General features: G+C 41.5%; 3 protein-coding genes across 5 annotated transcripts; 2 read left to right on the forward strand and 1 right to left on the reverse strand.

Moving 5' to 3' along the window:
- The first annotated feature begins 19,498 nt into the window (after positions 1 to 19,498).
- On the forward strand, positions 19,499 to 50,546 carry top3b (DNA topoisomerase III beta). 3 transcript variants are annotated; one of them, XM_006797581.3, is made up of 18 exons: positions 19,499 to 19,700; positions 28,908 to 29,039; positions 29,401 to 29,507; positions 30,263 to 30,337; positions 30,586 to 30,776; positions 31,224 to 31,380; positions 31,467 to 31,580; positions 31,805 to 31,895; positions 33,076 to 33,230; positions 33,429 to 33,534; positions 37,654 to 37,800; positions 40,613 to 40,786; positions 41,167 to 41,295; positions 41,528 to 41,677; positions 42,090 to 42,190; positions 43,242 to 43,443; positions 45,885 to 46,072; positions 46,493 to 50,546. In XM_006797581.3, exons 1-18 carry the CDS (start codon positions 19,631 to 19,633, stop codon positions 46,772 to 46,774), a joined length of 2,571 nt encoding a protein of 856 aa, XP_006797644.1. In that variant the 5' UTR covers positions 19,499 to 19,630; the 3' UTR covers positions 46,775 to 50,546. The 3 variants fall into 3 exon arrangements, with proteins under 3 accessions (XP_006797644.1, XP_035766537.1, XP_087705118.1); XM_035910644.2 differs by lacking the exon at positions 19,499 to 19,700 and adding an exon at positions 20,142 to 20,568; XM_087848992.1 differs by lacking the exon at positions 19,499 to 19,700 and adding an exon at positions 27,111 to 27,558.
- On the reverse strand, positions 49,926 to 53,688 carry paxx (PAXX non-homologous end joining factor). Its single transcript, XM_035910653.2, has 7 exons — positions 53,511 to 53,688; positions 52,029 to 52,089; positions 51,909 to 51,958; positions 51,628 to 51,806; positions 51,471 to 51,533; positions 50,261 to 50,354; positions 49,926 to 50,175 (listed from the first exon to the last, which is right to left on the reverse strand). The coding sequence occupies exons 1-7, from the start codon at positions 53,609 to 53,611 to the stop codon at positions 50,127 to 50,129; spliced, it is 597 nt and encodes a 198-aa protein (XP_035766546.2). The 5' UTR covers positions 53,612 to 53,688; the 3' UTR covers positions 49,926 to 50,126.
- A 12,118-nt stretch (positions 53,689 to 65,806) lies between these two features.
- LOC102790394 (C-X-C motif chemokine 10) lies at positions 65,807 to 66,448 on the forward strand. The gene is given in 5 exon segments (XM_087848814.1): positions 65,807 to 65,858; positions 65,977 to 66,066; positions 66,069 to 66,102; positions 66,187 to 66,264; positions 66,385 to 66,448. Coding segments are annotated over 5 exon segments (318 nt in total).
- The last annotated feature ends 5,641 nt before the right edge of the window (positions 66,449 to 72,089 follow it).

A 72,089-nucleotide genomic window follows, 5' to 3' on the forward strand; every position in this document is an offset into this window, starting at 1 on the left:
CCTCGACTTGGGGCAGGACCTCATCCCCGACCCGGAGTGGGCACTCCACCCTTTTCCGGCTGAGAACCATGGCCTCAGATTTGGAGGTGCTGATCCTCATTCCCGCTGCGTCACACTCGGCTGCGAACCGCTCCAGTGCGAGCTGGAGGCCCTCACCCGATGAAGCCAACAGAACCACATCATCCGCAAAGATCAGAGATGAGATCCTGAGGCCACCAAAGCGAAAGCCCTCCGCCACTTGGCTGCGCCTAGAAATCCTGTCCATAAAAATTATGAACAGAACCTTACATCCTAAGGTTTTAAAAACTGAGCTTAAATAAATGATTAGCGGTAATAGAAGCCGAGGGAGGTCAACAGTGATCACTGACTGTTTTAGGAGCTTTTTGAGATTAAATAGAAGAAAATAAAAAACATTAAACATGTTAACAACACAAAAGCCATATTAAACGCAGACTACTTTAGGCCCGGAAGTAGGATTCGTCACGTCATCACTTAACAACCGGATTGGAGGTGACAGTGTCCGTAAACTCATCCAAGCTTGTAACAGTCACAATGGTGTGGTGTCTCTTTAAGACAATCCGTCGAGGGTTAATGTTGTCATCCGTATGTGCCACTGACTCTCTCTGTGATTGTGTGGACATGTGCTTGCACGCTAGTGCATGAGGAGGGACGGATTTTATGTTTTACCTCTTCAGACACCTTTGTTTGCAACGTTATGGGTTGTACGAACACGCTGCGCTATGTTTGTTAAGCTGCAGCCGTTCAGCCGGGCTTATATGGTTGATGAAGAGAAGGTATACTAAAGAACACGCTGTGGAATTCCCAATGCCAGTGAGGGTGTGTATTCTTTTGGCTACCCTGCTAAGTGTTTTGCCGCCTCCTCTCAACCACTAAACGCAACCCGACGTTACAAGCTGTTAGAAGCATCCCTCATTGTGTCCCAGTCTGTAGATTCCAAACATGTGCAAAGCTATTCCACAGCCTCGTTGCTCACCAGTTTTTTAGTCCTCACGACAGGTCTGGAGATCTTCAGCCTCTGTCTGTACGTGGGGATCAGGTGGATCATGATGTGGTCAGAAAGTCAGAGTGCAGCGTGGGGAACACGCTTTGCATTGTGCCATCACGCACCAGGGTGAGTTATATATATATGAATAAATAAAACACCCAGCACGCCCCTGCGGGTGGTTTATCCTTCAAGCTCGGGTCCTCTACCAGAGGCCTGGGAGCTTGAGGGTCTGGCGCAGTACCAAGGTTATTATCGTTAACGAAAACTAACGAAATAACGAAAACTAGAAGTGAAAAAACATTTTTGTTAACGGAAATAAAAATAAAAACAAAAAAAGGAAAACTAACTAAAACTGAAATGAGTGTTCACAAAACTAACTAAAATTAACTGAATTTATAGCAAAAATGTGTTTAGTTTTCATTGATGTGTGCGTGTCATACAATAGTCAAGGGTGAAAATGAAGTTTAGTTTCCATATTTTTTTCTTGCTGTGTCTCATTATGCCAGCAGGTGGCAAGTACGTTAGTCGAGTCGTCTGTATTGCTGCTCCGTCCACGCGCAGAATCATGTCAGAAAAAGTCGGAAGAAAGCGCCAGAGTCCAATTTGGGATTACTTTGAATATGACTGTGTTTTGGATAAAGCAAGTGTCTTGTAGTGGAAACAGACAAATTATGAGGGACATTTCGAAAGGGAAAAAAATCCCACAAACCTTAAAGTGCACTTGAAAAGCTCACACAAGAAGGCTAACCTAGCTTACCTTGAGAAGGTAAGGGAGCACACTCAACCCTCATCCCCAGAAAACAGAAGCTAACCCCAGGCAAGGCAGCGTGATGCATCCCGAGACAACAGGACTGGGATATCTACACAACTCTGTAAGTCAACTGCCTTCAAAAAGTTTATCAATTCACTTGAACCAAAATTACGAACACCCGGTGCTGCAAGAGTTAATAGTCTCATTGGGGCCAAGATATACATTTTATAGTTACCTGGTATCAATGGTTGTTCATCTGCCTTTATTTATTTATTTAAAGAACCCATAGGTGGGAATGTGAGTTGTCTGTCTCTGCATGTTAGCCCTGCGACAGACAGGCGACCTGTGCAGGGTATGGTAGCTGGAATAGCAACATACCCAAGGATAAGCAGAAGAGAATGACTGATATGATGAAAATGGGATTTTGTTGCACTTAATTATTGCAAACACAACTAAAACTATAACTGAAACTAATCAAAACTAAACTGAAACTAAGGATTTTCAAAAAAATAAAAACTAAACTAAACTAGCAAACAATTGGTAAAAACTAATTAAAACTGATATAAAATTGAAAATCTGAAGTCAAAACGAAATAAAAATGAAAACTAATGAAAATTGCAAAACTATTAAAGCCCTGCGCAGTATCTTAGCTGTTCCCAGGACTGCGCTCTTCTGGACAGAGATCTCCGATGTTGTTCCCGGGATCTGCTGGAGCCACTCGCCTAGCTTGGGAGTCACCGCACCTAGTGCTCCGATTACCACGGGGACCACCGTTACCTTCACCCTCCACATCCTCTCGAGCTCTTCTCTGAGCCCTTGGTATTTCTCCAGCTTCTCGTGTTCCTTCTTCCTGATATTGCTGTCATTCGGAACCGCTATATCGATCACTACGGCCGTCTTCTTCTGTTTGTCTACCACCACTATGTCTGGTTGGTTAGCCACCACCATTTTGTCCGTCTGTATCTGGAAGTCCCACAGGATCTTAGCTCTGTCATTCTCCACCACCCTTGGGGGCGTCTCCCATTTTGACCTCGGGACTTCCAGGTTATACTTGGTACAGATGTTCCTGTACACTATGCCGGCCACTTGGTTATGGCGTTCCATGTATGCCTTGCCTGCTAGCATCTTGCACCCTGCTGTTATGTGCTGGATTGTCTCTGGGGCATCTTTACACAGCCTGCACCTGGGGTCTTGCCTGGTGTGAAAGACCCCAGCCTCTATGGATCTTGTACTCAGAGCTTGTTCTTGTGCTGCCATGATTAGTGCCTCTGTGCTATCTTTCAGTCCAGCTTTGTCCAGCCACTGGTAGGATTTCTGGATATCAGCCACCTCCTCTATCTGCCGGTGGTACATACCGTGCAGGGGCCTGTCCTTCCATGATGGTTCCTCGTCTCCCTCCTCTTTCTTGGGTTTCTGCTGCCTGAGGTATTCACTGAGCACGCTCTCAGTTGGGGCCATCTTCCCAATGTATTCTTGGATGTTCGTTGTCTCATCCTGGACTGTGGTGCTGACACTCACCAGTCCCCGGCCCCCTTCCTTCCGCTTAGCGTACAGCCTCAGGGTGCTGGACTTGGGGTGAAACCCTCCATACATGGTAAGGAGCTTTCTTGTCTTTATGTCAGTGGCTTTTATCTCCTCCTTTGGCCAGGCTATTACCCCAGCAGGGTACCTGATCACGGGCAGGGCGTACGTGTTGATGGCCCGGATCTTGTTCTTACCGTTCAACTGACTCCTCAGGACTTGCCTGACCCTCTGCAGGTACTACAGCCACCCTCAGGTGGCAGAGCAGGTCAGCCACTAATCAGAAGGTCGGTGGTTCGATCCCAGGCTGCCTCCTAGCTGCATGCCAAATATCCTTGGGCAAGATACTAACCCCATGTTTGCCTACTGGTGGTGGTCAGAGGGCCCGGTGGCGCCTGTGTCCGGCAGCCTCGCCTCTGTCAGTGCGCCCCAGGGCAGCTGTGGCTACAATGTAGCCTGCCATTGCCAGTGTGTGAATGTGTGTGTGAATGGGTGAATGACTGAATGTAGTGTAAAGCGCTTTGGGGTCCTTAACGACTAGAAAAGCGCTATACAAATGCAGGCCAAATGCAGGCCATTTACTTGGTGGTTGCAGCTTTTCTAGCGGCCTCTTCATGGTTCCCGTTTGCCTGCGGGATCCCCAGGTACTTGTAACTGTCCTCTATGTCTGCAATGTTGCCTTCTGGTAGTTCAATCCCATCAGTTCTGACTACCTTCCCTCTCTTTGTTACCATCCGACTACACTTCTCCAGTCCGAACGACATTCCAATGTCATTGCTGTATAGCCTGCTAGTGTGGATCAGTGAATCGATGTCTCGTTCACTCTTGGCATACAGCTTGATGTCATCCATGTACAGGAGGTGGCTGACAACTGCTCCGTTCTGTAGTCGGTATCCGTAGCCAGTCTTGTTAATGATCTCACTGAGGGGGTTCAGGCCTATGCAGAACAGCAGTGGGGACAGAGCATCTCCTTGGTAGATCCCGCACTTGATGGTGACTTGTGCTATGGGCTTGGAGTTGGCCTCTAGTGTTGTGCGCCACATCCCCATTGAGTTCCTGATGAAGGCTCTTAGGGTCCCATTGATCTTGTACAATTCCAGGCATTCCAGTATCCAGCTGTGGGGCATTGGGTCATAGGCCTTCTTGTAATCAATCCAGGCAGTGCACAGGTTGGTCAGTCTGGTCTTGCAGTCTCAGCTGACTGTTCTGTCTACCAGTAGCTGGTGTTTTGCGCCTCTGGTATTCTTGCCAATTCCTTTCTGTGTCCCGCTCATGTATTGACCCATGTGCCTGTTCATCTTAGTAGTACTGAGGCAGGTTATTGGTTGGTAGTTGGAGGGGACCGGTCCCTTCTTGGGGTCCTTGGGGATCAGGACCGTCCGACCTTCGGTTAGCCATTCCGGGTGTCCCTCGTTAACTAGCAGCTGGTTCATTTGTGCTGCCAGACGCTTGTGGAGTGCAGTCAGCTTCTTTAGCCAGTAGGCGTGAACCATATCGGGCCCTGGTGCTGTCCAACTCTTCATACTGGAGACCCTTTCTTGGATATCTGCCACTGTGATGGTTACTGGACCCTGTTCAGGGAGGTCACTATGGTCTGCCCTCAGATCCACTAGCCACTGAGCATTGCCGTTATGGGTTGCGTCCTTCTCCCATATGCTCTTCCAGTATTGGTCCGTCTCCAGCCTTGGTGGTGCTGTTCTCTTATTATTGTTCCCTTGCCACCAGAGATGGGCAGTAACGCGTAACGCGTTACTGTAATCTGATTACTTTTTTCAAGTAACGAGTAAAGTAAGTGATTACTATTGCAAAAACAGCAATTAGATTACCCTTACTTTCCTGTAGGAACACTGCGTTACTGCGTTACTAAAACCGTGATCTTTTTTGCAAGAATGTCTCATGACAGTGACATAAACAAGTGCGACGTTTGTGAAAACAGCTGTGTGCAGAGCAACAATGGATAACATATCGAGTGTGGGAGAGAGTATGAGCATGCAGCGTTTAAAGCGTGGAAGTATTGACCTTATTTTGAGTTTGATTCCATAAAAAGTGACAAAAACATTAGCATCCGTTGTGGTGGGAAGAAAACCTCTTTTTACAGCGAAAAAACCCCTAAACTTCCAAGCAAGCACCGAGTGCGCTATGACGTAATGGGAAATTCACAGAGAAACTGGCAGATTCTTCCACTGACCGCTGCGGCACACCTGCACCAGGGTAAACCTCCGCCTACCCTACTCCTGCTTTACAGGTGAAAATAGAGCAAAAGGACCGCTAGTCTTTGACTTTATTTATTTTCTGCTGTGTTTTACTTGCATCTATTTGAAAGAGTGAGTGTAAACACACATAAAAAAAAAAAAAATTATGTGCTGGAATGTGCAGAAAATAGGTTTAAATATTAAACAAATTTCCTCCAGTCAGAGAATGTTGCATATAATTAAATTTTTGCTTGCTGCATAAAGTTAAAAGATTAAAACTAATAAAACAAGTTTTAAAAAGGGACTTTTCCATTTGATTACATTTTGTATGATGGATTGTAGAAAAGGTAGAATTGGGCTGAAAGATCTATCGCTTTATCACCTATTCAGGTTGTAAATCATGTTTTTAAAAAGTAACTAAGTAACTAAGTAATTAATTACTTTTGAAAATAAGTAATAAGTAAAGTAACGGGATTACTTTTTTGGGGAAGTAATCAGTAATTAGTTACTGATTACTTTTTTCAAGTAACTTGACCAACACTGCTTGCCACTGAGAGTACACCTTTGCTGGTTCTGTGGAGAACAGCTGGTTTATTCTCCTGCCTTCTATCTCTCTGGTGTACCTCCTCAAGCGGCTGGCCAAGACTGTGAGTCTTTGCTTGGCAGTTTCCAAGGCCTCAGGTATGGACAGCTTGCTGTATTTCTTATGCACCTTCTTTGTCGCACCTTTCTGCAATGCAGCACTACGGACAATACCTACAACCACGATTACCGACACTAACAAGCTGATCTACAATACGGCAGCAGTGATCAGTGAGATGCTTGGCTACAAGTTGAACAGCCACAAGGGGCAGTACCCTCCATTCAATTCAATTCAATTCAATTTTATTTATATAGCGCCAAATCACAACAAATGTCGCCTCAAGGCGCTTCATAGATACAGAGAAAAACCCAACAATCATATGACCCCCTATGAGCAGCACTTTGGCGACAGTGGGAAGGAAAAACTCCCTTTTAACAGGAAGAAACCTCCGGCAGAACCAGGCTCAGGGAGGGGCGGCCATCTGCTGTGACCGGTTGGGGTGAGAGAAGGAAGACAGGATAAAAGACATGCTGTGAAAGAGAGACAGAGATTAATAACAGATATGATTCAATACAGAGAGGTCTATTAACACATAGTGAGTGAGAAAGGTGACTGGAAAGGAAAAACTCAATGCATCATGGGAATCCCCCGGCAGCCTACATCTATTGCAGCATAACTAAGGGAGGATTCAGGGTCACCTGGTCCAGCCCTAACTATATGCTTTAGCAAAAAGGAAAGTTTTAAGCCTAATCTTAAAAGTAGAGATAGTGTCTGTCTCCCGAATCCAAACTGGAAGCTGGTTCCACAGAAGAGGGGCCTGAAAACTGAAGGCTCTCCCTCCCCTTCTACTTTTAAATACTCTGGGAACAACAAGTAGGCCTGCAGAGTGGGAGCGAAGTGCTCTAATAGGGTAATATGGTACTACAAGGTCATTAAGATAAGATGGGGCCTGATTATTTAAGACCTTGTATGTGAGGAGCAGGATTTTGAATTCAATTCTGGATTTAACAGGAAGCCAATGAAGGGAAGCCAAAACAGGAGAAATATGCTCTCTCTTTCTAGTCCCTGTCAGTACTCTTGCTGCAGCATTTTGGATTAACTGAAGGTTTTTCAGTGAGTTTTTTGGACATCCTGATAATAATGAATTGCAGTAGTCCAGCCTGGAAGTAATAAATGCATGAACTAGTTTTTCAGCGTCACTCTGAGACAGGATATTTCTAATTTTAGAGATGTTGCGCAAATGGAAGAACGCAGTCTTACATATTTGTTTAATATGTGCGTTGAAGGACATATCCTGGTCAAAAATGACTCCAAGGTTCCTCACAGTGTTACTGGAGGCCAAGGTAATGCCATCCAGAGTAAGAATCTGGTTAGATACCATATTTCTAAGCTTTTCAGCGCCGAGTACAATGACCTCAGTTTTATCTGAGTTAAGAAGCAGAAAGTTAGTGGCCATCCAAGTCTTTATGTCTTTAAGACATTCCTGCAGTTTAACTAATTGGTGTGTGTTATCTGGCTTCATGGACAGATAGAGCTGGGTGTCATCTGCATAGCAGTGAAAATGTATGCTATGTCTTCTAATGATGCTGCCTAGGGGAAGCATGTATAATGTAAACAGAATTGGTCCTAGCACTGAACCCTGTGGAACTCCATAATTAACCTCAGTGTGTGAAGAGGACTCTCCATTTACATGCACAAATTGGAGTCTATTAGATAGATATGATACAAACCACTGCAGTGCAATACCTGTAATACCTACAGCATGTTCTAATCGCTCTAATAGGATATTATGGTCAACAGTATCGAATGCTGCACTAAGGTCAAGAAGGACAAGCACAGAGATGAGTCCACTGTCAGAGGCCATAAGAAGATCATTTGTAACCTTCACTAAAGCTGTTTCTGTGCTGTGATGAACTCTGAAACCTGACTGAAACTCTTCAAATAAACCATTCCTCTGCAGATGATCTGTTAGCTGTTTGACAACTACTCTTTCAAGGATTTTTGATATGAAAGGAAGGTTGGAGATTGGCCTATAATTAGCTAAGACTGCTGGGTCTAGAGATGGCTTTTTGAGTAAAGGTTTAACTGCAGCCACCTTGAAGGCCTGTGGTACATAGCCGATTATTAGAGATAGGTTGATCATATATAAGATCGAAGAATTAATCAATGGCAGGACTTCTTTGAGCAGTTTTGTAGGAATGGGGTCTAAAAGACACGTTGATGGTTTGGAGGAAGTAATTATTGAAGTTAATTCAGAAAGATCGATTGGAGAAAAAGAATCTAACTTAACATCAATGGTACTAAGAGTAGCTGTAGATAATATTACATCTGTGGGATGATTATTGGTAATTTTTTCTCTAATGATAAAAATTTTATTTGTGAAGAAGTTCATGAAGTCATCACTAGTTAACGTTAAAGGGATGGTTGGCTCAAAAGAGCTCTGACTTTTTGTCAGCCTGGCTACAGTGCTGAAGAGAAACCTGGGGTTGTTCTTATTTTCTTCAATCAGTGACGAATAGTAAGATGTTCTGGCTTTGCGGAGGGCTTTCTTATAAAGCAACAAACTATTTCTCCAGGCTAAATGATGATCCTCTAAATTTGTGACACGCCATTTCCTCTCCAGATTACGAGTCACCTGCTTTAGGGTACGTGTTTGAGAATTATACCACGGGGTCAGGTACTTCTGATTAGAGACCTTAGTTTTCACTGGAGCTACAGTATCCAGAGTCGTACGTAGTGAGGAGGTGAAATTATTAACAAGATAATCGACCTCTGTTGGGGTAGCGTTCAGATAGCTGCTCTGCTCTGTGTTGGTACAGGGCATTGACGATGATAACAGTGGCTGGATTATATTCTTAAACTTAGTTACAGCGCTTTCAGAAAGACATCTACTTTGATAAAGTCCACTCTCCACTGCTGCATAATCAATTATTGTAAATGTAAATGTTATCAAGAAATGATCAGACAGGAGAGGGTTTTCAGGAAACACTGTTAAATGTTCAGTTTCTATGCCATATGTTAAAACAAGATCTAGAGTGTGATTAAAGTGGTGGGTGGGTTCTTTTACATTTTGAGAGAAACCAATTGAGTCTAACAACAGATTAAATGCCATGTTGAGGCTGTCATTTTTAGCATCAACATGGATGTTAAAATCACCCACAATAATTATTTTATCTGAGCTCAGAACTAAATTAGATATAAAGTCTGAGAAATCAGACAGAAACTCTGTGTAAGGCCCAGGTGGACGATAGATGATAACAAGTAAGACTGGTTTCTGAGTTTCACAGCTGGGGTGGACAATGTTAAGCATCAGGCTTTCAAATGAATTAAAAGTCTGTCTTGGTCTTTCATTAATTAATAGACTGGTGTGAAAAATTGCTGCGACACCGCCCCCTCGACCTGTGCTTCGAGATTTCTGGTAGTTAGAATGACTCGGGGGTGTTGATTCATTTAAACTAACATAATCATCCTGCTGCAACCAGGTTTCTGTAAGGCAGAGTAAATCAATTTGTTGATCAATTATTAAGTCATGTACTAACAGAGACTTGGAGGAGAGAGACCTAATATTTAATAATCCACATTTCACTGTTTTACTCTTTGGTTCAGATGTGGATACTGTATTGTTCTTTCTTTGTAAATGTTTAAGTTGTTTGTTGCTGGTTTTTAGTTTGTTTTTTGTCTTTCTGGAAGCAGACACAGTCTCTATGGAGATGGGTTTTTGGGGGGGTAGCAGGAGGAGAGAAGCTGCAGAGAGGCGTGTAAGACTGCAACTCTGCTTCCTGGTCCCAACTCTGGATAGTCATGTTTTGAGGGGTTTAATAAATTCTCCATGGAGAAGGAGGCTAGAGGGCAAGATGAAAGTAGCACGGAGGGAGGTTAGCCAACTAACGGAGTTGCAGAAAGGTGCGACAAAGAAGGTGCATAAGAAATACAGCAAGCTGTCCATACCTGAGGCCTTGGAAACTGCCAAGCAAAGACTCACAGCCTTGGCCAGCCGCTTGAGGAGGTACACCAGAGAGATAGAAGGCAAGAGAATAAACCAGCTGTTCTCCACGGAACCAGCCAAGGTGTACTCTCAGTGGCAGGGGAACAATAATAAGAGAACAGCACCACCAAGGCTGGAGGCAGAACAATACTGGAAGAGCATATGGGAGAAGGACGCAACCCATAACGGCAATGCTCAGTGGTTAGTGGATCTGAGGGCAGACCACAGCGACCTCCCCGAACAGGGTCCAGTAACCATCACAGTGGCAGATATCCAAGAAAGGGTCTCCAGTATGAAGAGTTGGACAGCACCAGGCCCCGACATGGTTCACGCCGACATGGTTACTGGCTAAAGAAGCTGACTGCACTCCACGAGCGTCTGGCAGCACAAATGAACCAGCTGCTAGTTAACGAGGGACATCCGGAATGGCTAACCGAAGGTCGGACAGTCCTGATCCCCAAGGACCCCAAGAAGGGACCAGTCCCCTCCAACTACCGACCAATAACCTGCCTCAGTACTACATGGAAGCTCCTGTCAGGCATCATATCGGCTAAGATAAACAGGCACATGGGTCAATACATGAGCGGGACGCAGAAAGGAATTGGCAAGAATACCAGAGGCGCAAAACACCAGCTACTGGTAGACAGAACAGTCAGCCGAGACTGCAAGACCAGACTGACCAACCTGTGCACTGCCTGGATTGATTACAAGAAGGCCTATGACCCAATGCCCCACAGCTGGATACTGGAATGCCTAGAATTGTACAAGATGGTAAATGGTAAATGGTAAATGGACTGATTCTTATATAGCGCTTTTCTACTCTCCCGGAGTACTCAAAGCGCTCTATACAACATGCCTCATTCACCCAATCACACCCATTCTCACAAGCACTTTATCTATACTTAGTGCTGTCTAATGACATTCATACACATTCATACTCCGATGGATGCATCGGAGAGCAAGTTGGGGTTAGTATCTTGCCCAAGGATACTTGACATGCAGACTGGAGGAGCCAGGAATCGAACCACCGACCTTCCGATCAGTAGGTGACCTGCTCTACCTCCTGAGCTACAGCCACCCAAGATCAAGATCAATGGGACCCTAAGAGCCTTCATCAGGAACTCAATGGGGATGTGGCGTACAACACTAGAGGCCAACTCCAAGCCCATAGCACAAGTCACCATCAAGTGCGGGATCTACCAAGGAGATGCTCTGTCCCCACTGCTGTTCTGCATAGGCCTGAACCCCCTCAGTGAGATCATTAACAAGACTGGCTACGGATACCGACTACAGAACGGAGCAGTTGTCAGCCACCTCCTGTACATGGATGACATCAAGCTGTATGCCAAGAGTGAACGAGACATCGATTCACTGATCCACACTATACAGCAATGACATTGGAATGTCGTTCGGGCTGGAGAAGTGTAGTCAGATGGTAACAAAGAGAGGGAAGGTAGTCAGAACTGAGGGGATTGAACTACCAGAATGCAACATTGCAGACATAGAGGAGGGTTACAAGTACCTGGGGATCCCGCAGGCGAATGGGAACCATGAAGAGGCCACTAGAAAAGCTGCAACCACCAAGTACCTGCAGAGGGTCAGGCAAGTCCTGAGGAGTCAGCTGAACGGTAAGAACAAGATCCGGGCCATCAACACGTACGCCCTGCCCGTGATCAGGTACCCTGCTGGGGTAATAGGCTGGCCAAAGGAGGAGATAGAAGCCACTGACATAAAGACAAGAAAGCTCCTTACCATGCATGGAGGGTTTCACCCCAAGTCCAGCACCCTGAGGCTGTACGCTAAGCGGAAGGAAGGGGGCCGGGGACTGGTGAGTGTCAGCACCACAGTCCAGGATGAGACAACGAACATCCAAGAATACATCACGAAGATGGCCCCAACTGACAGCGTGCTCAGTGAATACCTCAGGCAGCAGAAACCCAAGAAAGAGGAGGGAGACGAGGAACCATCATGGAAGGACAGGCCCCTGCACGGTATGTACCACCGGCAGATAGAGGAGGTGGCTGATATCCAGAAATCCTACCAGTGGCTGGACAAAGCTGGACTGAAAGATAGCACAGAGGCACTAATCATGGCAGCACAAGAACAAGCTCTGAGTACAAGATCCATAGAGGCTGGGGTCTATCACACCAGGCAAGACCCCAGGTGCAGGCTGTGTAAAGATGCCCCAGAGACAATCCAGCACATAACAGCAGGGTGCAAGATGCTAGCAGGCAAGGCATACATGGAACGCCATAACCAAGTGGCCGGCATAGTGTACAGGAACATCTGTGCCGAGTATAACCTGGAAGACCCGAGGTCAAAATGGGAAATGCCCCCAAGGGTGGTGGAGAATGACCGAGCTAAGATCCTGTGGGACTTCCAGATACAGACTGACAAAATAGTGGTGGCTAACCAACCGGACATAGTGGTGGTAGACAAACAGAAGAAGACGGCCGTAGTGATCGATGTAGCGGTTCCGAATGACAGCAATATCAGGAAGAAGGAACACGAGAAGCTGGAGAAATACCAAGGGCTCAGAGAAGAGCTCGAGAGGATGTGGAGGGTGAAGGTAACGGTGGTCCCCGTGGTAATCGGAGCACTAGGTGCGGTGACTCCCAAGCTAGGCGAGTGGCTCCAGCAGATCCCGGGAATAACATCGGAGATCTGTGTCAAGAAGAGCGCAGTCCTGGGAACAGCTAAAATACTGCGCAGGACCCTCAAGCTCCCAGGCCTCTGGTAGAGGACCCGAGCTTGAAGGATAAACCGCCCGCAGGGGCGTGCTGGGTGTTTTATATATATATGTATATATATGTATAATTAATTAATTATATAATTACCTTATCAGATATCTATTATATTGTTAAAAAGGCCGGTCGACCCACTTTCACGCCATTTTTCTTGCAAATTGAAATTGGAGGCAATGTTTAAACATGAATATCACGTTTACCATGAACATCAAAAACTATTCAAGATAAAACCCTGGAATTTTACTCTCTTTTCTAACTATCAAAAATAAATCAGGATGTGTAATTTCAGACAAATACATCAAAAAATCTTTGCAAATTGTCTGATTAAAATATGACAAAAAATTCAAGCAGGGCTGTAAACTCCCATTTTTGAGCACAGAGCCATAAAAATCTTCCCAATGGAGAAAGAAAACTAGTGACAATTTCTGAATAGAATATAGTTGAATTCTTAGTCACAAAAAATTAAGAAAATGCTATTTTCATTTCACTTTCATGATGGCAAATGATAATTAGAAAATGCCACAAGCTGTACAAATCCCATTCTAATTCATTCTGATGGTAATTTCAGGCTAGTTTTAAAGAAAATATGTTCAGACATTGCTGTAGATTTCAATGTGTAAAAGGAGGAGGAGTCATGTGGTTTTAAAGGTACTGAGCTCCTGTGGTTTTAATTGTATCTGTCTGATAGACTCCAAATCTTTTCCACGTAAACAGTCCTCTTCTCACACTAAGGTTAATTATGGAGTTCAACAGGGTCCTGTACTGGGACCTGGACTTCATACATGCTCCCTGAGGGTAGTATTATTAGAAGGCACAGTACATACATTTTCATTTTTATGCAGATGATACCCAGCTTCATCTGTCCATGAAGTCAAATGACACACACCAATTAATTAAACTACTGGAATGTCTTAAAGACATAATAACTTGTATGACCTCCAATTTCCTTCTTTTAGATTCACTTGAGGTCATTGTACAGTACAAACATCTTAGAAACATGGTGTATTAAAATCACAAGTTTTAAACTCTAAGTTTACTGCACCAGTATACACCATATCCCACCACCTGTCAATCTGTTGGACACATCCAGGAGTCTATGGCTGTATCCCAATTCAGGGTCTGCAGCCTTAAAGGCCGCATTTTAAGGCCAATTACGTCACAGCAACGTGACAAAGGCTGTCCCAATTCAAAGGCTGCTCAAAATGCGGCCCTCAAACGCATCCCTGAATTTTAAGGATGGGTCTGTGTATCCTCCATGGCCCAACATATCCCAGACTTCATAGTGCGGCGGACAAACCACTATAAAAGCTACCCTAATTAGGTCAGTTTGTGAGTTGTGTCCACTTTGTTTAAGTTTCTGGACATTACTTTTTGTAAAGTTATATTTAATTGACCTCTTTTATGGGCCAGCTAATTATGTTTTTGAATTTTCTCTTTTGAACTTTTTTGAGGGTTAAAATAGAACAGAAAAAACCCTTTTTGAAGACATTATTTTTCCTGTGTCCCCTATGCCTTGGCTGCTTGGTCCCTCACACTGATTTTCTGAAGATTTTGTGAATGTGGTAACTTGAACAAGTTCATATTCATTCACTGTTTTAAAAATTTCCCCCAACTATGTGTTTTTACCACATAGACCAATCTGAATTCAGTCGTTGGGTATTATTAATCTCTGGCTCTCTTTCATAGCGTGTGTTAACCGGCTACGGTTGTAGGTATTGTCCGTAGTGCTGCATTAACATCCTCTAGCAGACCTTCTGAGGGTACTTCACGTAATTTTGGTAACCGGCTTCGTATATATATATATATATATATATATATATATATATATATATATATACGCAGCCGACATCAATGTTCATCTGTCTGCACTGCACCAGTTTTGAAATGCTTCCCAGTTCTGTCTGCATGGGATCAATACCACAATATTTCTATTCTACAGCCCCAGATTTGAACTTGCTATCGGAGCACCATTCCAAATGGATCCGACATTGGAGAGGAAAAGGGGAGTATGTCACCATAGCAACACAGCCTGCAACAGCTATTCTAATGGTATAGAGAGAGGGAGGAGTAGCGCAGGCTAATGTACATTCAGGAGCTCTTTTGGTTAAGCAGTGAAGATGTGAGGAAGAAAACCAGGAATGACACAAAGACCATCGGAAACCTGAACAGTAAAAGGGGCAATATTAAGCTCTATGCTCTTAAGCAGTGTTGTGTGCAGTGCTCAGATTGCTGAGCTTTTACAAAATTGGCAACATTCACAATATTGCTTCATAACTGAGTTAAGATTATGTAGTCACAAGCCTTAGTAGAATAAAAATAAAAACCAAATGTGAAACAAACAAATAAAATACGTATCATCATTTGGTTAATATATTTACTGAGTCTAGCATGTCCCTGTAACAAAGCATTTGCACCGTAAAGCCTGTTGTAAACGTCATAAATCTTGTGGCTGAAAACATCACAAAGCTAATCAAAACTCAAAGTGAAATACTTTTCAAACAACAAAAATTCAATTGAAATGAGCATACACATTTTCAAAACTAAGACTAAACTGAAAATAAAACTTTGAAATGAAATTAATACTAAAAACAATAACAAAATATAAAACCATAATATCTGTGAACACCAATGACCCACCCACAGGATGACACAAGTTAGTCTACCCCAAGTGCCTGTCCCAAAACTACAGGCAATTGTAGCAAAATCATTTATGTGTAACTCAAGGCACATTTATGTATTTAAATCTGTGTAGAGATGTATTAAACACACAGAGATTGGAGTATTTTGTATACATTTTTGTATCGCCTCAGGTTGCTTGGAACCTAAGCTGAGTAGGTACTAAAAAAAGTACCAGTACCAGTACCAGGTACTATCACCTAATTACCACTTAATTAAGTACTACCACCCTAAAAACTGAGGTGACTCAAGTCGAACCAAGCTGACTTGAGTAGGTACTGATGAAAAAGGACTAATCTATCTCGTATGTGGTGTCCCCCAAGGCTCAATACTTGGAATAATTATTTTGTTTTTTTTGTTTGTTTTTTTAACGTGTTACATGTTACTCTGGGCCATCTACTTCATAGTTTTAAAGGAATCTTCTACTATTGGTGATAATTTTGACCGGATTATTAAGTGATCATTCTGGGCTTAGGTACAGTTGATGGCCCATTCAAGAGGCAAATGAATAAAAAATACCAGTATTGTATTTTCTTAAATTTTAGATATTGGAACTATATATCATCAAAACAAAGATAATTAAATTATTTTTTAATCAGAACACTTACATAATTGGTATTATACAATAGTATGCATTTTACCTGCCCCTCCTGAGGGCTTCCCATGATACACTGACTGTTTTGTCTTCACTGACCTTTGTCACGCACTATATGTTTATACACCTATCTGCAATTAATCATTAATTCTTAATAATCTCTGGCTCTCTTCCACAGCATGTCTTCATCTTGTCTTCCTCCACTCACCCCAGGCAGTTGTGGCAGATGGCCACCCCTTCCTGAGCCTGGTTCTGACAGAGGCTTGTCCTGTTAATAGGGAGTCCCTAAGGGAGACTGTGGAGATTAAGTCCAAATGGATCATGTTCAGCACTTCTATTGCCAAAGCAGCTGCACTGAGCTGCAGCTGCAAAGTGGTTGGTGCCTGTCGTGGTGGTAACCCCTGGAAAAAGACTTGCAGATTGCCTCAAAGAGATTCTGGTAAACTGTCAGGCTACTTAGGAGGGGAAAGCGGTGCTCTACCTGCCCTGTGTGTAGTGTGGGTGGAGCGCTGCTTACTTTGACTGAGAACATTGTCAGGCGGTGGAATAAATACTTCGACGACCTCCTTAATCCCACTGGCAAGTCTTCCTCGTAGGAAACAGAGACTAGAGACGAGGGGGACAACTTGGCTGAGGTGAGGTCACTAAGGCAGGGGTTCTGCCACCAAGGAGTGCCTTGGTGGCAGAACCCCTGGGGTGGATGAGGTTCACCTTGAGCTATTTTGGTTGACATGCCTCTACAAAATTGCAATGAAACATGAAGCGGTACCTCTGGATTGGCAGACCGGGGCGGTGGTTCACATCTTTAAGAAATGGGACCGGAAGGTGTGTTCAGGGATCACACTCCTAAGCCCCCCTGGGAAAGTCTATGCCAGGGTGCTGGAAAGGAGAGTTCATCTGTTAGTCGAACCTCAAATAAAGGAGGAACAATGCAGTTTTTGTCCGGGTCGTGGAACACTGGACCAGCTCTTTATCCTGTCAAGAAGACTTGAGGGTGAATGGGAGTTTGCCCAACCAGTCTACATGTGTTTTGTGGACTTGCAGAAGGCATTCAACTGTGTCCCCCTGGGTGTACTGTGGGGTTGCTCCGAGAGTATGGGGTGTCTGGCCCATTGCTACGGGCCATTCGATCCTTATAGAACTGTTGCAAGAGCTTTGTCCGCATAGCCGGCAATAAGTCAGACTCGTTCCTGGTGCGTGATGGGCTCCGCCAGGGCTGCCCTTTGTACCAATTCTGTTTGTAATTTTTATGGACAGAATTTCTAGGTACAGCTAAGTGGTGGAAGGCTTTCACTTATGTGGTCTCAGAATCTTATCTCTGCTTTTCGCAGATGATGTGGTTCTGTTGGCTTCATTGGGTGATGGCCTCCAGCTTGCACTGGAATAGTTTGCAGCCAAGGGTGAAGCGGTGGGAATGACAATCAGAACCTAGAAATCTGATCTTCAAGAAGAAGAAGGGTGGAGTGCCCACTCAGGGACTAGTTCCTGCCCCAAGTGGAGGAGTTTAAGTATCTCGGGGTCTTGTTCACAAGTGACAGGAGAAGGGAGCAGGAGATCAACAGACCAATTGGTGCTGTGGCTGCAATGATGCTGACACTGTACAGGTCCATCGTGGTGAAGATAGAGCTGAGTATAAAAGTGAAGCTCTAGATTTATCGGTCAATTTTCGTCTCTACCCTCATCTATGGTCACAAGCTGTGGGTAGTGTCTGAAAGAACAACACTGCAAATACAAGCAGTGGAAAAAGCTTCCTCCGAAGGCTGGCTGGCCTCTCCCTTAGAGATAGGGCTAGAAGTTTGGTCATCCGGGAGGGGCTCAGAGTAGAGCTGCTGCTCCTTCACATCGAAAGGAGCCAGTTGAGGTGGTTCAGGCATTTGACAAGGATGCCTCCTGGGCGCCTCCTGGGTGAGGTGTCCCGGGCATGTCCCACTGGGAGGAGGCCCTGAAGCAGACCCAGAAAATGCTGGAGAGATTATATCTCTTGGTTGGCCTAGGAATGCCTTTGTGTCCCCCCGGACAAACTGGAGGAGGTGGCTTGGGAGAGGGAGGTGTGTCGCTTCTCATAGTTAAATTTATTGCACAGAGGTAACAAACTGTTTTCCCAAAAGATACGCAAGAGATATTTGGAAATTCTAAAAGGTTAAAAAGACTTCTTTCCAGAATCCTCAAAGACTGTTCTGATTATTAGAATAAAAACATAGCCAGTTTAAAAACCAGATAAGTGTTCATTCAGGCAGAAAACTGCTTCCTGATTCAAAGGTTATTGGTTAACAACACTGTCTTTAAGAGAAAATGGTAGAGCCACAGACTGATCCCAGAAGATCTGCCTATTCAATGGGCAGCATGGAGGGAACGGTTGTAAGGATGCATCTAATTGATGACTTAGTTTGAAGTGTAGCGGAGGGGGTGAATGAAACAACACACACAATTCTTTCATCACCATCTGCCTGGGGTCAGCATCCCATCACCTTCCCCAAAGATGAAGAGAAGACCAGCTTCCCCACCCCCCTCAGCTCCCTGCATCTTTTCTAGCTCTTGCCCTTTTGCCCCAGTGACCCATGCAGTTCTCAAAGAACACTATGTACTAGATGGATGGATGTACACACAGCTGTGTAGCAGTGTTTAAAGAAAAAAAAAGGTGGATCATAGAAGTGACAGCATGACATCATTGTTTCTTATTCTGATCATTGTCACTGTTTGCTTTTGGCCTAACAGAATCCAGGCTGCCATTATTCACATGGCTGGTCTTCATCAGTACAATAAACACGTAAATAAAAACAACCAACCAAACACAAAGATATACGTAAAACTCTTAAAAAACCAAACACCTGCTCTGCTGAGATGATCTGTTTTCTCACTTTGAGTAGAAGAAAATGACTGACGTACCCAGTTATTTCGTGTCGTCTACTGCCATCTTGTGTCCAAATTTTGATTGACACACACACACACAGACACACAGACACACACACGCACACACACACAGTCGAGCCATTTTATTGTCGCAAGAACGACAACGCGGCATTAAGAAAAGACAAAAAGACATGATAGCTTTTTTGTCTCTTTTGTTTTTTAAATTCATGTTAACCTAAACAAAATCTAAAACCTTTAGATTACGGAAGAAAACGACAGCGCTACCTGAAAATAAAAATTTTCTTTCAGATTTTTGGGTTTGTCCATTTGGTAAGATTCTTTTCAAATTATGTTACGCTCCTCACGCATATATTTTTGTTAGTTTTGTTGAGTTAGCTGAGCTACGAGTCTGTATTTGATTCGTCACCTTATTTGTCACTACCAATTTTTAATAATAATAATAATAATAATAATAATAATAATAATAATAATAATAATAATAATAATAGCAGAGAAGACGATAAAGAAAATCATTAAAACTAATTAAATGGGAGGCAAAGGCCATGACGTTCACCCGGAAGTATATCTCGTATGGTAGAACGCGCCATGGCCACTGCAGTAGTTTCTTACACAGCCTGTTAGCCGGTGATAAGCAGAGCACAGGTCAGTGTTTCTTTTTGACAAGATTGGGACAGTAAGCGACAGCTGAGGGAAACTGCTCATCATGAGAAGTGTGCTGATGGTAGCGGAGAAGCCGTCCTTGGCTCAGGCCATTGCCAAAATCCTTTCTAAAGGTGGGTACAGAGTAAAAGCTGTGTCGATCAGCACGCAGTGGAAGTATGGTGGAGCCGAAATGAAATTGATTAGCTTTGATCGGCTGACCTTTTGGCGTTTGATTGGTTTTTGTTTTGTTTTTGTTGTTTCTTTCTTTCTTTGTTTTTTCAGAATATAAGGATTTTTTTTTAAATCTGGGCACTCAGCATATATAAGCCTGGCTGGCCTGCTTGTCTTAATTAGAGTAATCCAAATGACGATCCCAGTGTTGGACTTGTTGGTTTGTTTTTTGTGTTTGCCTGTACTGCTAAATGACATATTATATACAATAGTTAAAGCAGTACTCTTTTTTTAGACACTCTTAGACTGGATCTCGAATTAAACAGAAAAGTGTTGTGATAACAAGGCTGTCAAAACACTACACATGGACACAGAATTGACACCGTATAATGTAAAGTGTCTCAGATTGCTTTAATGAGCTGTTAACAGGTGTGTAATAACTGATAACTTTTTCAGTGTCTTCTGGAAAACAAGCACAATGAGTGAAATGGGCTATTTCTCAGTAAAACTGATGTGAAAACTATACTTTGTCTAAACAGTGGATGTTGGTGAAGTTTTCCAGTGGCCCAAGTTGACCATAGCATGCTCTGTTCTGTTCAGCTGTGTCTGGAGATGGCACATATACATGCCACAGTGATGAGCTCAAACTCCAGAGAGTAGCTGGCTGAGGGGAAGCAGCTGGGGTTCTTCTTGAGGACTGGCATCCTCAGGGATACGGGGATGGTCTCTAAACCAAATTCACTGTCGAGTCCCCTGCAGGAGTGGCCGGTGTGGCAGCTGGCCTCATGGATGACTTGAGGCACTCGGTTCAAGTCGATGTTTTCCCTGGTGAGAGATGAAGAGTAGGCCTATACTATGAATCTGGATTTGGGCTTATCTGGATTTTCTGTACTACAGAGGTGGTTCACTTCTTACTGAGGTAATTCACCATGGTAACTCATGCTGTGAATCTAACCTGCTCTGGAGAAGGTTAAATTCCAGATTAGAAATCACCACCTACTGGCCAATCAGTTCTCCAGAAAATAGCATCAGCATCCCTGGAAGAGTAGGAAGGTGTTAAGTTTTTTAACCTTGTCTAATGTCTTTGTTTCCCCATTGAGCATCAGTAACTCAGACTCACAGACATATGCATGCAACAGCTTTTTTGCAAATATTTGTTTTTTTCATTTGTTATTCTTGAGTTTAGACATTTAAAATACATAATTCCACTCTTCTAGTGATTTAAGGAATACTGGACTTCATTATTCATTCAGAAGTTTTCTGATGCTAAATTTTCTTTTGTCATAATCAGCTTTTTCTAATTTTACCTTAAAGACGTTCAGGTACTTTCCAACTTTGAAACTTCTTCTGTGTGAACTTCAGCTTTCAACAGTTTTGCACTTTTGCTTTCAGGTGAATGATTCAGTGTATTTCAGCTCATTCAAGATTTTTAAACTAAATATTCAGCAATTATTACATTTCAGCTCAAACCATTCAGCCTTCAGCATTCACACTGCATTTTCTTCAGGAAATGCATTCTCTAGTTACACCTTGATCTGCAACAAACAAGAGGGATGTCCACGTCTCCTGTATTAGGCTGTGAGCCAGTGAGTTTTCTTATTAAATGGATTGAGTTTAAAGATCCAGAGCTCTAATTTGTAGGGCTGCAGCTATCGGATATTCGAGTAATCTATCGATTATTCCATTGATTAATCACATAAGAATAACTTTTTTTTGTTATTAATGAGCATTAATAAATATTCAAATTAGAAAAAAACACAGGTCTTTAAGAATGAACTACTCATTGGTTTCCATTTTAGAATTGCAGTGTTTAAAGGTTTAACTGCATACAACATCTCTAAAAAAAAATTGAAATCTTTTTTTTTTTTTAAAGAAACCATAATCTTAAATGCAAAAATATGTAAATAATCTCAAGTACAGACAAAGGTCAAAGTCAAATAAAATAAAATATACAATATACTAAGGCATAAGAAATCTACCTTTACTCTGTCTTCTTGGAAGGCTTTCTGATGTTAATTGGAGGAATGTTGTTGTGCTGCTGAAAACAGATGTTATGATGGTGTAGGCATTTTTATTAATATTAATTACTGTCCAACCTAACAACCCTCAGCTCATGGCTCAGAGTGTAATGGCTCATTGGCTTGTGAAAAGTGTGGAGTTTTTAAAAAATATATATTTTAATTATAAAAATTAAGATATTTAATTAATACAATAGTTTGTATTATTTCACTTTCGATCTGAAAAATGTTACGAAAGCCTCAACTTCTGCAGACATACTGCAGATTTTTCTCTGTGTAAAACAAACAGAGAAACAAAAAGCTACAAAAGTTGCTTTTCTTTACAAAGTTTCTTGGTCATGTGCTTTGATGAAGGACTCTCGCAGCTTTTTCTGCTAATTTGTAAAGTTCCAATATGGAGAGATGCTTTTTCTTAGTACTAGACTTAACACTGCTGGATAGACCCATCCCATTCAACATTCTCTCAGCCAAGCAGAATCAGCATAAGAGTTTGCGTTGCAGGTTCCAGCACTTACACGTAGCTCCAGGTCGCAATGCTGCGCTCGTTGATGCGGGTGGGCAGGTTGACCAGCTGGCTGTGGTAGTCCTGCAGGCTGTATGTGCAGAAAGATTCGTCCACACACTGGCTGCTCAGTGACAGGGCCACGCATTGATGAAGGGTCAGCAGACACAGCAGAAAGACACGCAGCTGCTGAACACACAGTCAGCGAGTTTATGTTTTGATGGATTGATGAGTTTCTTATCAGTGAACCCAGACACATCACCAAGGTTTCTATAGCTTCTAAAGGTGTAGTGGGATAGTTTTTGACTTTAGACTTCCTGTCCTACTTTGTAAGTTTTGGCTTCTTACGTTTATTAAAGATTTTAGCGGAAGCCATGCTCATATTTCTTAAGGAAAAATATTATACAGGTGTCAAATATTCTGTCACCTCTAGGTTAAAAAGCACGCAGCGCTACTTTTGCCTTGACATAATTTTGGAAGTTGGTTTGAAGTAGATAAGGTCACCCTGTTGAGTTCATCAGGTGTGACTGGGTCCTTTATCTAATTTGTCCACAGAAGGTAAATGGGTCCCACACTGAGCCTAATTCTGCCAGGAGTCACTTCCTGTTAAAAGATTTCCTCACCACCACTTCACTGTGCCTGTTCATGGTGGGTTGTTGTGGTTCTCTCTCTTACATTGTCTGGCTCTCAAAATTGATCACGTACAGCGATGTTACAGGGTTGCTCTTTTCTTTTTTACTGACTTACTTTACTTGAACAACACTCCCTACATTATCAGAGATCCAGCTTTTAATTACTATTATATTAGGAAATCTGGCATAACCTCTTCCTATTGTACAAATTCCTTGTTCTGACCTACTGGTAGATATTGCCAATCAGGTGAATAACATTCCTGTACTGGTCTTTAAAAAATGGACTCACAGAAATGTTGTAGTAGGTTCAGCATACAAATGTTTTTCTTTTTGTAATAGATTCATACACTTAACTTGTGCAGTCAGGATATGCAGATATTTGAACACCGCTATAGATGTCTAATAAAGTAAGTATGTAGAAAATAGGGGTGGGATTTTAAAAATTAATTTTCTAATTCAAATCGATTTTAGTTTGAATAATGCAATATCGATATTTAAATATAAATGTATTTTGCCAGAAACGCCAGAATCTCAGGTTAAACTTCACAAAACTATTTCAACAACCACCAAACGGCTAAAACAGCAATTGAGAGCAGGTAAACAGATGTAAACACAAAGCACGGCTCATTCATGTCCGCGGACATGCAGTGGGGTGCTGAAAGCTGACATCTCACACATTCATAAGCTGCCGGTTTGAACCAGCAGCAAAAGAAGAGCAAAAGTACTCTTCATGTTTGGAAAACATTTTCACTGCTCTCTCACAGTGTGCTCAGAGACCAGTTTACCATCAATAATCTCTGTTTTCTGCAGTATGTGCTTGCTTTTTACGCACCAGTATACTGTTGATTGCACGCTGTCACCCGCCGTTTTTTTTTTTTTTCTTCCCCAAACCGACCTCCGATAAGAGAGCCTAATTTCTGCGGTTCAATACCAAAGAAATTTAAGCTTTTACAAAATATGCTTAGATTGCAAAACACTTGGATATTTCTCTTATAAAACCTCTGTAACTTTGCTCTGATTTTCACTTCAGCAGCATTGGGTAATGTTCATATACTGACTTGTGGTTTTCTTCAGTTTTTTAACTACTGCAGAATATTTTTAAGGGTTATCTGCTATAAAAGCCAGGCCAGGAAAATCTACTTTATTTTTTTCCGTGTTTCATCCTCAGTCACTTTGATAAAAAGGCATCTGCTGTGATGCTTGCACCTCTAAAGTCTTACAAGTGTCAGCTTTGTTTTTATACATATATAAAAATATGGATATGTACTGATAAGTAATAAGAATTATAATATTTCTGACTGTCTGAGTCAAAATCAAATCAGTTATAGAAATCTGTGACGATACCCAGCTCTAATAGAAAATGAATGTTGTTTAATTTTACTAACCTGCAGATTGAATTAAATAGAGTTGAAAGATGTGAAAACACCCATAAATCTACAAGTGTGTTCCTTAAAGCCCATCTGAGTTTAACGTTGCTGTATGTCAGTCGGCATTACTAAAAACCAAAAAGGCAGCATACTTACCTGGAGCTGTTCCATGGCTTGACTGTTTGGCTGGAGTTAGGTGCAGTGGAGCTTCTTTTCCTTTCTTTGGTGGTCACTCTGTTCTTTGGCTTGGAGTCGATCTGTGAACTGTTTCTGGACCTACCTCTATATATGTGCCCTGTTCTTGGCTGGATTTCTGCTTGCGTATGTGTGTATTGTTGATTGGGTTGTTCACCTCAAAGAGGCTGGGGTAGCTGTGTCTGTGTAGGGGGTGGGGAATATATTAGTTACTGTCATAATAGTTTGCGTACTGTCATTATAATTCAGCCTTGAGAGAGTCATTTTATTCATAAGGACATCAGCCTGTACTAGAAATTTCAGGTTAGCAGGGAGAGGACGCTTGCTCATGACCACTTTGGCCTCGTGCTAATGGCTGCCTTCTATGACTCATCAGCAATTAGACTACAGTATGAGAGAACAAAAAAGTGAAGTAACTTTTCTGTAAAGTTTTTGACCGTGATTCAGAAGTTCATTTTTAAATCGATTTTTAAATGTAAAATGCTCAGTAGAAAAAAAATGCAGAACAAATCATTTATTAATTCAGTTCAGTTTTATTTATACAGCACCCAGTCACAACGACAGTCAGCTCAAGGCACTTTATGTTGTAAGGTAGACCTTACACCATAAAGACCCCAAACTAATACATCAAGACAAGTAACTGTTTTGCTGAAGATAAATATTGGCATATATATATATATATGTATATGTGTGTATATATGTATATATATATATGTATATGTGTGTATATGTGTATATATATATATGTGTATATATATGTGTGTATATGTGTATATATATATGTGTATATATATGTGTGTATATGTATATATATATATGTGTGTATATGTATATATGTATATATGTATATGTATATATATATAGATAGATAGATAGATAGATTCTTCGATACCCAACATCCACAATGACGGCAAAACAACTAGTAGCTCAGTGTTCCAACATTCGAAAGAAGGGACTGCTCTCACAGCTAGAGATTGACGAGGTACAACATAAATGCTACAGCAAGGGGGAGCCAGGACGCCAGGTTGGGGGGGAGACATCATCACCCCCACCCGAGATTGGGTACCAAGCCCCAAGTGCGATTGGAGAAGGATCGTTGAGTGTGAGAGGAACTGACCTGAAAGATAGGATCATGGCCAAGCTTGAAACCTGGACCCCCCGTAGCCAGTTACCAAGATTACATGATGTACCCTCAGAAGGTCTGCTAGATGATGTTAATGCAGCACTACGGACGATACCTACAGCCACGATTACCGACACTAACAAGCTGATCTACAATACGGCAGCAGTGATCAGTGAGATGCTTGGCTACAAGTTGAACAGCCACAAGGGGCAGTACCCTCCATGGAGAAGGAGGCTAGAGGCTAAGATCAAGGTAGCATGGAGGTAGGTTAGTAACTATTGGAGTTGCAGAAAGGCGCGATGAGGAAGGTGCCTAAGAAGTACAGGAAGCTGTCTATACCTGAGGTCTTGGAAACTGCCAAGCAAAGACTCACAGCCTTGGCCAGCCGCTTGAGGAGGTACACCAGAGAGATAGAAGGCAAGAGAATAAACCAGCTGTTCTCCACGGAACCAGCCAAGGTGTACTCTCAGTGGCAGGGGAACAATAATAAGAGAACAGCACCACCAAGGCTGGAGGCAGAACAATACTGGAAGAGCATATGGGAGAAGGACGCAACCCATAACGGCAATGCTCAGTGGTTAGTGGATCTGAGGGCAGACCACAGCGACCTCCCCGAACAGGGTCCAGTAACCATCACAGTGGCAGATATCCAAGAAAGGGTCTCCAGTATGAAGAGTTGGACAGCACCAGGCCCCGACATGGTTCACGCCTACTGGCTGAAGAAGCTGACTGCACTCCACGAGCGCCTGGCAGCACAAATGAACCAGCTGCTAGTTGACGGGAGACACCCGGAATGGCTAACTGAAGGCCGGACAGTCCTGATCCTCAAGGACCCCCAGAAGGGACCGGTCCCCTCCAACTACCGACCAATAACCTGCCTCAGCACCACATGGAAGCTCCTGTCAGGCATCATAGCAGCTAAGATGAACAGGCACATGGGTCAATACATGAGCGGGGCACAGAAAGGGATGGGCAAGAATACCAGAGGTGCAAAACACCAGCTACTGGCAGACCAAGCAGTCAGCCGAGACTGCAGGACCAGACTGACCAACCTGTGCAAACTACCAGAATGCAACATTGCAGACATAGAGGACAGTTACAAGTACCTGGGGATCCCGCAGGCGAATGGGAACCATGAAGAGGCCGCTAGGAAAGCTGCAACCACCAAGTACCTGCAAAGGGTCAGGCAAGTCCTGAGGAGTCAGCTGAACGGTAAGAACAAGATCCGGGCTATCAACACCTACGCCCTGACCGTGATCAGGTACCCTGTTTTGGTAATAGGCTGGCCAAAGGAGGAGTTCCACTCCAAGCCACTGACATCAAGACAAGAAAGCTCCTTACCATGCATGGAGGGTTTCACCCCAAGTCCAGCACCCTGAGGCTGTGCGCTAAGCGGAAGGAAGGGGGCCGGGGACTGGTGAGTGTCAGCACCACAGTCCAGGATGAGACAAGGAACATCTAGAAATACATCAGTAAGATGGCCCCAACTGACCGTGTGTTCAGTGAATAGAGATATTCACTGAACATCCAGTCGGTTGGGGCCATCTTAGGCAGCAGAAACCCAAGAATGAGGAGGAAGAGGAGGCAACACCATGGAAGGCCAAGCCCCTGCACGGTATGTACCACTGGCAGATAGCGGAGGTGGCTGATATCCAGAAATCCTACCAGTGGCTGGACAAAGCCGGACTGAAAGACAGCACGGAGGCACTAATCATGGCAGCACAGGAACAAGTTCTGAGCACAAGATCCATAGAAGCTGGGGTCTATCACACCAGGCAAGACCCCAGGTGCAGGCTATGTAAAGATGCCCCTGAGACAATCCAGCACATAACAGCACGGTGCAAGATGCTAGCAGGCAGGGCATACATGGAATGCCATAACCAAGTGGCTGGCACAGTATACAGAAACATCTGTGTCGAGTATAACCTGGAAGTCCCGAGGTCAAAATGGAAGACGCCCCCTAGGGTGGTGGTGAAAAAAGGTATTTTGTGTTTATATCATGTAAAAATTGTAAAATAAAAAATGTGATAACATCAAATGAAATAAACAAAAGTCTAGATAGTGACTTTAAAAACCAGTGACTAAGAACAGTTACACGTATCAGACCTTCTCAAAAATATTTGCGTTGCTCTTTATGTGCTGGGAATTTTAAACAACAACAAACGACAAAAAGTGGTAAAATGAAAACAGTGCCAATTTCAGATGGTGCCTGCAAAACCCCTGAACAAAAATGGTCATATCAGAGGTATTAGAGCATATCAAAACAATTTAAATCATGATTGTTCTTTATGTTTTAGATTTTGGTGTGGAGTTTAAAACACTCTTCATAATATCTTCTAATATGGTAGGTAAATCAGTCAGGCTCTACATCCCAGATAGAACTACAAGACAGCATCAGTACATGTTGAAAATATACCGGGACGAAGTGAATAACATACATGTGTGAGTAAAACCTTAAAAAACTAGAGCATAGAAGAAAGAAAATCAATAGTAAAAGTCAAGAGCCAGATAAAATGAGGAGAAAGCAGAACAGAGAAGCAGTTGACAGTGTCGCAGAAGATCCTCATCTCACGACTTCAGCTAGACTGGCAGTGCAGACACATCTCACTCCAAGCTGTCATCTGGTTGGAGAAAGAGCACTGCAGATGTGATGTTGGCTTTTCAAGTGTTGATGAAGAAGTATAGAGTAGATCTGAAGGAACTTCACTTTGTGGATGAAGATGCTGACAGACTAACTATGGTACTGCATGAGGATGTCAAGAGGGTGGTAAGGGTGGTGCAAGATATGTATGAGGGCAAATTGGTGATTACATCAGAGAAGTGCTCTGAGCCACTTCTTGTTTGCAGTGATGATGGACAGACTGACAGATGAGCTCAGACAGAAGTGTCTGTGGACTGTGATGTTTGCAAACACGTTGTGATCTGTAGTGAGAGTGGGGAGCAGGTGGACAAGATCTTGGAGAGTTTGGAGGTATGGTCTTGAAATTCCTATACAGTCTGGAGAGAAGACCATACCTCCAAACTCTCCAAGCCCATAGAAGAAAACAGAATGCAGGGTCGTGGAGGACACGCAGAGAGTTGGTGTGACAGATGAGGATGCTAGAGATAGGATGAGATGGGATCTCCATAAAAGGAGCAGCAAAATGAAGGTGTAGGTGTTGACCTGTCAATTAAAATTCATCTGCTGTTTGAGCTGTTAAATTTGTATTAAGGCTTCTGGTTTTTTAACATGAACATTTGAAATGTTTTGAATGACCTTATCTGTTTGTAATTATAATAAGATAACCGTGTAGCCTTTTTCATGCCTAATTTGCTCTCCTTTTTCTTTAGGAAACTGTACAAGTCGCAAGGGGCTCAATGGCGCATGCTCAGTGCACGAATACACCGGCATTTTCCAGGGCCAAACTGTACACTTTAAGATGACTTCTGTTTGTGGGCATGTGATGAGTCTCGATTTTATTGGTGGGTATCCTCCATGTTAGGTCTTGCTCAGCCTTGATCTAAATTTTCACAGTTTTTTTTCTCCTCCTAATTTTACATGGGAGGAGTAATTAAAACAGATTATTAGGGACAGTGTTATAAAATAATACAGTTCAAAACGCCACAACTTATTGGTGTCAGATGATGAAGGGGTTATTTTCTGTGAAGCACCATTGTATAAAAAAACAAAGTGTCAATCAGTGTATTGTAGTACACTTCAAAAAACGTTCTGCTCCTTTATATAACTGCAGTGATCAAGTGATATGAACTGTGTGGCTGATATCGGTCCACAGCAATAGTGTAGTGAATGTGAAGGATGTTGCACTTTTTCTTTATTTTCCAGGGAAATATAACAACTGGGACAAAGTAGACCCTGCAGAACTCTTTAGTAAAGCTCCTACTGAAAAGAAAGAGGCCAACCCTAAACTCAATATGGTCAAGTTTCTTCAGGTAGGTTGACCCATTAATTGACTTTACAATACATTGGTACTAGTTGTTATGTGATTTCTTATTTTAATCAGATTAGAGTCTGGACTTTGATTAGTCACTCCAAAACCTATTTGGCTTTTTTTTTAGCTGTTCAGATGTAGACTTACTGGTGTATTATTATGTTATCGATCTTGATGTAGTGTCTTTCCCTAATGTAAAGTGCCTTGAATGGTTTTGGATCATTGTCCTGCGGAATAACCCAACTGAGCAATACTTTAAAGTTTTGGAGTTGGAGTTCAGTTGTAGGTTTTTTTCTATGTGTGGATAATAGCTCTCACCGTGGTTCACTTGAGTCCCAGAGCCTGAGAAATGACTTTGTTTCTGGGTGCCACAATAAAAAAAAAAGACATTATGTGTTGCTTTTTGAGATCTTTTAGCCTACTTGGTTCTATTTAAAAGATCTCTTGATTCACTAGATCTGGCAGTAATCAGGCTATCTGGCTAATCAAATTAAGCTCAGCTTTCCAAAATGTAGTTAATCACATTTAATTCACTATCAACAAACGGGCCAGGTATATTTGATAGATTTTGTTCCCTTAATAAATGAAATTTTAAAACTGCACTTTGTATTTATTTCAGGTTTTCTCTTTCTAATATAATTCTTTTGAAGATTTGAAACGTGTGACAGTTGCGCAGCATACTAACAAATTTGGGAGGATGCAAATATGTTTTCACTGCACTGCATTGTTAACCCTAAGTTTGTGGTATCATGTCAGGTTGAAGCCAGAGGCAGTGACTGTGTGGTTTTGTGGTTGGACTGTGACAAAGAAGGAGAGAACATATGTTTCGAGGTAATGCTGGTCGCCACATCTGCTTCTTATTAGTACTCACTATTAACATAAGGCTTTCAAACTTTTTGATAAAACTTATAGTTGCAGCTGTATCAGATGGCCTACAGCCATCCATTAGTGACCCTGGTACATGCTCAAGCTGCTGTCATTTAATTTTGTGTGCTCTTTCTAGTTTTGTCCTGTTCGTGTTCTTGATCTTTTTGTGCTGTTTGTTTCTGTGTTCTGCCTCACCTGTAATTCTCTTCAAGGTGCTGGATGCCATTCAGCCAGTGATGAATAAGGGAAGTGCCAGGAGTGTTTACCGTGCCAAATTCAGCTCCATTACTGACACTGACATCTGGAATGCTATGAACCGCCTTGGAGAGCCCAATCGCAATGAAGCTCTGTCAGTAGATGCACGGCAAGAGCTAGATCTGCGTATTGGCTGTGCCTTCACCCGGTACACTGCTCTCTTCACCCACACACAGCTGTCTACTGATGTAGAAGGTTTCAAAATTACAATTCAAATAAATACCTTGGTGATACTGGAGCCTCGTTGTCTCATCTCTCTATATACTGTACTGTATGTAGCAGAGATGACAATAAAGTTTACTTTGACTTTGACTTTGATTTCTCACGTAAGCTCAGAATTGTGTGATTAATCAAGCAGAAGAGGAAGGTTAGTTAAATACCACACTTTCAAACTGCACTAATTAAAAAAAAAAAAAAAAAAGGGTCCCAAACTTAAAATGCCACAGAGCACTGTTTTTGTGATTTCACCTGCATCCAAAGCTTAGTTCATCTGGTCAGAAGTTTATGAAATTCCAGAATCTTTGAAAACATGGTTGATTACAGCTGATCAAAGATATTTATACTGTTCATTTAAGTTGACTAAACTAATTTTCAGGTTCCAAACAAAGTATTTTCAAGGGAAATATGGCAATCTAGACTCTTCGTTAATCTCCTTTGGTCCGTGCCAGACCCCAACACTTGGCTTCTGTGTGGAACGCCATGACAAGATCCAGTCCTTTAAACCAGAGACTTACTGGGTCATCCAGGCAAAGGTAAACCATGACCTCAGTTTCCTGCCACACTGTCAAAGATTCCTTTCTTCTGTGCGGTATTGACAGAAGTGATGTGCTTTGTTCAGGTTTTTAAAGGAAAGGAGAGTCCACTGACACTGGACTGGAACAGAGTTAGGGTCTTTGACAGAGAGGTGGGTCAAATGTTTGTCAACCTGGCGAAGACATCCAGGGAGGCGCAGGTGAGTGCAAAAACCAGACTTTGTGGTGTGTAGATAATATTTTTTTATTGTACATGTGCTGTCTGACATTATGAAGGTCATGATTATTATTCTGTTTCCTGTTTCACCAAATATTAAATTAACTACAAAGACAAACGTCTGCTTTATAAAACATTTTCCAGTCAATCTGAATTATAATAAATTTAGGTCAGCTTGCTTAAGCAGGTGTCTGCTCTCTCTCACAGGTGGAGTTGGTGAGTAAGAAGGAGAAGACCAAGCAGAGGCCTCAAGCCTTAAACACAGTGGAGATGTTGAGAGTGGCTAGTTCTGCCTTAGGTATTTACATATGTATATTTACATTTACGGCTATTTATATTTACTTTTTCATGAGCTGTCATTTCTCCTGAGCATATAAATACACTGAGGGGATGGGTTGTGGTTTTTCATGAGTCATGGATAGGAAAAACAATAGTTTTTTTCTTGTTTTGGTTTGTTTAATCTTTATGAAGTTTGAACTAAGAATGTTAAGCTTGATTAGATGAAACTGACTCAAATATAATTGAACACGTTTGGTTCCCTGGTGATTCTAAATTGATGCATGTGTTGATGCAGGATGTGTTTTATGGATATGTGGTGTAGTGTAAAGTATTTTGAGTGATCGGTATAGGTTATAGGTATAGGATATCCTAGGTGCATCTACTAGGAGGCTGAGGGGTATCCACTACTTTTAGCTACTGTGTTACGCACCGTGAGTTACACTTTAATCAAATGTGCTTTATAAATAAAACTGTTATTGCCAATCGCCGCTTTACACAGCGTCCCAACTTCTTCGGAATTCGGGTTGTGCTCACTGCTATAACACTGACAGTTGTTCTGATCTTTGATTATTATGTTTGCAAAAATAAAATGATACTGTCCTTATATTTGATCCTTGTACTTTTAATATTGTTTCAATGAAAGGTAAGGGTCATGTACTGGAAAACCCACCTTACACTTTATCCTTTACGATCGAGAGGAACAGTCACTTACTGGAGAGTATCTTCTGTTCTATTCTTACCTTATATCTAAACTTATCATAAAACGTCTTTTGAATGGAATTTGTATTCACAGGAATGGACTCAGGTTTCTATTGTTTTAATGTTTAATGAGTTTGACCATCACACCCATTACTTATGTGACATAAGATATCTCAACGCATTTCTCTGTTAGATGATGCATTTCTTTGTACTTATTATATGTGGCATGAAAGACTGCTGGATGTGCCCTTGTGGCAGCACAGGTGAATGAGTCTGTTAGAGAAGATGCTCCACTGCCTGTCCAGTAAATGGTGCAGATGGTGATCTGGGTTATACATAGATGGATAAGAGTTTGTTTAGTGACAGCCTCTATGCCATAGTTTCAAGTGTGTCCAGTTTGCAGCCAATCACATCCAGCCTTCCTCATCGGTGTACTCTGTCTGCTGGAAGAAAAAATGTGAAAGAATTAAAGAGAAAAAGGATGTGATATTATGTTTCAGGCATGGGTCCCCAGCATACTATGCAGATTGCTGAGCGCCTATATACACAGGGCTACATCAGCTACCCACGTACCGAGACGACCCACTACCCAGCGAACTTCGACCTGAAGGGAACACTGAAGCAGCAGACCAACAACCCCTTCTGGGCAGAAGAGGTGAGTACATTCATTCAAGGCTGCTTATATGTGTATACATAAAGTGATTCATTCAGTTCAGTTCAATTCAATTCTATTCACACAACCCCAAATTGCAACAACAGTCACATCAAGGCAATCCTACAGTAGTACAAAGAAAGAGCCACTTAGAAATTAATGTGATTGAAAATGATAAAAGGTTTTTTAATTTTTCATCAGGTAAAAGCTCTGCTTTCAACTGGAATAAACCAGCCCAGGAAGGGCACTGATGCTGGAGATCATCCACCTATTACTCCCATGTGTGCTGCCACGGAAGCAGAACTAGGTGAGCAATACAGGCAAATAACTGAACAATATCACCTCTTTTTATGATAATTCAATTCAATTCAATTCAATTCAATTTTATTTATATAGCGCCAAATCACAACAAAAGTCTCCTCAAGGCGCTTCATAGATACAGAGAAAAACCCAACAATCATATGACCCCCTATGAGCAAGCACTTTGGCGACAGTGGGAAGGAAAAACTCCCTTTTAACAGGAAGAAACCTCCGGCAGAACCAGGCTCAGGGAGGGGCGGGGCCATCTGCTGCGACCGGTTGGGGTGAGAGAAGGAAGACAGGATAAAAGACATGCTGTGGAAGAGAGACAGAGATTAATAACAGATATGATTCAATACAGAGAGGTCTGTTAACACATAGTGAGTGAGAAAGGTGACTGGAAAGGAAAAACTCAATGCATCATGGGAATCCCCCGGCAGCCTACATCTATTGCAGCATAACTAAGGGAGGATTCAGGGTCACCTGGTCCAGCCCTAACTATATGCTTTAGCAAAAAGGAAAGTTTTAAGCCTAATCTTAAAAGTAGAGATAGTGTCTGTCTCCCGAATCCAAACTGGAAGCTGGTTCCACAGAAGAGGGGCCTGAAAACTGAAGGCTCTCCCTCCCATTCTACTTTTAAATACTCTAGGAACAACAAGTAGGCCTGCAGAGTGGGAGCGAAGTGCTCTAATAGGGTAATATGGTACTACAAGGTCATTAAGATAAGATGGGGCCTGATTATTTAAGACCTTGTATGTGAGGAGCAGGATTTTGAATTCAATTCTGGATTTAACAGGAAGCCAATGAAGGGAAGCCAAAACAGGAGAAATATGCTCTCTCTTTCTAGTCCCTGTCAGTACTCTTGCTGCAGCATTTTGGATTAACTGAAGGTTTTTCAGTGAGTTTTTTGGACATCCTGATAATAATGAATTGCAGTAGTCCAGCCTGGAAGTAATAAATGCATGAACTAGTTTTTCAGCGTCACTCTGAGACAGGATATTTCTAATTTTAGAGATGTTGTGCAAATGGAAGAACGCAGTCTTACATATTTGTTTAATATGTGCGTTGAAGGACATATCCTGGTCAAAAATGACTCCAAGGTTCCTCACAGTGTTACTGGAGGCCAAGGTAATGCCATCCAGAGTAAGAATCTGGTTAGATACCATATTTCTAAGCTTTTCAGCGCCGAGTACAATGACCTCAGTTTTATCTGAGTTAAGAAGCAGAAAGTTAGTGGCCATCCAAGTCTTTATGTCTTTAAGACATTCCTGCAGTTTAACTAATTGGTGTGTGTTATCTGGCTTCATGGACAGATAGAGCTGGGTGTCATCTGCATAGCAGTGAAAATGTATGCTATGTCTTCTAATGATGCTGCCTAGGGGAAGCATGTATAATGTAAACAGAATTGGTCCTAGCACTGAACCCTGTGGAACTCCATAATTAACCTCAGTGTGTGAAGAGGACTCTCCATTTACATGCACAAATTGGAGTCTATTAGATAGATATGATACAAACCACTGCAGTGCAATACCTGTAATACCTACAGCATGTTCTAATCGCTCTAATAGGATATTATGGTCAACAGTATCGAATGCTGCACTAAGGTCAAGAAGGACAAGCACAGAGATGAGTCCACTGTCAGAGGCCATAAGAAGATCATTTGTAACCTTCACTAAAGCTGTTTCTGTGCTGTGATGAACTCTGAAACCTGACTGAAACTCTTCAAATAAACCATTCCTCTGCAGATGATCTGTTAGCTGTTTGACAACTACTCTTTCAAGGATTTTTGATATGAAAGGATATATTTATATAGGGCATGCCTTCGAGGAGCAATGAGCAATATTGTAGACATATTTTCTGTTAGTCAATCTAGGAAATGTTAGGTTAATAAAGAATTTGAATATTCAAAGCCCTATAACATGTTAGGATGTCTGATGGTTATTATAGTTAAAATATTATTATAGTTAAAATAAAAAATATCCTTTGTTGTGGAATTTGTGAATTTGGTTTAAAAAAGCAATTTGTCACAAATTGATGATGGTTTGGGCATTTTTATTGAGGCGAGTCAACAGATTTCAAAAGCAACCTGTGCACAAAGCTTGTAATCATTTAGAAGCATTAGGTGCTCTAAAATCTCACAAATGATAGTAGACGAAACTACTACAGCCACACAGTTGGCTGTAGCTCAGTTGATAGAGCAGATCACTTGCTAATCTTAAGTTTGGTGGTTTGACCCAGTCTGCATGCCCCAAGTTGCTCTCTGATGCATCCGACAGAGTATGAATGTGATCATGTTTTGATAGAAAGCACTTAAAGAGTAGAAGAAAGTGCTTGTTTGAGTGGGTGAAAATGGCATGTTGTATAAAAATGGCTTTGAATGCTCTGGGGGAGTGCTATATGTAAGAATCAGTCCATTTAACTTGAACTCTTAAATTCTCTCTAGCACAGGGGTGGGCAATTAATTTTCCCACAGGGCCACTGCATGACTAACTGGTAGATGGCAGCACCAATAAGCTGAACTCAGTTCTTTTTTCAAGCTGTTACTATTAAGATTAGATGTTACAAATATTCAACAAAAATGAGCAACAGGCATAGTAAAATCAATAACTGTGTGAAAAAATGTCCTGAAAGTGGGTCAGCTATCCTTTAAAAAATTAATTAATTAAACAGGAATTTTTATTTTTAATATATACATACACACTATTCCCTGCCTGCTAGCATATTAGACCCTGCTATTATGTGATTGTCTCAGAGGCATCTTTGCACAGCCTGCACCTGGCATCTTGCTTGCTGTGGTAAACCCCAGCCTCTATCGAGTTCGTGCTTCACTTTTAAGTTGTGCTGTACTGTGTACTGTGCTGCCACCATTAGTGCCTCTGTGTTTCAGTTTAGCTTTCTCCAGGTGTTAGTAGGATTTTTCAATATCAGCCACTTCTTCTGTCTGCCAGTGGTACATACCATGCAGGGGCCTGTCCGTCGATAATGGTTTCGCTTCTTGCTCCTCTTCGTTCATTAGTCACCTCCTCTCCATGAATGCCTCCATCGATGCCAGGTGTGAATGACACATTGTCTTATTGACAATGGTCACAGCTGATCATGTGCTTGGTGAATACCACAGACAGCAGAAACCCAAGAATGAAGGGGAGCAATAAGAGAAACCATTATTGAAGGACAGGCCCCAGCATGGCATGTCCCACTGGCAGACAGAAGAAGCCAGTCTTGTTAATAATCTGGCTGAGGGGGTTCAAGGGTATGCAGAACAACAGTGGGGACAAGGCACCTCCTTGGTACATCCCGGTGGTGACTTGGTGGTGACTTGTGCTATTGATTTGAAGTTGTCCCTGTTGAATCGCTGATGAATCTTAGGGTCCTGTTGATCTTGTATATTTCTAGGCATTCCAAGATCCATGTGGAAGGCACTGAGTCATAGGCTTTCTTGTAGTCAATCCAGGTAGTCCACAGGTTGATCAGTCTGGTCTTACAGTCTCAGGCAACTGCTTTCTACCAGGAGCTGGTGTTTTGCCCCTCTGGTGTTTCCTTTCTGTGTCCTGCTGTACTGAGCCATTTGCCTTTTCATCTTAGCCACCATGATGCTTGACAGGAGCTTCCATGTGGTACTGAAGCAGGTTATTATATTAAAGGACTCGTCCCATCCTAGTAACAAACTGTTTCAACTTCTGCAATCAGGCAGAAGGTTCCGCACCATGGGGGCAAAAACCACAAGACTCTAGTAGCTTCTGTCCTCTGGTCCTAAATCAGAATGTGCCCCCACTCCCCTCACAGTATCCATAAGTGACTGAAACAGGACCTTATATTGTATTCTTGTCACAGAACTTTCATGGTCGTATTTCATATGGTATCTGATTCATTTTTATGTTACATGCTGCTACACTGATCATGCTGCTTCACTACTGTGTATACTACTCTGGTCACTTGTTTTAATTGCACTGCTCTGTCAATACATTACTGTGCTAATATGGCACAAGACACACTGTTCTAAAAATTACTTGAAATGGAATAACCCAACATCTAACAGTGTGAAGTTATTACAGTGACTTACCCGTAGAATATTAGAATAGTACATCAATAACTATGTATACCCAAATGTGTTCTTTTCTTCCCACAGGAAGTGATGGCTGGCGGCTATATGAGTACATTACCCGGCATTTTATTGCCACTGTAAGTCAAGACTGCAAGTACCTGCAAACCACTATAGAGTTCAGCATTGGCACAGAGGCTTTCTCATGTAGTGGAAGAACCCTTATATCACCAGGTAAACATAGATGATTGTTTTGCAGAATTTTGCAGTACTTACCTGCAGTAAACCATTGCATTGTATTAACATCATTGTTTGCTTAGTGTATGGAGTGAATTGCTTGTGACTATGTAGCTGTCAAAGGTGCCTTATGACATCATAAACTTTGCTTATAGCCAGACTCTGTGATTGCATGCCCTTTTGGTGTAGACATGATACAGACCACATGGTGGCACTATTCAGATGGAGTTTTTAAGATTTGACACCTGTCTATATTTTGTGGTTCTTCATAACTATTTTAGAATACAGCTGCAAATAATGTCAGCAGTGAGTCCTTAATCAGCTTTCTGAGTCTGTGAACGATGGCCTGACATTGTGCTTTAGAGCTGCTTGATTAAGAATTTACTGCTTCATTAAACATAGTCTCACCCATACTTCTTACCCAGATGCAGGAAAACAGGCCCAAACCGCAACAATATTTCCCTTTCTTCCAACAAAATTTTTATCATTTAAACGTGCAGTCATGTGGAAGAAAAATTTACATGAGTCTATGCATCTCAGGCTTGAGTGTTCTTTTTGCAGAGCAGTACTTTGTTCCCCCATAGTCTAGTCGCTTTGCTGATATGATGAGTGACAAGAATCCTGCAGAAATGTTTTTTGTTAATGTTGTGTACACCTCCTTTAAACATGTCTTGGGAAGATCAAACCTTAATAGATCTTTACATTAAGAAAGGATCTATTTGTGTACTCCTCTGACTTGTATAACAATCAGATTATGGCTTAGATCTTCAGTGCAGAGTAGGGCTGGGCGATATGGCCTAAAATCCATATCGCGGTATAATTTGAAGCACGTGCGGTAACGATATATATCGCGATATATTCTTTTCTTCTGTATAACGTATTTTCCACACTATAAGGCACCAGAGATGGGCAGTAACACGTAACACGTTACTGTAATCTGATTACTTTTTTCAAGTAACGAGTAAAGTAAGGGATTACTATTGCAAAAACGGTAATTAGATTACCGTTACATCCCGTAGGAATACTGCGTTACTTAAACCGTGATTTTTTTTTTTTTTTTGCGAGAATGTCTCATGACATTCGAGCGAGTGCGACGTTCGTTGTCGCTGTGTGCAGATCAACAATGGATAATATATCGAGTGCGGGAGAGAGTATGAGCATGCAGCATTTAAAGCGTGGAAGTACTGACCTTATTTTGAGTTTGATTCCATAAAAAATGACAAAAACATTTGCATCCGTTGTGCGTGGGAAGAAAACTTATTTTTACAGCGAAAAAAACCGCTAAACAAGCACAGAGTGCGCAACGACGTAATGGGAAATTCACAGAGAAACTCGCGGATTCTTCAACTGACCGCTGCAGCACACCTGCACCAGGGCAAACCTCCGCCAACCTCACTCCTGCTTTACAGGTGTAAATAGAGCAACAGGACCGCTAGTCTTTGATTTTATTTATTTTCTGCTGTGTTTTACTTGCATCTATTTGAATCTATTCAGGTTGTAAATCAGGTTTTTAAAAAGTAACTAAGTAATTAATTACTTTTGAAAATAAGTAATCAGTAAAGTAACAGGATTACTTTTTGGGGAAGTAATCAGTAATTAGTTACTGATTACTTTTTCAAGTAACTTGACCAACACTGTAAGGCACACTTAAAATCCTTTAATTTTCTCAAAAATTGAGAGTATGCCTTGTGTATGAATTCTGGTTGTGCTTACTGACCTCGAATCGATTTTGGCATGCAGAAATCTGTTAAAAAATGTTTTAGTACAACTTTGGTAAGCTGCACTGCTTGATGGATTGTCAGAGCATTACGGCTGCCGTATTGAGGAGCTTCGCGGAGTAATCTGGGTCCAAAACTCCGTCTCTTCAGGTCCCAAAGTCAAACGAACACTGAGAGTTAAACACGGTCTAAATTCTTTCATCTTTAATAAAATCATCAGCGTTGCTGCTTTTCCAGGTGTAACAATTAATTTTAACATCCATGCATCCATGAAAACAGAATTTATTAAATTTAACAGAGTTAGAAGTTAACAGGAAGTTAGCTCGCTAGTTTACAGCTAAACATGACATACCATGTTCTGACTGAGAGACTTTTGAAACTAATTAAAACGTACAGCTCTGCTACCACTTCCAACATAAATGAAGACAGAAAACTAAACAGCAAGGGCGTTTGCAGGGTTACTGAAGTTGGACTACCTGGTATATAATGTTGTGCTACGTGATTGCTAGCGACACAGCTATATTAGCATAACATTAGCACAGTGAAGCTGGAGGATGAACGCCAACTTTTTTTCCACTCAATAAAAGTTAACGTGACGGATTCTGGTGGTCAGGGACAAATGCAATCGCATAGCAGGATGCTATACACGGGGCAAACTTCAGTCAGGAGAACAACTGAGATTATTTATCCACAATACAAGGTTAGTTATTAATATACTGCAACAACATAGGAATAGAACAGCTGCGAGAGAATTCAACATTAATGAATCAATGTTACGGAAGTGGAGGAAGCACAGTTTTTGGCTTTCCCCATATTTCAAAAGTGCTTCATCTCTTTGCTATGACTGTCGCCCTGCATAATTTGTAGATGATAGTGGTTGTAGCAGCTGCGATGCTTTCGACCAAAACAGGCGCAGCTTAATGACATCATCATCATGCGCTATCGCAGTACCGATATCGTTGGCCAAATTTATATCGTTTCTATCGTATATCGTTTATATTGCCCACCCCTAGTGCAGAGATTTGTGAACATTAAAGAATTACCACGCCTGCAGCAAGCTAATTCTTGCTAAATGTGCATTTTGTTTTCAGGTTACACAACTGTAATGCCATGGCAGGGCATCCCTCTGGAAGAGTCCATACCAGTATGTGAGCGTGGAAACACTTTCTCAGTAGATGAGATCAAGCTGATAGAAAAGCAAACCAGCCCACCAGACTACCTGACTGAGGCTGAACTCATCACCCTCATGGAGAAACATGGCATTGGTATACTTGAGCACTTAAATACTTTTTAAATAATTTAAGCGACAAGCTGCCTGTGCACATTATTTAATTTAAACTCAGCTGTTTGTTTAGATGGAAAGCTGGTCTGTGTCCAGGAAATGGACATGCTGTGGGTTATCACTTCATGTCTGGTCATATTTTAATTGTGTGGTATTTGGGAAGCAAGGCAGAAACAGATTGCAGATGCCAGTCACCCAGTCTGTCATCTCTATTGCATGGATGATTCATTAATCTTTCTGCTCATTACACATGTTTATTATATCTTTGAGGACATCCTTTGAGGACTTCATGCATGACAGCAGTTCTTTGGCTGGAAATTCTGAAAACAGTTTTATAGATGTTGGTCTTTGTCCTCCCTCCAGGTACTGATGCTAGTATCCCAGTCCACATCAATAACATCTGCCAGAGGAACTATGTGACAGTTGAGAGTGGACGCAAGCTGAAACCAACCAACTTAGGCATAGTCCTGGTACATGGCTACTACAAGATAGGTAATTTGCTTAAGTTACCTTTGTATTCTCTTACTCTTGTAATGAATTTGTGCTTGGTCAGTAGTGGAGGGTTTCTGGAACATAACTGATTTATCTTTGGATGCTATGGCAACTAATGCAGGTACTTGAATATAACTAAGTACCTGCAGGATATAGTACCAGACAGAGTGGTTTATAGAGCTAATAAAATACAAGATTATTATTAATGCAAATTTAATTGTGTGTTTTTCAGATGCAGAACTGGTGCTTCCCACTATACGCAGTGCTGTGGAAAAGCAGCTTAACCTTATTGCGCAGGGTAAAGCCAACTACCAGCAGGTCCTACAGCACGCCCTGGATATCTTCAAGAGGAAGTTTCACTACTTTGTTGACTCCATTACCAGTAAGTCCAGTGAAACCACAGGAACGCAGTGTCACAAGTTCCTTAAAGGGATTATTGATTATTATTATTGGGATTATTATTGGTAGCTGTGGCTCAGAACAGGTTGTTTGCTAATCTGAGGAAATGGTAAAGTCGCTAGTGACCTCACATTGAATCTTTGAGTAAGAAAACCGTGCCATATTAAAAACTGTTTTAAGTCAGATGGAAAAGATCTCAGAGCTTTAAACAGGCTGATTTCTGCTAAATGGGTCGAACATGGCAGGGACTGGGTAACAGTGCTGTAATTACAGTTTTACATCAACAAGAAACATGTGACATGTGAATCCAGAGGAGACATATTATTAAAGCACACTGCAGGCTCCAGTTTCTTGTATGCAGCTGAAGCTCAGACTTTGTGTGTTATGTTTTCTAGACATGGATGAGTTGATGGAGGTCTCCTTTTCTCCCATTGCTGCTACTGGGAAGCCGCTGTCCCGCTGTGGCAAATGCCACCGCTTCATGAAGTACATCCAGGTGAGCAGTCAAAGCTACTAAACCCCGTCTGAAGCATTTGAAGACAGATTGAATTATCAAGACTGTTGGAGCATGATTGTAAAAGAAAATCCTAACACTATAGTGCTCAAGATCTGTAGATGTAAAATGCAAAAATGTCTCTGCAGTTCAAATTCTTTCAACATGATTCACAGCCTAAAATATTATTGTCTGGGTTTAAGGACAAGGACTTTGGAAATTCTGTCTTTTTTGATATATTGTGGCATTTTTGAATCATCTAAGAAATTAACCATTGCAATTCTAATTCACAGCCACATGGCTGGGATTTAGACACGTGAGTTTGCCCTCAGTGCTTTTGTCATTTAAAGTAATAAATGACCATTTATTTATCCTGTGTGGGCCACTCACTGTGGCCTTGAAAATTAAGCTCATGTGCTTCCTTTATTACCATCTCTGTACGATAATGGAAAGACTTTTAAGTTCATGAATGAATCATGAAGCTCCAGTTCTGCTAATTATCACTGTATGAGATATATGAGCAATGTACCAACACAGTGGTCTTCATTAGCCTTTTTCTCCAGGAACGAGCAAGTAAACAAAATTTTGTTTTTGTATTTTTGTCTTCTTTGGAGTTTAGAAAATGCCTTTAGTGTGTCTTTTCGCCATAACTTTTACTGTTGGGGAAAAAAACCACATCAGGTATAATTGGTATAATTCTATTTTTCATAGGGCAGTAAACATGGTGCACAACAGTTAAGCAGCTTTTATACTGAAACGTATTATCAATGTAATCATTGTGCACTGCACAGAGGCTGCTGCTTTGTGTTGATGGTGTTATTTCTTACACACTAGAGTCATTCAATACTTGATCTGTATGTTCCACACAAGACTGAAGAGGACTCATATATATAATAGCTAAGCATGAAGCGGCGAAGACATAGATGTGTGTTTTCAGTCTTGATGATGATATTGATCTGAAGTGGCCTTTAGCCACTTTATGGTAAAATGTGTAACTGCCCATGAGTGGCAGTGAGTGATTCTTAAATGAAATTAAGCAAATATGTGCATGCAGGCCAAGCCCAGCAGACTCCACTGCTCTCACTGTGACGAGACCTACAGTCTTCCCCAGAATGGAGCCATCAAGCTTTACAAGGAGCTCCGGTGTCCTCTGGATGACTTTGAGCTTGTGCTGTGGACTTCAGGGGCGCGGGGAAAGAGCTACCCCCTGTGCCCCTACTGCTTCAGCAACCCGCCATTCAGGGACATGAAGAAAGGTAAGGCAGAATGGGAATGTTATGTTAACCACTGCCCACCAACCATAGTTAATTAGCATGAGCCTTGAAACCCTCTAAGAATCAAACTAATCCGTAATATAATTTTCTGGTAAATGGACTGATTCTTTTATATAACGCTTTTCTACTCTCCTGGAGCACTCACAGAGCTTTATTCAACATGCCACATACACCTATTCACACAAGCACTTCTATACTTCTATACATTAAGTGCTTCCTAGGTAACATTCATGCAGCATCGGAGAGCAACTTGGGGTTAGTATCTTGTCCAAGGATATTTGGCATGCAGACTGGGGGAGCCAGGGATCAAACCACCAACCTTCCGATCAGTGGAAGACTTGCTCTACCTCCTGAGCTACATTCAACCTGAAAATCATTTAATCAAGATGGACAATGCTCAACTTTAAACAATTCAAAAATACAGAGTTGCTTCTTTCTTTTAACACTAAAAGGTTAGCATGGTCAATCAGGTATGGTCAAAAAAGCCGAGAGAGACGGGGCATCAGGGAGCCACAGTGAAGGTTAGGGAATGAAACTAAGAACCAGATGTTGTAGAGAACTGGTTCCCATTATTTCAGTCTGCTTGCCCATTGATTCTGCTTATCAATTACACTTCCACTTGCATTTGCGCTGAAATCAACTGAGCTCTGAAAGTTTTTTAATAGTATTTTTTAAACCTTTGTTCACAGTATTTACACATTCATCTAAAAATGCAAGAGCTTATCGGTTCGATCCTGGGGGTGTTAGGAAGGGCATCCATGTTAAAAATGTGCCAAATAAAACATGCAGAGCCACCTGCTGTGGCAGCCCCTTGTGAGCAGCGGAAAGTAGTTTGTAAGAGTCTTTCATTTTGCAAAAATACCTTTTTGAAGGTGGAGGTCCAGAGTAGGGCTGGGCCATATCATACCGTTCACGGTAATACCGGTATAATGTTGGGCAACGATAAGAAAATGAAATATCGCGATAGAATATGGGTAAAACGCACATGCGCAGTGCCTTTGTTTTCATACGCACATGGCGGAAAAAGCATGGCGGCGACAGAGAATGAGAAGGGCAAAAGCGGATCGTTGAATGAAACGGATGAACCAGAATTGGTTTGTAAAAATGCTGCAACTCCAGTGGTGTGGAATTGGTTTAGCTTTTGTCAGATACACGACAAAGCACTATTTTTGGTAGAGCATGCTAGCGGGCCGTTGTTATTACCGTGTTTTTTAGAAAATACGGCACACTTAAAATCAATCCTCTGATTTTTCAGAAAATCAACAGTGCCCCTTATAATCCCGTGTGCCTTATGTATGAATTCTGGTTGTGTTTACTGACCTCGAAACGATTGTATGTGGCACACGGCGCTCGAAAATCTGTCAAATGTACGACTTTGCTAAGCTACGAAGCCGCACCGCTTGATGGATTGTAGGAGCATTACGGCTATCGTAGGCAGGAGCCTCGCGGAGTGATACGTACTGTGCTTCAACATAACATTACCGTATTGTGTGTGTATAACCTCTTTTTAAGTTTTGTGGATATTATACATGGTTATGCTGAGGATATGTCGGCCAATTTCCACTGAAAATGCCTTTAACTTTAATGCATATAAAAAACAGCAACAACAACAGTGAAAATACATTTGGTTTGTTTGGGGTTTTTTGCACTAATAAAGTTGTGGAGTTGTAAAGTATTTTGTCTAGTGTCAATTATATCGTTATCGCAAATTTTCAAATGTATATTGTGATAAATATTTTTGGTCATATCGCCCTGCTCTATTCCAGAGTACTTAAACTAGGCGATCTGTACTATAGTAGTAGGATTACTGCCTAGTCCTATTTAAGCATACTGTGCCCTAGTCCTCTTCTTGAGGTGGGTCTGGGGGTGGTTCAGCTGAACTCAAGCACATTACACTTATATTATCTATCCATGAAGCCAGATAACACTCACCAATTAGACTGTAGGGTTGTCTTAAAGACATAAAGACCTGTATGATCTCTAATTTTCTTCTTCTAAAGTCACATAAAACTGAGGTTATTGTACTTGGCCCTAAAAATCTCAGACATATGATATTTCTAAGATTGTACCAACACTGTCTTAACAACAGTTGCCTCTGTAAGATTGCTGTGTTAAATAGTTAATTAATGTTTTAGGCATGTTTGAGGACAGTATGTCAACTCTTCTAGCATGCTCCAATAAAACCACAGAATCAAAGGCAGACTGAGAGAAAGTGAGGAAACTACAAGATATTTACATGCTGGTTATCCCTTCATTGGAACTGAAGTTGACTGTGTAATGAATGAATAATTGAAGGAGCTCAATACACACAACACAATACACACAATACATGCACTACTGTGTTAGGAAAAGCGACCCTGTTTCTTTGTGCTTTCTGGTCTCATGGGCCCCTCTGACACTGTGGCGCTGTCTGCTTTTCTCAGGTATGGGATGCAATGAATGTACCCATCCATCATGTCAGCACTCTCTCAACTCGTTGGGCATTGGACAATGTGTGGAGTGTGATAGTGGAGTTTTAGTGTTGGACCCCACATCTGGACCAAAGTGGAGGATGGCCTGTAATAAATGCAACGTGGTGGTGCACTTCTTTGAACATGCACACAAAGTGCAGGTAAGAAAATTATTGTCTTACCTACCTATTGTCTTACTTTATTATTGTCTATTATGGACTGGCATATATAGATGTTTTCAAACTGACCACACTCTATACTACAAACAGTAACGTTCAACCTTTCTCACATATTCATACAGCACTTCATTCTATGCACTTACACTCTTTATTGCCATTGTATCCTCACCTACTGCCAAGGTAGAATCGTCATTTCGTAATACCCATGTTGTTTGTCTGTGGGAGAAAGCCCATTGTAAGTACAGAGAGCATGCAACCTGCTCACAGAAAGGTCAAACTGAGATATTTTCAGTTTTTTCCATACAAGCATCTTTGATCTATAGCATTACTGAAACCGAAGAAAGTATGAAACAGTACCCCAGTTCCTTGATTTATTTATTTTTGTTAATGCTTTTTTCTCAGGTTGCTCAGGAGAGCTGTGATGTCTGTGATGCCTCTCTGGTTGCAGTGGACTTTAACAAGACTCGCACTCCTCTTCCTGCCAGTGAGACCCAACACACTGGCTGTGTTTTTTGTGATCCAGTGTTTCAGGATTTGGTGGAGCTCAAGCATGCCACCATGCGGCATTCCATGCATCGTGGTGGGGGTGGGAGAAGAGGAGGACGTGGACGCGGACGTGGACGTCGTGGCAATGCTAAAAAACCTAAAGATAAAATGGCTGCCCTAGCTGCTTATTTTGTATAGTTTCTGTGTGTATAATTGTCCTTTTGCATGTCATTACATAAACTGGTTTTCTTCTGATAATGAATCTATATATGGTAAATGGCCTGTATTTGTATAGCGTTTTACTTAGTCCCTATTGAACCCAAAGCACTTTACACTACTTTCAGTCATCCACCCATTCACACACTGGTGATGGCAAGCTACATTGTAGCCACAGCTGCCCTGGTGCGCGCTGACAGAGGCGAGGCTGCCGGATACTAGCGCCACCGGGCCCTCTGACCACCATCAGTAGGCAACGGGTGAAGTGTCTTGCCCAAGGACACAACGACCGAGACTGTCGGAGCCGGGGCTCGAACCGGCAACCTTCCGATTACAAGACGAACTACCAACTCTTGAGCCCACAATCGCCCCATAAATACACAACAACTTTTTTTTTTATTAATCATTTTGTTAAGTGCTTTGAGTGGTCAGGTAAAGTTAAAAAAAAAACACTATATAAGAACTAGAACCATTTGTCATTGTTACTAAGCACCTAAAAGACACATGACTTTATTCTATGCACTTTTTATCTATTATTCACACTTAAAGCCACCACAACAACAATCACCTAAAAGCACTTTATATTGTCGGGAAAAGGCCCTAAAATACTACAGAGTATTGTACAGAGAAAACCCCACCCCTATGAGGAAATGCTTTTGGCGAAAGAAGAAAAACTCCCTTTTAAAAGGAAGAAACTTCCAGCAGAACCAGGCTGCACCAATAAGGTTAACTAAATTAATCTCAATATTAATTTTAACTTTTTATAAACTGCTACTGGCATTGTAAACAGGCTAACATTTTGTCATTATTTAATCAGCATTCTCCAAAACAATTGTGAAAAAGTTTGTCTATTATTCTTTTAACTAACCAGTTGTTATTTTACATGTAAAATAACAATAACAATTAGTTTAATTACTTGATCTTCATTTAAACTATTTCACTGCAGATTTTCCTCTTTGAAGAATTTTTCACATAAAAGGAAGGTATAATTACAGAATAAAATTATAGCAGTCTTACATTACTAATGTGTTTAAATACTGCTTTTGGCAAAATGATGATACACAACATGGGAACAAATTCATGACTAGGTGTAGCAGAGTAATGGCCAACCAACAGACTTAACACACATGACACGCATGCTGCTAATTGGGGGTAATTGACTCATGTGTTGTGTAATAGCAGTGTGGATTTCAGGTCATTCAAGCTGTGAAGAAATGGGTGTCAATTAAGGCCCTTATTTAAGGAAGGAAGGCAGCAGCTGTTGTACCTGCTGGTTTTAGCCCTTGCTCAGTGAGTAAAATGAGTTGTTCCAGACATTGCAGTGGGGGAGAAAGAACTTTAATCAAAAGTTGATTGGAGAGGGGGAAATAATTGGCTGCTCAGCTAAAAAGATTTCAAATGCTTTGAAATGGGAAAGAAAAAGAAAAAGGAATCTGCCTAGATGATAGAATAACAAGAATGGCAAAGAAGCATCCAATGATCAGCTCCAGAGAGATCAAAGAAGATCTCCATTTACCTGTGAGTACTTTAACAATCAGAGGATCCCTTTGTGAAGCCAAATTATTTCCAAGAAACCTCATAAAAAGTATTGAAAAGGTTACAGTTTGCCAAAGAACACATTGACTGGCCCAAAGAGAAGAGCACAATATTCTATGGACAGATGAAAGCAAGATTGTTCTTATTGGGTCTGAAGATTGCAGACAGTTTGTGAGACGACCCCCAAACACTGAATACAAGCCAAAGTACACTGTGAAGACCGTAAAACAAGGAGGTGCAAGCATAATGATTTGGGGATGTTTCGCATACTTTGGAGTGGGGCCCATTTATCACATAACAGGCACCATGGACCAGTTTCAGTACCTAAAAATACTGGAAGAGTATTTTTAGGTACTTGATCAAAACTTTTAACATATTTTTCAAACGTAATATAATTTGTTGGTTTGTTTTGTTTTTTGCCTTACGCGGAGAAAGAAATGCCCCTAAAATGGGTGTTTCAGCAGAACAATGACCCCAAACACACCAGCGAGCAGGTAACATCCTGGTTGCAGACCAAAAAGAGCCCAGCCCAATCCCTGGACCTCAATCTGATTGAAAATTTGTGGTGTGACCTCAAAAATTCTGTTTTTGACGCAAAACCCAAGAATACAAAAAATCTGTGGAATTTGGTCCAGTTAGCCTGGGCTGCAACTTCTGTTTGCAGGTGTCAAATGCTAGTTGACTGTAAATATTCCAGTTTGTAAATGAAAATACACACTGCTATTTTTTTTTTTTTTTTTTTGGAACAACCTAATATTTTTAGTAAAAATAAAGAAAAGAAATAATTGTTCATGATTTCATTTGAGATTGAATTTGCATAGCACAACATGGACCTTTTCCTGTTTTTAACACACTGTTATGTTGTACATAACTGTACGTAGGACACCTGGGTCAAGTGATGGATTTTTTGCTTTTGTTAATGCTACAAACTATTTTTTGAGGCTAAATGGAAATCTTCTAAAGCAGCAAGATGCCATTTCCTCTGCAGCTTACACATCATCTGCTTTAAGATGTGCATTAGAGTTATTTCCAGGATGTCAAGTACTTCTGATTTAAGGCTTTTTCAGGAGAGCTACCTTATCCAGAGTAATATGCAGTGAAAATCCTATTAAAAAGACAATCGACTTCTGTGGAAGTAGTTCAGGTAGCTTGCTCTCCACAAAGATAATAACACTGGATTAAGTATATTCTTAATCTTAGTTACAGCACTCTCAATAGGACATCTACTGGGAACTTTCCTCCCTAGATAACACCCAGCACAAACAGCAATAACTTAAATCGAGTTGAATGCTACATCTTATCAAACAAAGTGGACAAGAAAGCAGCTTGGATGTGTTGGCTGGCAGTAGCTCAGGAAGTAGAGCAGATCACCTATTAAATTGAAGGCTGGTGGTTTGACCCCTGTCTGCATCCTTGGGCATGATACTAACCCCAAGTTGCTCTCCAATGCATTTGAGTGTGAATGTTAGAAGCACTTGCACAGCAAAACAAGTGCTTGTGAGAATAAGGCAAGTTGTGTAAAGTGCTGTTCTCAGAGTAGAAAAGCACAATATAAGAACAAGTCCTGAAAAGGGGGGAAATTAAAAGTGTGCAAATGTGTTTCTTATGTCATTTTATTACAAATTATCATTCAATCATTTATTGGAGACAACTATTAAAAGTCAGTGTTTTATAAAAAGCAGTTAAAGTTTAAGCTTTGATCCCATAAATATGCACTGAGGTTTTCATGTTCTGTTAGTGGATTAAAAGATCATTCATCTCTGGCTGCACAGCAGGACTACGAGTACAAGAAGGAAGATCAGTCTTCATCTGCATCATCAAAGGCAACGCCAGTCGCTTGCTGCTTTCTGCAAACACACATGGACAGTGGCTTGTTTTCACTCACATCAGTAGCATCACTGCTCTATTGAAGTCCTGTAAGAGACACCATACTTTTTAACCCCTGGGTTGATGAGTGAGGACCCCGGAAGTCTTCTCTTCATGGTCATTGCTGGAGTGCTGCTCTGCTCCTGCCAGGGCTCAAACTCTAAAGGAGAACAGTTTTGCATTAATGAAAACGTTTAATGTTAATTACCTTATTTAAGCATGACATTTACATGTCTCCTTTTACTGAAAAAGATGGAATACTTCAATGTACATATAAGCACTGGATATAAGATCATTATTGTATTCAGTACTTACCTCAAAATTACCCAACACTAAGAAAATCCCATTTTAAAATCACTTAAAACAGTTTTAATATATTTAGAAGAGATTGCATTACAGCTGAAAATAAATGCTTATTCATTATCATTTGTTATGATGTTAAAGAAAATTTGAGCCTCTTTCAAGATTAAAGTTTATTGTGACTGGTAGTCCACACTTGGTACACAACCCCAACACATCTATGTGTTGGGGTTGTGTACCAGTGGGCCAGTTTCACAAAACATGCAGAACAACTACTCCAGTCAAGGCATAATGGCGAATAAATCTTTGTAGTACAGTCAAAGTGAGTGTTTGAAACTGTTTACAGATGTCCACTGCAACCATTGTTTATTTGGTTTTGTTTTATTTTTTCCCTTACTTCTTCCTCATCATATGAGTTTCCCTTTGGGATGAATAAAGCTTTTCTTATTCATGACGGAGAACAAGGGACACTTCTAATATGATCCACTATTAACAGGTACACCTGTAGCCCAAAAATCTTACTTTCCTTCTGGTAATTTCCATTGTCTTTCCAAAGGATATACCCATTTGACATTTCCCAGGTATTTTGGTTGTAGCAAAAAATTATGGATTTCACAACAGATCACAACATGATCCACTGTACAGCCTCTTGTAATTTAATTTTACACATGAAAATAAAGAGCAGCATCTCCTGATCCAAGCCAACGTCAGCTACCATAACCATATTGGATTACACATACGGGAAGCTTCTGTTGTGGTTTAATCATGTTTCTAACCTGCAGAGTGTCCTGCTTTACATTCCTGACTGAAAGCATGCATCAATGGAATCATTTATGAGCAAACATCCATTAGGTTGTATAGAAAAGTTGGCCACAGCCAGTGTGACATCACATTTAGATTTTGAATCCTTGGTATTGGAGTTTGGCCAATGTCATGGTGGTTATTTGAAGCCAAGAGCCATTTCACAAATGTATACCTGTGGGCCGTCTTTGATAATTTTTCACTGGACTGGCTGAGGGGGGTCCACTTGAGGGCCCACCTGTGAGGGGACATGTTACAGTCAGTACTGATCTAAAGGCAAGTTAGTTTTAATGCTGCATAAAATGAGAGTCACAACTACAAAGTGAATTCACTGTCAAGCTGTGTGAGGCTGTCAGCCATCGTGAACAGCAGCTCCCTCAACTTGTCTGTGGCCTGTGGACCTTCCAGTCTGGACAGGGTTACACTCAGGTCTCCTGGACTGGATCCCAAACGCAGCTCTGCACCAACCTCATGCACGGTAACAGACACATCTCCACTATTGCAGGATGCCCTGAGGAAAATAGAGATATATTCAGCCTCACTTACCTGACCACAGCTTTTTATAGTCCCATGCAAGAAGTGATGCATGCAGGAGTTGACAGTGTGGTCTCACCTGAGTTTTAAGACATAATCCTCTGTAGATTTTAAGGCAAACCGCTGCCCCTGAACACACAGGGAAGACAGAAATTATGACAGTATACTGAGTGAATGAGAAGAAACCCAGAATACTTACAAGGTGCTTCAGGCTGTCCTTAGTGTACTCCACACTCCAGACATTTGCAGCATCTGTCAGACTACAGCACACGATGTTTTAGTGCGCATGTGTGCCTAAACCAGTGGTTCTCAAACTTTTTTTGCTGGGCCCCCCTTGTTTTACAAGAAAAATGTTCGCGCCCCCCCCTCGCGCGCGCGCGCACGAACACATCCTCCAACCACACAGACCCATATTTTGCTCCATTGCGGTTTATTTTACACCTCAAACATTTAGTAAACAATTAAGCAAATACAAGTAATCTGCAATAAATTACAGGTAGTAAGAAAATAAACTACTAACTCTTTTACGCTATGTCCACACCTACACGGATATTTTTGAACACGCAGCTGTTTCGTCCACGTAAACGGCGTTTCGAATCACCGAGAACGGAGATTTTTTAAAACTCCTTTTTTGTGGTTACGTGTGGACGAGGAATACAGAGTTCGTCACGCAACGTCAAAGGTATGTGCCTTTTTTCACGTCACGCTGTGTGCACGTTATTGTTTACATGAGATGAATTGCAGAATGGCAGATAGAGACGAAATACTGTTAATCTGACTATCTGCAGGTTTTACACACTTACATATACACACAGTTACTGTCCCTCCATTTAGAAAGGCAGAGGCCTCATGGTGTAATTATTTTACATGTAGTTATTTTTTTTCCTGTGTAATAATGTTCAACATTGCTATCAATACATTTTTCAAAAAATCCCTCTGCAAAATGGGTTCAAAAACATAAACAACTGTTGGATGCTGTTTGTCCGTGATTTGAACCGAGAGAACAAATTGTGGCAGGAACGACCTGATGTTATTTGTATCCCGCTGTAACTTTACTGTATAAAGAGCTAACATTTCCAAAATGTCAGGAGTAGTTAGTCATTACAACAAGTGTTTGTGAACTACAAATCAAGAATGTGGGATACTGTTTGTCCGTGATTTAAACAGCCCAGCGCTGCTCCCAACGAAGGGAAAACCAATTCTGCAGGGAGACCTACCTCGGCACTTGTGCAGGTGAAACCAAAGGGAAGATATGCTTCACCATATTTTCTAGTCTTTGGCTTAGAATGAAGTTGGTTTGGAAACATATTCAGCTATGCTTCATCTCCTGCTTTGCGTTTGCGTGGGCGCCCGTGCTAGCAGTGTCCAAGCGTTGTTGTTGTTGTTTTTTTTTCCCTTTTCTTGCCGCGCCCCCCCCCCCCCCCCCCAATGGCTCTGCGCCCCCCCCTAGGGGGCGGGCCCCACACTTTGGGAACGTCTGGCCTAAACTAATGCGCTCACCGTCAGACTTTCACTGTCAGTTAAAACTAAATTTTATACCACCGGGAGAAAGGCCATAACATCAACAAACTACTAATAATTCCCTTTCCTCCTAGCTTATGTCCAACCACAAACGTATTTTTCCGAATAAAAAAGATTTAAATTTCAAATGAACTCCGGATAATAACAACATCTGACTCACCAGACACTAAGCATTCCATCTTTCCTGCGAGTGTAGCAAAGGAATTTAGATTGGCTTCTTTTATCCAACACGGTACAATAGGAATTTACACTAACATCCATGTCTCCACTATGGTTCACAGAAGAACAATAAAAGAAAAACAAGCGTATGCCTCTTGCATGCCCCAAGAGTACACCGTTTCATAGCATGAGTGCCAGACACCTTTGACAAGCGCCACCTTCTGGCCTGGAATGGTTACTTCATTGGCTTGCAGACTGCGGGGACCTCTCTCCCTCTCGATGTAATCGGCATACCAATTGTTGAATGGAGGAGTAAAGCTCTATACTTCTGTTCCTGAATCCAGAGCACACACACTTGTACACCTGTGTTAGCAAAATAGCACTGGACCATGCCCTGTGGACATTAACTTTATTGAATAGAATACTTGCACCTAATTGCACTTCTTTCCCCCTAAAAAGAAAATCTAACAATTCCACTGCACATCTTACCTTCACGTGTTGCTTATTTACTATAATAATTCCATATGCATTTTCTTCATCTTATTGGGTTGAAACTTTCTTGATACCTTATATCTCACTCTGTTGCCATGTCACCATCACTAAGTGAAACATCATAAATAAACTATATGTTTTGAACTTTTTATTACATTATATCTACTAAGTTTGATCCCTTTCCTCTTCCATTGGCTAACATTCTTTCCCTTTTCCCTCAGTGAAATAGCAATGGGCCAGACACCCCATACTCCCACAGCACTTCCCACAGGACACCCCGAGGGACACAGTCGAATGCCTTCTCCAAGTCCACAAAACACATGTAGACTGATTGGGCAAACACCCATTCACCCTTAAGTCTTCTTGACAGGATAAACAGCTGGTCCAGTGTTCCACGACCAGGACAAAAACTGCATTGTTCCTCCTTTATCCGAGGTTTGACTAACAGACAAAATCTCCTTTCCAGCACCCTGGCATAGACTTTCCCAGGGAGGCTGAGGAGTGTGATCCCCCTGTAGTTAGAACACACCCTCCGGTCCCCCTTCTCTACTGCCCCTGATCTCCACACAACATTGTAGAGGTGTGTCAACCAGGACAGCCCTACAACATCCAGAGCCTTCAGGAACTCGGGGCGGACCTCATCCACACCAGGGGCTCTGCCATCAAGGAGTTGTTTAACTGCCTCAGTGACCTCACCCCCGGAAATTGGCGGGTCATCCCCGTCATCCCCAGACAAGGAGGGGGGGGGGGAATAGAATAGAATAATCCTTTAATTGTTCCACACGGGGAAATTTGGTTGTGACAGCAGCCAGAAAGACACATATACAAACAAACAGTACACAGGACAGAGAACAGAAACATACACTTTTTTTTTTGATGATGAGCCCAACCATTGGAATACTTAAGGATGATGTTGGTTGAGTGGGATGATGTAGAGTCATATGTGAACAGGGCATAAAATAGGGGGCTGAGAACGCAGCTCTGTGGAGACCTGTTGCTGAGTGAGAGTGGGGTGGAGAGTTGGGGGCCAAGTCAGACTGATTGAGACCAGTTGGTGAGGAAAAGGTGGGATTGGTGGCATCAGTCAGGGAGGGGTTGAACATGAATTTACGATTTCATGTGTGCTTTTGGTGAGTAAAGCCACATGAGTCTCTGAGCCATGTATTCCCTTTTGTAGGCTTAAGTGGTTGATCTAAATTGGAGACCAACTATGCTTTCTCTTTCTCTTTAGTGATGAACTATCTGCACTGGCACTAAAAAGCCGGTGCAGATGTATCGATTTGAAGACTAGGGTTAAGATCAACTTTCACCAAATAACTAGGACTGGGGAGCATAAACTCTGTGGCTGGTTCATCATCATTATATTTGTCTTGTGGGTTCGTGGCCTTACTGGGCACATGGCTGAACTAGTCTTGTGGCGTAATATGTGTTTAACTGGTAAATGTATGTATACTATACCTGCTACCATCCACTTTTACCTCTCATCCCTCCTTAATTTGGAGTTTTAAGAATAGGAAAATTGGATTTGGTAGAGGGGTGGGTGTCTGCTCGTTTGTGGGCCAGGTTGTGTGGTGGCTTTTTAATGTTGCCTTCTGTTATGGCTTTTTTGTTTTCTCTTTTCAGAATCATTTGCAATGTCAACGTGTAACTTTGATTTTTAAGGAGGGGGTGTTACAACCCAGCCACACTCATTGAAGCCACAGCCTGCTGTTTGACTAGCATGGGAGGATTGTCAGTTAATGCAGGTAACCTGTGACTTGGATACTATCAAAGCTGGCCCGGGTGAGCTGCTCAGTCGCTCTTCCACTTCACCTGACATCAACCTATTGGTGATCTTTGTGTCTTGTTAGGTCAACATTAACAAATTATTTTATATTATGTAAGCTTCTTGTGTCAACTCACTTCTTGTCATCTGCTTCCCACATAGCAAAATTGGTATGGCTTGGATCTGGCCCACACAATGTGCTTACACATGACCCACATACCGCAAAGAATGACGGCCCTTTGGTGGCCCAGATCTGGTTTGCCAGAGGTGGCCCACACATGGGCCAGCACAAGGCCAGTGGCAGACACACTAGTGGTCCTCTGCTGGCCCATGTGTGGATTACCTCTGGCAAACCTGATCTGGGCCACCAAAGGGCCATCATTCTTTGTGGTATGTGGGCCATGTGTAAGTTGTGTGCAGCCACGGGCCAGTTGCAGACACACTGCTGGCCCTGTGCTGGCCCAGTTTCAGTTTCAGCTCTGGCCCCAGATGTCAGCCTAATGTGTACCTTAATCAAGCCACGTGATAACAACATGTGCTGGAACATAATAGTACCAAAGTAACTTGAGAAAACTGTTCAGACAGTGAATGGACTGTTTCTTATATAGCGCTTTTCTACTCTCCCAGATTACTCAAAGTGCTCTATACAACATGCCACATTTACCCAATCACACACTTTCTCTAAACTGAGTGCTTCCTAACTACATTCATACAATTTCACAGTCTTGACATGCAGACTGGAAGAGCCAGGGATCAAACCACTAACCTTCTGATCAGGCCTATCAGCTGTCATGCTACGTGTTAGCGCCAGATGTCTGCTTTATATTTTTATTTACAATTGAGTTCATGTTTGTTTTATAATTCATAGATTCATTACATAAGTCATCTTTTCAGGATTAATAAATATGAAAATATATGTGTTTGCATAAAGTAATGTTATGTCACTGTTTGGGATTGGAACCTAAAAAGGGGTACCTCTCACTTTAAGTATGTAAGTGCAATAGTAGCATGAAACCCTGTGTGAGGGGGAAGGGAAGGAGCATGGGCAGAGAGGTTAGGAGTCTCACGGTTTTCTAACCGTGTGCACAGGTAGTCCTGGATAACTGCTTTTTTTTGTAACTTTCATGCTTATTTAGGAGGTAATGGTAAATGGTAAATGGACTGGTTCTTATATAGCGCTTTTCTACTCTTTCTGAGCACTCAAAGCGCTGTACACAACTTGTACATTCACCCATTCACACCCATTCGCACAAGCACATTTCTCTAAGTGCTTTCTAAGTAACATTCACACGCACATTCATACTCCGATGGATGCATCGGAGAGCAATTTGGGGTTAGTATCTTGCCCAAGGATATTTGGCATGCAGACTGGGGAAGCCAGGGATCGAACCACCAACCTTCCGATCAGTAGATGACCTGCTCTACCACCTGAGCTACAGCCACCCTAGGAGGGAGTTCATTGTTACATCTTCAGTTTGTAATAAACAGTCTTCAAATCATAATGCAACTGGAAGCAGTCCTTTTGGAAACCAGGAACCCGTGTCAGCCATAGAGTCCCTTTTTAATAATAATGGATTGCATTTATATAGCACTTTTCGAGACTCTCAAAGCACTTTACAATTCCACTATAGAGATTGACAGACCACGTGACTTTCGCGCATTGCATGCCGGGTACTCGTGGCAAAACAATCAAAACAATGCATCAAAGCATTTACAGCACCGCAAAACGTTCATTCACCGGTTCCAATACCTTCTTGCTTTTTCTTTGTCCCCCAAAAAAGGTATGTACAAAACGAAGGAGAACAATGCCGGTCCGTACAAAGACAGACTTGATGAAAAGTCAAAGAAAAGACACGAGGAAAAAAATCAAAGGAGTGAAAGGGTTAGACCCTTACGAGCACACAGAGTGGACAAAATACGTTAGCGTGCTGCCCAACTTTCACCACGCTCATATTTATAATTATACGGTTCTTGGAGTGAGTGCATACACTCATGAAGTTTAGTAAGTTCAGGTCACTGCAACAAGCCCAAGTACAGTTTACCGACGGATGGGTACAGGACCTTGAAATGCACCGTGTAGAACGAAAGACCGTCGTACATATCACAAGTTTACCAGTCTCACAAATCGTCTTCATAAATACACATTCGTTAACCGTTTATTAATAGGACCTTTAAGCTCAACGGCAATTAATTAGTAGTGGAAATAATTTCTGGTTCGACAGAAATGTAGCAGTGACAATAATATTGTATGCTGTAATCGTACTGGGCAATTAGTGATACAAAAAAAACTGTTTTATCCTGTGAATAAAAGTATATGTTTTTGTCAATGTACCATGGTAATAACAGAAGCGAAACGCAATATTCTGTCAGGACAATTCACTATTTATGCACAATAAAAAAAAGGAGCATAGCGCGACAATTTCTGTTCAGCGCCAGACTTGCTTGTAACCTATATCACCAATTATGTTATGAAAAATGACGTATTAAATACTACAAAACACTGACTTTTGTGGAAATGCTTGGAGCAGACTGACATATGAGCTGGAGTGTTCTGGGACGTTATATTTGGTCTTCGAATGGCTGCAATCCAGGCCATCTGTCGCCTCTTTGTTACTTCGGAAACATGGCTTGAACAATTTCTCTTCAAAGACGTAATCCGATAACAACCGATCTCTTTACCCGTCAGCTTCCCGTGGCTGTCATGCGACCGGCTATTGCAGTTAATAATACAACAGCTTCTTGCCATTTTTTGTGTTTCTTTTTATCGCTGTGTAATGTAATTTCAATTGAAAGCCTGCGTACGCTAGTACCTCTTGCCACGAGTTCCCAGAATCCTTTGCTGTGGTACCTACAGCTGCCCTGGGGCAGACTGACAGAAGCGAGGCTTACATATCGCGCCATCGCCCCCTCTGGCCATCACCAGTAGGCAGTAGGTGAAGTGTCTGGCCCAAGGACACAACGAGCGAGACTGTCCAGCAACCTTCCGATTACAAGACAAACGGCCAACTCTTGAGCCATGATCGCCCTTTTTGAACTTGGTTTATTGGAAATTACCCTACACTGCATACTTTAAATCTCACTGCGCATCTGTCATTCTCCTTTGCAGACCCCTTTGTGTAACCCACCTACCTCCTCCCCATCTCCACCTCTCTTTTTTTAACAATATTTTTATTCATTTATTTTCACAAACAACCCATCCATCCATCCATCCATTCGCTTCCGCTTATCCTTTTCAGGGTCGCGGGGGACGCTGGAGCCTATCCCAGCTGTCATAGGGCGAGAGGCGGGGTACACCCTGGACATGTCGCCGGTCTGTCGCAGGGCCAACACACATGGACAGACAACCATTCGCACTCACATTCATTTGCACATTCAAACCTAGTGACAATTTGGATTATCCAATTAACCTATCCCCACAAGCTGCATGTCTTTGGACGGTGGGAGGAAGCCGGAGTGCCCGGAGGGAACCCACGCAAACACGCGGAGAACATGCAAACTCCACACAGAAAGACCCCGGCCTGATGGTGGAATTGAACTCAGGACCTTCTTGCTGTGCGGCAACAGTGCTAACCACCGTGCCACCGTGCTGCCAAACAACCCATAATTACATAATATGATATGGTGTAAAATTCACAGCAATGAAAAACAAAAAAAAAGGAACAAACAAACCAAAAACCAAACACAAAACACCAGCTCAGATCCATCTTAACAATACCATACAATACCTGTGGTTCCAGTAGTATGCAGTTCGAACACTCAAGGAAATCCTTGTAGCATAATATTAGAGACATCGGGTTATACATGATTCAAGTATGGTTCCCAGACCTTAAAGAATTGGTCAGTTTTTGAGTGTAATATACTCCAACACTCCTCTTTGCCAACCTTTAACAGTTGGTGCTTTTTCATTAATCCACTGCAGTAGAATATTCTTCCTCGCAGCTAAGGTGAGAATACAATACAACCTCCTATTAGTCTTGGATATTAAATGCTGGCTTATGTGATGACACATGTTCTCAGACAAATCATACATGACCCAGCATTTTTCAAAGAATGCAAACTTTGTTATTACCACAGCTGCCAGAAAAGAAACTGGTTGATCTTGATCGGTGGTCATTGCTCTCTCTCTGGAATTGCTGCACAAAGGATGCAACATCTATGATAAGACGTGGATATTGTGTCCTTGTCAGGATTAAGCTATCCTCAGCTTCCAGGTTATAAAAGGTGGAACAGAAGATACTCAAATACATCCCTCCACAGATGCTGATGAATTATACAAAAAAACGAAATAGTTTAAACACTTGCAGGTGTTAGTGATATCCATTCAATCAACAATTACGGTAAGTGGATAAATGGAATATATAGTTTACAATTTCAACAATGTACTATACAAAATTTGACTATATATGCCAGATATGGTGTAATGCTTGTGTGATTTTTTTTATTTTTAACAGGACCCTACAAAACTTTATAGTACTCATGCTACTTTACCACATTTTTTATTGCTAGGTGTGCATTAAAAAAAATTAACTTATATCAATAGTTAACAGTAATGACACCCGGTTACGCCAATCGGAGGTCACTAAAATCAATATTGAATCGGTGTGCAACTTTGCCAAAACAATGTCGGACTCTGTAGTTTTCTCTGGTCCCCTCCCCAATCAGACCAGGAGTGACATGTTTAGCCGCATGTTCTCCTTAAATTGCTGGCTGTCTGAGTGGTGTCCCAGAAATGATGTGGGCTTCATAGATAATTGGCAAACCTTCTGGAGGAAACCTGGTCTTGTTAGGAGAGATGGCATCCATCCCACTTTGGATGGAGCAGCTCTCATTTCTAGAAATATCGACAAATTTATTAAATTTGCCTCTCTGCAGCTTCCCTCCTCCTGCTACCCCCCCAAAAACCCACACAGAGACTGTGTCAGCTTCCAAAAAGACAAAAAACAAACTAAAAACTAGCAACAAACAACTTAAACATTTACAAAGAAAGAACAATACAGTATCCACATCTGAACCAAAGAGTAAAACAGTGAAATGTGGATTATTAAATATTAGGTCTCTCTCCTCCAAGTCTCTGTTAGTACATGACTTAATAATTGATCAACAAATTGATTTACTCTGCCTTACAGAAACCTGGTTGCAGCAGGATGATTATGTTAGTTTAAATGAATCAACACCCCTGAGTCATTCTAACTACCAGAAATCTCGAAGCACAGGTCGAGGGGGCGGTGTGGCAGCAATTTTTCACACCAGTCTATTAATTAATGAAAGACCAAGACAGACTTTTAATTCATTTGAAAGCCTGATGCTTAACATTGTCCACCCCAGCTGTGAAACTCAGAAACCAGTCTTACTTGTTATCATCTATCGTCCACCTGGGCCTTACACAGAGTTTCTGTCTGATTTCTCAGACTTTATATCTAATTTAGTTCTGAGCTCAGATAAAATAATTATTGTGGGTGATTTTAACATCCATGTTGATGCTAAAAATGACAGCCTCAACATGGCATTTAATCTGTTGTTAGACTCAATTGGTTTCTCTCAAAATGTAAAAGAACCCACCCACCACTTTAATCACACTCTAGATCTTGTTTTAACATATGGCATAGAAACTGAACATTTAACAGTGTTTCCTGAAAACCCTCTCCTGTCTGATCATTTCTTGATAACATTTACATTTACAATAATTGATTACGCAGCAGTGGAGAGTGGACTTTATCAAAGTAGATGTCTTTCTGAAAGCGCTGTAACTAAGTTTAAGAATATAATCCAGCCACTGTTATCATCGTCAATGCCCTGTACCAACACAGAGCAGAGCAGCTATCTGAACGCTACCCCAACAGAGGTCGATTATCTTGTTAATAATTTCACCTCCTCACTACGTACGACTCTGGATACTGTAGCTCCAGTGAAAACTAAGGTCTCTAATCAGAAGTACCTGACCCCGTGGTATAATTCTCAAACACGTACCCTAAAGCAGATGACTCGTAATCTGGAGAGGAAATGGCGTGTCACAAATTTAGAGGATCATCATTTAGCCTGGAGAAATAGTTTGTTGCTTTATAAGAAAGCCCTCCGCAAAGCCAGAACAGCTTACTACTCATCACTGATTGAAGAAAATAAGAACAACCCCAGGTTTCTCTTCAGCACTGTAGCCAGGCTGACAAAAAGTCAGAGCTCTTTTGAGCCAACCATCCCTTTAACGTTAACTAGTGATGACTTCATGAACTTCTTCACAAATAAAATTTTTATCATTAGAGAAAAAATTACCAATAATCATCCCACAGATGTAATATTATCTACAGCTACTCTTAGTTCCATTGATGTTAAGTTAGACTCTTTTTCTCCAATCGATCTTTCTGAGTTAACTTCAATAATTACTTCCTCCAAACCATCAACGTGTCTTTTAGACCCCATTCCTACAAAACTGCTCAAAGAAGTCCTGCCATTGATTAATTCTTCGATCTTATATATGATCCACCTATCTCTAATAATCGGCTATGTACCACAGGCCTTCAAGGTGGCTGCAGTTAAACCTTTACTCAAAAAGCCATCTCTAGACCCAGCAGTCTTAGCTAATTATAGGCCAATCTCCAACCTTCCTTTCATATCAAAAATCCTTGAAAGAGTAGTTGTCAAACAGCTAACAGATCATCTGCAGAGGAATGGTTTATTTGAAGAGTTTCAGTCAGGTTTCAGAGTTCATCACAGCACAGAAACAGCTTTAGTGAAGGTTACAAATGATCTTCTTATGGCCTCTGACAGTGGACTCATCTCTGTGCTTGTCCTTCTTGACCTTAGTGCAGCATTCGATACTGTTGACCATAATATCCTATTAGAGCGATTAGAACATGCTGTAGGTATTACAGGTATTGCACTGCAGTGGTTTGTATCATATCTATCTAATAGACTCCAATTTGTGCATGTAAATGGAGAGTCCTCTTCACACACTGAGGTTAATTATGGAGTTCCACAGGGTTCAGTGCTAGGACCAATTCTGTTTACATTATACATGCTTCCCCTAGGCAGCATCATTAGAAGACATAGCATACATTTTCACTGCTATGCAGATGACACCCAGCTCTATCTGTCCATGAAGCCAGATAACACACACCAATTAGTTAAACTGCAGGAATGTCTTAAAGACATAAAGACCTGGATGGCCACTAACTTTCTGCTTCTTAATTCAGATCAAACTGAGGTCATTGTACTCGGCGCTGAAAAGCTTAGAAATATGGTATCTAACCAGATTCTTACTCTGGATGGCATTACCTTGGCCTCCAGTAACACTGTGAGGAACCTTGGAGTCATTTTTGACCAGGATATGTCCTTCAACGCACATATTAAACAAATATGTAAGACTGCGTTCTTCCATTTGCACAACATCTCTAAAATTAGAAATATCCTGTCTCAGAGTGACGCTGAAAAACTAGTTCATGCATTTATTACTTCCAGGCTGGACTACTGCAATTCATTATTATCAGGATGTCCAAAAAACTCACTGAAAAGCCTTCAGTTAATCCAAAATGCTGCAGCAAGAGTACTGACAGGGACTAGAAAGAGAGAGCATATTTCTCCTGTTTTGGCTTCCCTTCATTGGCTTTCTGTTAAATCCAGAATTGAATTCAAAATCCTGCTCCTCACATACAAGGTCTTAAATAATCAGGCCCCATCTTATCTTAATGACCTTGTAGTACCATATCACCCTATTAGAGCACTTCGCTCCCGCTCTGCAGGCCTACTTGTTGTTCCTAGAGTATTTAAAAGTAGAATGTGAGGCAGAGCCTTCAGTTTTCAGGCCCCTCTTCTGTGGAACCAGCTTCCAGTTTGGATTCGGGAGACAGACACTATCTCTACTTTTAAGATTAGGCTTAAAACTTTCCTTTTTGCTAAAGCATATAGTTAGGGCTGGACCAGGTGACCCTGAATCCTCCCTTAGTTATGCTGCAATAGATGTAGGCTGCCGGGGGATTCCCATGATGCATTGAGTTTTTCCTTTCCAGTCACCCTTCTCGCTCACTATGTATTAACAGACCTCTCTGTATTGAATCATATCTGTTATTAACCTCTGTCTCACTTCCACAGCATGTCTTTTATCCTGTCTTCCTTCTCTCACCCCAACCGGTCGCAGCAGATGGCCGCCCCTCCCTGAGCCTGGTTCTGCCGGAGGTTTCTTCCTGTTAAAAGGGAGTTTTTCCTTCCCACTGTTGCCAAAGTGCTTGCTCATAGGGGGTCATATGATTGTTGGGTTTTTCCTCTGTATCTATGAAGCGCCTTGAGGCGACTTTTGTTGTGATTTGGCGCTATATAAATAAAATTGAATTGAATTGAATTGAATTGAATTGTGTCATCTCCTGTCTTGATTGAGGGCAGTAATATAAGGAACGAGAGAACTGACAGCTATTATTTGTTATTATTACCATGTCTCAGTTCTTTTCACTTAAAGTAGCAGAAAGAAATGTGGTAACATCTGTGTTTACAGAGAACATTTTATTCACGAGGCTGTAGATTGCAACAATTGTTCTAACACTGTGTAATAGGGCTCAGTGTTGGTTCAAATTGTCTGAGCTGCTTCAAGCTTTACTTGTGAAGCACACACTGGCTTACTAAAAATGGTAACTAGCTAGTACTGCTGGCTATTTTTCTAAGCCAAGATGATCTTAAAAGAGATGCTAGCATTAGCCATGTTAGTCCGTTACCTTCAACAGGTGGTCAGGCTGTCCACAGGTACACACTTGGAGTTTCAACTGCATAGTCCCTTCATCCTTCATATATCTGTGTTAGAAAGAGTGTAAATAGGTTCAATGGTCTTTGTACATACAAAATTCAGTAGTAATTAGGAGTTTTTTCTAGGCATTCATTAAAAATATATACCTTAGTCGCCAATACTAGTACACTAGTAATGGTTTGAGACTTCCATGTGTGAAACTCTTACTAGTTTAGTCAGACTGCTTGCGTAGAAATCTACAGACTTGCAATGATTTGAAGTTGTGAAAGCTCAACTGGATTTATGACATGTTCATTTAGTTCTGCCATAGTGCCTTCTATATGGCATGACATCCTACTTTTGAAATAAATAGCATGCTACAAATTCTTCATAATCTGCAAACTTTCTTCTCATTTCTCGATTTACATGAAAATTATTATTATTTTGGATGCACTCGGATGTGTGGATCCAACTTGATTTTTTTCAAAACACAAGGCCCTACTTTCATCGAGTTCATTCAGAATTTAACTGAAACATTTGGCACGGTGTTTTCCTCAGTCTGTTTGAGTTTCACATCACTTTTCCACAGAAATCACTGGTGATAATTTGAAATAGGGACACATACTGACAATACAAAAGCAATTGCTCTGGGATGTAATCTATGTGAATGTAAAGTTATGACTTAGCATTCTTGTAATTTCCTAGCTAACTAGAGACTGTGTGGGTTTGTATACAGTGTACAAGTGGAAACATTATACAATATTTGAATGAATGAAGAAAAGTGCATATACTGCTAGTCATGGAATAATAAGTTGATTTTAACAAAATTAAAGAAACATTTTAACAGCTATTTAAGACATTAAAATACCCTTTCCTTTAATGGTGGCCATTTATAAAACAATGTCTATTCTTGACTACCCACTATAAGTCATGATTAGACTTTGTATGTCAGTTACACATGCTTTATGGAACATGCATGTTGTCCATCAGCAATTAAATGCACAGCTCAAAGATTCTCTCTCTTAAAAAAAAATTGTCATTTCAGTTACTCATAACTGGACTCATTTTAAAGGGCTTGCAGAAAGGGAGTCATGTTGTTGTTTTCTTTCGTTGTTTCAAAGCTATGGGTGAAGTCTATGATTCTGGGAAATGGGCTTTGTAGAGGGGAAAAAGAAGAAGAAGAAAGTAAAAGCATTCTGGAAAGTGAAATTAATGTTGCAAAACACCTCTTGGGGGTGGGGCCACTTGTGCAGGCAGCGTGCTGCTTACTTCACAGCATCAGGAGCCATACTCAAGACAGAAACTGTGAACAGCGGATCTGCCTACAGCCACAACTATGAACTCAGTCACTGCCTTCATTGCCTGCCTGCTTATCCTAGGTGCACAAGGTACTGTGAAAATCTTATTTTTTTTTTTCCTTCTTTGTTTCTTTTTTCCCCCTTCATCCTGTTTATGGATATTTTGGCTGCTGATCAACGGGTAATGCTCTTGTCTTTTCCTATACAGGACAACCAGCCAGCAAATCTAATAAATGCAAGTGTTACAGTTACATTGGCAGAATCAGCCCAAAGCTCATCAAGGCTAAGCCAGTGATACACTACCAAGTATCTTCTGTCCACATACAGAAATCATGTGAGTCCACAAGATGATCTGAGGCACAATTCTGCTGTGTTCTCCAGCTCCTTTCTAATACACCTCTTTTTAAAAATCTTTCAGTGTTACCACAAAAGCAGATATGAAGAAGTGTGTGAGTCCAGAGTCCACACTTGGACGACACATTCTAAAAAATCTTACTTACTCAAACTTACTTAAAAAAGTAAGTCAAGTTCAGAATGACACGCACGCACAACTCTGTGTGAAGATGACAAACTAAACGTCTGTGTTGCTTGTCACTAATAATCTCACTTGTTTCTTCAGGCAAGGGAGGAAAGGAGCTGTAAAGATCACGACTGCTGGTCAGAGTACTGCTGCGATCTAAACAATACACTGCACGACCTACCAGCTGCACTCGTGAAACACGGTTGTTGAACTAGAAGAACTCACAGCAAATACAAGACAGCCAATATTCTTTTTGGTTACTTTGCCAGTTTTGTTCCCATGTGTGTTTGTGCCTATATAGTCTGGACTTGAACTTTTTTACATTTTTGTACATATGTTTTTTAAATAAATACCAAAATAAAACTCATGTGATGGGACTTTCTGTTCTTTGTGTCTTGCTTTGTTTCCAGTGTATCAACATAAGACAAACTAAACTCTTACACATATATTTTTTAGGATTTAAAAACAGTTTTAAAGTTTTCTTTAATCTGGGAAAAATACAAACTGAGTGATAATTCCATATTGAAACAAATGAGCGTACTGTGTGTGCAACAGTAGTGCTGGTCATAGCTGTTAGCTAACTGGGTGAGGGTGTCATGAGTCTGTAGCTCTGTCCACCGGGTTATTTAGTTTTAAAGTAAGTTACAGCCTGCCTTTTGGAGGGCTTATATTTCACTTAACACTATCTAATATGCATATCCACATAATTGTGGATTATTATAATCATGATAGAAAAAAACGCATTGTGTTTTAAAGAAAATACATTAAGAAAAAGATTATATTAGATTTATATTTCAAATATGACAAAATGCTGATTTTACATCACCCAAATTATTGTATCTCTACAGTTTAAACATTTAATAAGATTTTGATGATTATTGATTGATTATGCCTTTAATTGTCACTTGCAGTGTTACACGTACATGTTACCTGCAGTGAAATGGGACCCCTTCCGACCATACATACAATGCCCTTTCACCTAGTTGTAAGCAATGGTCAGCAATCCCCAAGCCGACACAGGTGATCTTGAAGAAGTAGGAGGATAGGGCAAAGAGTCATACACCATCTTGTTATTTGGGTGAATTGGGTAAACCGCTTCCATTAGTAGTCGATAAGCCAGCTCCAATCAGCAAGAACCCCTTTATCATGGTTCCGAAAAGGTAGATGTCCTACATCGAGATTGTTGCCAGGCACATGACCCGCCACTTCTTCCAGCCGTCCATCGTGTATCCAGCCAGAAAGATTCCTGCAGGACAATCAGGATAACCCAATCCCAGGCTTCTCATCAAGAAGATGGTGTCATTTGCATTAAGAGACCACTTGATCAAATCCATAATTTCTTGACTTATAGAACAAGATGGAGAGAGTCTCTGAGAGTTAGACAAAACTTGACAAGGACAAGAAAAACCAAGCAGGAAAGTTAAGGGAGGGAAGACCCAAATGCCAAGACCCAAACAAGAAGAGAACCTTTCTGCCTTGCACAGAGTTGATAGTGAAACAAACTGAATCATTATAAATAAATTATTTTATATTTATTACTTAAAAAAATTCTCAGTACTTATTATTATACGACTAGGAATAAACAGTAAGGGAATGATTCTGGATCAGCACCATGATGAAAACCTGTTGCTATATATACAGTATTTTGAAAAAAGGTGTACAATGTCACACTATGTGCATGTGCGTGTGTGCATGTTTTATGTGTATAGATTTTTCAAAATTATTACTCATGATATAACATTCTCCAGACATGCCATGTAAGGACATTGGGAGTAAACAGTGACAAAAGGAGCTATGTGAGGCTGCTTAAGGCATCGGATCACTCTCCAGCTGGATTAAAAAGAGTACAGGTAAAAATACACATGTACCAGTTGTTGCATTGCAGAGTTAAGTATAAAACAATAACAAACATAATTGCAATGTTTTGGTTCTATAACATTTTCTATCATTACTTTATTGTGGATTGGGTGCAAGAGTTGTTAAGTGTGGATAATTAAATAATAAATTAATGCAATAGCAAATTGTGCCTTGTTCTCAGATGGACAGCATATGAAGAGTGATAGCTCAGATGAGGAGATGGAAGGAGGAAGAGAGGCAAAGAGTGTGTCACAGGCAGAGCCTAGTTTATTTCCCACAGTTTTTTTAACCTCTTGCCTTATGATTCCAAGCGCTGTCACTAATCTTTGCATTTTATTATTATCTCATAACACTTCTTTAATCAGCTACCATCTCTCCTATGGACATTTTATGTCTACTGTCTCAGATCAAGACCGCAGGAGCAGCAGCAACCCTTCAACAGCAACATTGTACCCCATCAGATAAAACATAGGCTACGTTTGCATTGTCCCCACCTTTGGACAGTGATATAGTATGATGCTATTCCATATTAGATTCTTGATGAATGTGGTTTGTTGTTATTCAGCCTGGTTTCTATGTGTCCCTTTTTAACTCTGAGCACCTGCCCCTTTAAACATCCCTGCATATCTATATCTACAGTTCAGTTCATCCTTGAACACTTCTCCCAAAGAGAAAATTATGACCATGTTTTTCAGTTAGCCGCCATCTAGAGATTGACCTCCAACAACATTGCACTCAAAGAGATTTCACATCATTCTACAGTGTCAGAAAAAACAGTTTCACACTTTAATGTTCACCCTCGCTCTCACTATCCTCATCTCTGTCCCCTCCTCAGCCTGTAACAGGGGTAACTGCAATTTAGGAGATTCACCTTCTTTTATCCTACTCACTTGCATGGGATGAAGCAACAGCCACAGCACGTGAGTATGGCAACAAAGGTGGATATGGACATTAACAAAGATACTATTATTGCTTTATTCTTACCAAAATGACTACTAAACCAGTCATCCAAGGGGTTATTTATGCCCCCCCTTTCTCAGCCAAGAGCATGTCCAGGGCCATTCTATTCTGCCAGGCTGTGAATCTCTCAACTTCCTTATTAGCTCTTGGGTAATACACTGAGGATCTCAGATGTTGGATTGCCCTGCTTTCAAGAAAGTCAGCAAACTCAGCAGAGTGAAATTGAGAGCCATTGTCACTTATCAATGTGTTTGGATTCCCTTCATGAGAGAAAACTACAGAAAGGAATTGGATGGAACAATCCAGCTGCTTGAGCTGCTTTGTTCCAGTGGAATGGACAGTCTTTAGGTAGGACCGTTCTTTTGACTCAGAAAGCTCAGAGTAGTTTGACGTTGACATTTGTCAACATTGAAGTTCAGCATTGTTGATTGTGTGCATCACAACACGCAGATTGGCCTCATGTTCATCTTCTGATATATGATGACATCATCAATATAACATTGCACTCCTTTTTGGCCACTTGACACCATGTCATCATCCTTTGAAACACTGCAGGCACCGAACTCAAACCGTAGGGGAGTCTGCAGTACTGGTACAGTCCTTCATGTGTAATGAAAGCAAAGAGCCCTCTACTCTCTACATGTAGTTTCAGCTGATGGTAGGCGGATTTAACATCCAGAGTGGAGAATACGACAACTCAGACAATAGGTCCTCAATAAGTGGCAAGGGATGACTGTCAACAACCAGCGCTTAGTTAGGTTCTCTCAAATCAACGCACATGTGTATGCCACCAGTCTTCCTTCTAGTGACTACAATCGGGGAGACCCATTAAGATACATCAATTTTCTCTATGATTCCATGTTCCTCACGGTTCTTGAGTTCTGTGGAAACGGCATCACGGACTGACAAGGGTAAGCATCGACGTTTCTGCTGTATTGGCTTCACTCCCTGGTCGCACCTTTACTTCGTGTATGAAGTCCTTTGCACATCCGAATGCAACTGCAGTAAGTGGGCAGAGATGAGGTTTGTGGAAGTGTAGCACAGACCTTGGGACTCTCAAGGACTAATTATTCCCCTTTTATGTGTAGCTGGAGGGCAGTCACTAAGTCCATGCCTAGTATGGATGTCTCTATTCTCACAATGTAGAGATCTGTGGAGGCACTCATGCCATTGTAAGTAAGATCAGCTCTAAGACATCCTAATGCATTCAGTTTCTCTTTTGAATATGTAATAAGCTGAGTAGCAGGATTACTTAACTTAACTGAGCTGGAATTTATACTGTAAACATGTTCAGGCAGTATAGAAACACCAGACCCTGTGTCTATTCGTAGCTTAACAGTACATGCCTATACAGTATTTGGTACAGTGACAGTAACAGTGCACATCAGTTTAGATTTGCAGTTAAAATGCACATGTGTTCCTTCAGGTGATGGGCAGATTCTTTCTGCCCATCAAAGGGATGGACAATAGCTTGGTTTAACAGAGTGTGTGCATGCAAAGCATGATGTCATGGGCAAACCAGCCTGCAGCTCCATCTGGAGTCCAGTCCTCCCATCCTCAATCTGCCCAGAACTGGTTCTCCTCTTCTTTCAGCCCTTTGGAGTTTCCAATTGGGACAGTCTTCCTTCTAGTGTTCTCTTTTTCCACAAAAGTGGCAGTGTTTGAGGTTGATGGGTTTGTCTGGCACAGACCCACCGCTGGAACGAGACTAGGGATGGGTATCGAAACCCAGTTCTTGTTGAGAACCGGTTCCCACTGTTTCAATTCCTTGGAATTGTTTGCCATTTTTGCAAACAATTCCATTATCGATTCTAGTCACCCCGAATGAGGTCACCACGTTCAAGGCGTCATTTACTAAGCGGCTCAAACGCTCAAAAGTTTGGTTATACTTTACGAGAATGTATGACGACAGGGCAACTTGCAATACTTTGCAAGTAGATATTTCATTTAAGGGAGGAAACACTACGAATATGCAAAAGCATTTGCTCACAAAACACGCAATGACCTTAAATGAATGCTGTGTTTTTAATTCCGCTCCGGACTCATGAATCTCAACCCAGCAGCAGCGGTAACGTTTGTACGTCCTCTCCCGTTAATGCGGCAGGTAAATAATCAACTAACAGTGCATATCATGTTAGCGCGATCTGCCTTATTACAAAACCTGTCATTACTGTGCACTGCATTTAGGTGACCATGATGAGAGAGACAGACAGAAGCTGTGTTCCAAAACGTCGGCTGCATCCTTCGGAGGACCTGGCCTTCGCGGTCTACGTGGGCTGGGTCCTTCGAAGACCGAGAAGGCCGGAAGTGCGAGGCTGTGAAACGGAACGGTCTAGCCTCCAGATTTGTGTCACCGCTGTCTCGGTGGAGTTTAATAAACTTGGCCGTCTGCTCCTTGCTATCTAAAATATAACAGGACACTGGCGTAAATTCTCGACCGTCTCACACTTCTGTTTAATCAGTTTTATGTTTGACGTTTATTCAGCTGTGTGAAAATCCCGGAGGAACCCACCAGATAGATTAATAACGTTTTATTTACTCTAATAATCTAATAATCTAATAACTTTGATCTCAGCCAAACCGATTTACTCTGGAACAAATAAAACACCGAAAAAAAGGCAAACAATTACATTTTTAAGTTCACCGAGTGACTTATATATCATGTTTAACCTGAGTAGCGAAAGAGCGGGGATCTGAAAACGACGAAGCCGCGATTCCGCTGCTCTCGCCGGCTCGAGTGACTACTGAACCCCCCGGCTTGCTATCCAGCGGGTGGCTAACAGACGTCTCCAAAAACGTCGGCGCACTTTTGCAAATATGCGATGTCTTGATAAACCAAGAAGATATTTGAAATTTACACAGCTTCTTTCTCGCCTGAAAATATGTTAAAAGTTTATTTTGTGACCCAGAAAGAGTAATAAGACTAATTTTAAAACTTAGCAGAATTCTGGGATATGGTGGGCCACGAAGGACACACCCGACCT

The sequence above is a fragment of the Neolamprologus brichardi genome, chromosome 12 (genome assembly GCF_056152115.1).
Source record: "Neolamprologus brichardi isolate AB-2024 chromosome 12, ASM5615211v1, whole genome shotgun sequence".
NCBI lineage: Eukaryota > Metazoa > Chordata > Actinopteri > Cichliformes > Cichlidae > Neolamprologus > Neolamprologus brichardi.

Excerpts from the sequence above, each read along its gene's own strand:
- top3b (XM_087848992.1), top strand. The coding sequence starts at position 27,195 with ATGTACCACTGGCAGATAGCGGAGGTGGCTGATATCCAGAAATCCTAC. Across the intron at positions 31,581-31,804 it reads AGACATCCAGGGAGGCGCAG|GTGGAGTTGGTGAGTAAGAA; the intron begins GTGAGTGCAAAA and ends TCTCTCTCACAG. Across the intron at positions 33,231-33,428 it reads ACCCCTTCTGGGCAGAAGAG|GTAAAAGCTCTGCTTTCAAC; the intron begins GTGAGTACATTC and ends ATTTTTCATCAG.
- paxx (XM_035910653.2), bottom strand. The coding sequence starts at position 53,611 with ATGGATGTTAGTGTAAATTCCTATTGTACCGTGTTGGATAAAAGAAGC. Across the intron at positions 52,090-53,510 it reads GATGGAATGCTTAGTGTCTG|TCTGACAGATGCTGCAAATG; the intron begins GTGAGTCAGATG and ends CGTGTGCTGTAG. Across the intron at positions 51,959-52,028 it reads AGGACAGCCTGAAGCACCTT|GGGCAGCGGTTTGCCTTAAA; the intron begins GTAAGTATTCTG and ends CTGTGTGTTCAG.